We start from the raw sequence: 72,089 nt of genomic DNA on the forward strand, positions 1-72,089 counted from the left end.
GAGAGAGAGAGAGAGAGGCGCCGACCGGTGGAGGGCGTGATCGGGGGAGGGGCGCCGGCCGGTGGAGGGGAGAACTCGGGGGAGAGGGGCGGCACGGGGGGAGGGGTCGGGCCGGTGGGTGGACCTATGGGGACGGGGCGGCAAGGGGGGAGGGAGTGTCGGGGCGTCGCGCGTCAACGGCGGCGTGGGCGGGCGCGGTGTTCGAGTCTGGTGCGGTGTCGGTGGCGGGGGAGGGGCGGCATAGAGAAAGGGGATCGATCGGATCGAGCGAGAGTAAGACAGAGGAAAGAGATGGGTGAAGTGGCTCTGTATACGCAACTTAGCTATAGCGCTGCTCTACCAAAAACGCGCTACTGCTAACTTTTTCTTTTTATATTTTTATTTTTCTTTTTTTCTTTTTCTTTTTCATAGCCATAGCGCTGTCCTAGCAAAAACGCGCTACTGCTAACTTTTTCTTTTCATTTTTTTATTTTTCTTTTTCTTTTTCATATTCCACAAACTTCCTTCTTTTTTATTTTATTTTTATTTCTCTTTTTAGTTTTATTATTCTTTTCCTTTTTCCTTTTTATTTTTATTTTTCTTTTTATTTTTCTTATTCTTTTCCATATTCCACAAACTCAGGGGTTTAATTTGGTCTGCCATTTGAGCAATACCACTGTTACCCTCCGGATAATAATTAGTATAATATATATCTTACATCATTTGACCGCTATCGGCAGTATACAAAATAGCTAAACACACACAAACTTTGGGATTAGTTTGTCAGCTTGGGCGACAACGACGCTTCAGACTGATCTTCTTCCCTCTTTTGTTCGTTGTCGAATAATTGAGCCCATGGTCGTGACTTTTCCTTCTCCAGGGATTACGATCTTTCGTAGGTAATGTAGTCTTCATTCTTCTTTTGACATATGTTTCATCGTCATTAGCATCATCTTCCCTCATCGGATCACCGTACTGGTCATAGTCTTCCTCGTTGGCGACTCCATCCATTCCGGCGATGCTCCTTTTGCTTCTCCTCACGACAACACGGCTGGGATTGATCGGATCAGTTATGAAGAAACATTGTGTCACGTGTCTAGCGTGTACCCATGGCTCATTTTTGGCGATGGCGTTGACGGTACCACTATCATCGGAGTCAGGTATACACATGGTAGTGAAATGTCGGTTTTCTCTGTGTACATTTTTAGCCCATCTGACACGGAACATCGTCGCGTTATGCAATCCAGAGTAGTTATGCTCCCATATCTCTTCGACCCTTCCGGAATATCTTTCAATTGCATTCCCGGTCATGGCTTCCATTGTCACCCCTGAGTTTTGGTCATCACTGTTTTTATCTTTCTCCTCCGTGTAGAACGTGTATCCGTTGATATCGTATGCTTGATAAGTCACGAGGTTGGTCGAGGGGCCATGTGCTAAGGCGTATATGAGTGTTCCGTTTGGACAACCCTCGTCCGGGGGATTAGCCAGAACTCGCTCTTTGAACGAACGCAAGAAAGTGGAGTTGTGCTCTCTAATAACTTCAGCATCCGTCCTGTGCACCCCACGATCACGGTACTTCTTTGCGATGGTCTCTTTGTGCAGTGTCACGAAATGTTCTAGCACATCTAGGTGTTGTAGCACTACTAAGTTTGCCCTGTCAAGGTCGTTTTGTAAGCCCGAGCGTAACACATTAACAATCCTATGACCGTTGGTGTGACCTTCGCCTTCGAGCCTTCCATAGTGCTTGTTGACGGGCAAACCAACAACAGGGTCTTTGGTCAGATAACTCGCATAGAAAGAGATGCACTCTTTGGTCAGATATCATTGGGCTATGCTTCCATCTGGACGGGACATGTTACGAACGAATCCTTTGATTACCCCATTCATCCTCTCGAACGGCATCATGCTATGCAGGAATGTTGGCCCTAAGTCGATGATGTCATCCACGATGTGGACACATAGATGCACCATGACATCAAAGAACGCGGGTGGGAAGTACATCTATAGCTCATTCAGTATGACAACGATCTCTTCCTGTAGCCTATGGAGTTGCTTCACACTGATCGACTTTCGAGAGATAGCATCAAAAAAGTGGCATAGGCCAGTAAGCGTCTCACGCACATGTGTGTCCATAATCCCTCTAAGTGCAACCGGGAGTAACTGCGTCATCATCACATGACAGTCGTGAGACTTCATCCCACTGAACCTTTTTTTCTTAGTGTCCAGATATCTGCTTATCTTCCCACAGTATCCGGAACTAACTTTGATTCCGGCAAGGCACTTGAACAATTGATCGACCTCCTTCAGATCAAAGGTGAAGCAAGAGGGGGTGGGCAATATTGTTCTTACTTCTTGTTTACTTTTTTGCCCCTATCTTCCGTCTCCGTCTCCGTCTCGGTCTCCTCTGACGACCTTTTACCGGGCATTTGAAGATCTTTCCTGATTTTCAAAAATTCCAAGTCTTTTCTTGCCTTTGGCCCATCCTTGGTGCTTCCGGCATGTTCATCAATGTTCCAAGCAAACTCTCAAGGATATTTTTTGTGATATGCATTTGATCAAGGCTATGAGGCGTGTCGAGTATGGGCCAGTATTCCAAGTCCCAGAAAACAGATCTTGTCTTCCATATCTTCAGCAGGTCCTCCGGCGCCTTTTTCTTCGTCTTTCCCGGCGAGGGGCACTCTTCCCAGTTCTTCAATAACTCATATATTTCTGCACTGCTACGCTTACATGGAGGACCTCGATGCTCAGCCTTACCATTGAATAGATCTCCACGCTTTCCCCATGGGTCATCCTTCTTAAGCCATCTTCGATGCCCCATGTACATGATTTTCGAAGACCCGCCATCTTTCGATAGCTGCTGAGAAGTTGTATCATCCATGCACCTCGTGCATCCGCAATATCCGTGGCACACCTGGCCGGAGAGATAGCCGTAACCAAGATAGTCCTCAACCGTCGTGATCAGTGCGGATCTCATGCAGAAATACTCTCCTTTGCTTGCATCCCATGTCTTGGCCGGCGTTGTCCATAAGGTCTGTAACTCCTCTTTCAGTAACCCATGATACAGATTTATATCATTTCCCGGTTGTCTCGGGCCTTGAATAAGCATAGCCATGTGTATGTATTTTTCCTTCATGCACAACCAGGGGGAGGTTGTACATCCATACAAACACGGGCCATGTGCTATGATTGGTGTTCTGGTTACCAAATGGAGTCATGCCATCACTACTAGCGCCAAGTACGATGTTCCTTGGATCATTTGCGAAAAAATGAAATTTAGCATTTAATGCTCTCCACTGGCTAGCATCTGCGAGGTGTCTCAGCTTCGGTTCATCTCCGTCATCCCCCTCTCCGCGTGCCAGTGCATAAGCTTTGCTTCCTTAGGATCTACGAAATACTGTTGTAGACGCGGAGTGATCGGAAAGTACCATACAACTTTCTGTGGAGCTTTCTTTCCGGCCTTTTTATATCGTGAAGCATTGCACTTTGGACAGATGGTTTTTTCCGCGTGCTCGTTCCGATATATGATGCAATCATTGATGCATGCGTGATATCTAATATGTGGCAGATCAAGAGGGCACACAATTTTCTTTGCCTCCTCGACACTAGTAGGACAGAGGCTTCCCGTGGGAAGAACCATCTTTAGGTACTTCAGAAGCTCATCCAAGCTTGTACCTGTCCATTTGTTTTTTGCCTTCATCTTTAGAAGTTCTAGTGTGAAACTCAAGCGGGTCACCTCGGGATTATTGCAGCCATCATACAAAGGAGTCATCGAGGCTACCTCCAGTTGTGCCAGTTTGGCCTCCTATCTAGAAGCAACTCTGTCGCTAGTCGTCTTCTTACGAAGCAGGTCTCAAACATGTGGGTCCCGCATGGCTGAACTTAGTAGCGACGAATACGGTGGCGTGTCCGCGTCTTCTCCGCCTTGAACTGCCTCTTCGCCATCGACATTTCCAAGGCCGTCTTCCTCTTCGGGCACATAATCGGCCATCTCTTCGTCTGGTGGCCCCATGTCGTTATTTCCTGCCCCGTCAACGTCCTCCTCCTCCTCCTCCTCATCATCATCATCTTCTTCTTCACTTATCCACCAAGTATGGCCATGCATGAAACCATGCATGAGCAGGTGCGCCTTGAATTTACCACCCTCAAAGGGGTCGAGCCTAACTATTCCTTTGCATTTTCGACACGAACATAAAACATCCCCCAGTCTTTTTTCATACATGTCATCCACAGCGGATTGCCAGTATCTTTCCACCATCCTTCCATTGACCTTCATGATCACCTGCGGGCGGAGCAAATATTATAACCACGTATATATGCATGCGTGGATCAAATTCATACAAAAATTCGGCATGACCTTCCCTAAACATAGGACATATTGAGTTTGCATGCCCGAAATTCGCCAAAACAGAATTGAATCAACATTTTGGCAAAACAAAGGCAACTAATGTCACCCACATTATTTCATCAAATACACAATGTAGGCAACTAAAATTATGACACACACAATTTGGTATATATATTCTCATATCGCCCATATATATATAGTTTCGGTCCTATCCACACAAACACCCTTTTTTGCTCATCTATGTGTCGAGTGGGATATCGAGCACCTTTCTTCTTAATTACCTAGTAGCTCTAGATATATAGATCTAACTAGCTAGCTAGCTATCTAGGGAGAGAGAGAGAGAGCTAGATAGCTAGGGAGATAGTGGGAGAGGAGAGGGAGAGAAGAGGGAAGGCATTAATGGAAGTGGGAGGAAGGAAAAGAAGAGGGGGAGGGAGGGCATTAATGGAGGGGGTGGTGGTGGAGGGCACAAATAAAAGGGGGATGGTGGAGGGTAAAGAAGAGGGGGAGGGAGGGGGCTCTAATGGAGGGGTTGTGGAGGGGCAAAGAAGAGGGGGAGGGATGGGGGCTCTAATGGAGGGGTGGTGGAGGGGCAAAGAAGAGGGGGAGGGAGGGCTCTAATGGAGGGCTGGTGGAGGGGGAGCATTGAAAGGAACAAGCAAGGTGCAAGGAAAGGGGGAGAAAGGAAGGGGGAAGAAGAGAGGGGAGGAAGAAGGGGAAAGGTGGTAGGTGGCTGGCGGGCATAGCAGTAGCACGGGTCACCCATACATCCTACTGCTATGGCAGCTTGCAAAGTATCTACAGCTAGGGTTGCACTACTTATAGCGCTGGCCAGAAACACACACTACTGGTAAAATGTTATACATAGAAAAATTAGCAGTAGCGCGCTTAGTAAAACAGGCGCTATAGATACTATACTAGCAGTACCGCAGGTTGGAGGACAGGAGCTGCTGCTATTTTTTGGCCAGGGGGTGTGGTGTGCTACACTTAGTAGTAGCATGGGCCCAGGTAACAAGCACTGCTGCTAACTTATACCAATAGCGCTGTTTGTAGCCAGCGCTACTACTAACTACTAGTAGCGTTGGGTTGCAAACAAATGCTACTGGTAAACTTCTATCTATAGGCATTTTCCTAGTAGTTAGAGACTTGCTGGTTATTCAGGTCATGGCCGACATCCTCATCAGGCTTCCACTTGAAGGTTGCCGAGATACATGACGTGTACATGGCGGTAAGTGGCGAGAGCGTGTGTGAAGAAGTACGCCCCTGCAGGGTTAATATGATCTATTCGAATAGCCATGTCCACGGTAAAGGACTTCTGGGTTGCCTGTACAGTTCATAGACAGGTCAAAGTGGATACTCTAAAATACGCAGAGTGCTATGGATGGCTGAGGGAGTCCCGGATTAGGGGGTGTCCGGATAGCCGGACTACCATCATCGGCCGAACTATCATCGGCCGGACTATCATCATCGACCGGACTCCAAGACTATGAAGATACAAGATTGAAGACTTCGTCCCGTGTCCGGATGGGACTTTCCTTGGCGTGGAAGGCAAGCTTGGCGATACGGATACGTAGATCTCCTACCATTGTAACCGACTCTATGTAACCCTAGCCCTCTCCGGTGTCTATATAAACCGGATGGCTCTAGTCCGTAGGACAACGACAACAACAACCATTACAATCATACCATAGGCTAGCTTCTAGGGTTTAGCCTCCTAGATCTCGTGGTAGATCCACTCTTGTAAACATCCACAATATCAATATCAATCAAGCAGGACGTAGGGTTTTACCTCCATTAAGAGGGCCCGAACCTGGGTAAAACATCGTGTCCCTTGTCTCCTGTTACCATCCGCCTAGATGCACAGTTCGGGACCCCCTACCCGAGATCCGCCGGTTTTGACACCGACATTGGTGCTTTCATTGAGAGTTCCTCTGTGCCGTCACCGATAGGAAGGATGCCTCTTCCCGTCTTCAAGGACGGCATCTTCACCGATGGAGCCTTGGCCGCCGGCCAAACTATCCGGCTAGGAGGTTTTCTTACGACCGCCTATCCGGCCACTGCTTCAACGATGACCTCTTGTGTCATCGAGAGCAATCTTCACGTCAACTCGGAATTCGCCGAGCAGTTAGATCCAGCAGAGCTCTCGTCTGTAAACGAACTCTTGGATCGGATCGCCGCCCTGGGAGTCGCTACAGACTACAATCGGATCGGGCTTAAAACCGGTCTGAGAGAGATTAACTCTCCCCAGGTTACCCACCACGTCACGGTGGTAGAGGAACATCGCGACGATCCTTCTCCCATATTGAAAACTAGTCGTGTCCGGGCTACCAAACCCTCCATGCCGGATTCCCGCGGAGGAGCGGATTCCGATCAAGCACTGAACATAAAGTCAGGCATCGGACCGGACTCGTTGGACAACGTTCCACTTTCCAAGCTTCCGAATTCGGAAACTTCTCGGCCCTTGAGCCTTGAGATGGGCAGGGCCCCGGACTCAATTAGGCCCGCCCGTCCAGATATATGCGATCTATCTCTAATCCGGCAAGAGCCAGCCGAAACAGTACATCATTACTATGCCAGATTCCTCGTGGTCATGGACCGGATAAAGGACTACCGAGAGGAAAACGCAATCTCGATCTTTTGCAACAATTGCACGAACAGGGGAATCTTGAACGCCGTCAGCCATCGTGAAATCACACGTTTCGCCGACTTGGCATCCATAGTGCGAAAGTACTGTGCCATAGAAAGTTTCCGGAAAACCGAAGATAGGTTTTGGGATAATCCGGCCCCGAATATAGCCCCAGTCCGCAACAAAAGGGTGCATTACACTCAGGCACTAGGTACAAGAACCAAAAAATAGAAGCCCCTTAAAGGGACCGGAACCGTACTGGAGGGATGGCTCAGCAAACCCTGTACAATTCACAGTACCAAGGGCGCCACCCCAACACATAGCCTTCGTGCATGTTGGATATTATGGCAGGTGGCCAAAAGTGGCGAGGAGCTTCTAGCCCCGCGAAACCACACCAACAATACCGGTACGGTATCAACAGTCTTCGAGACTTTCGCATCAAACAATATGCAGAAACGAACAATCCACGGCCTTGCCGAAGTCTACCAAGTAGCAACAACAAATCCTTGGAGCAATGCGGCCATCACCTTCAATGCCAGCGATGAACCTAAATTCCGAACAGCCCGAGCACCAGCCGCATTGGTCCTCAGTCCGATAGTGGACGGCTTTCGACTTACCAACATACTCATGGATGGCGGCAGCGGATTGAACCTCATTTACGAGGAAACTCTTCAAAAAATGGAAATAGACTGGAGCCGCATTGAGCGAAGCAGCACAACCTTTAGAGGAATAATCCCTAGCTAGGAAGCACGCTGCACCGGAAAAATCGCACTCGATGTGGTGTTCGGCTCACCGGACAATTACAGGTCCGAAGAAATCACGTTCCAAGTGGCCCCGCTCAGCAGCGGATACCACGCTATATTAGGACGAGAGGCGTTCACAATTTTCCAAGCCGTACCCCATTACGGGTACATGAAGCTCAAAATGCCTGGGCCCGGCGGGATAATCACTCTCGTTAGTGATCCGGACATAGCACTCCACGCCGAAAACAAAACAGCCGCATTAACCCTGGAGGCACTATCCGAAGCCCTAGCGGCAGAGGAACTCACCGCGCGGCGCGCTACGGTGCACAGAGACGACGTGATACTCGATAAGAGATCCAAGTCCACCTCCTTTAAACCAGCGGACGAAATTATAAAATTCCAGGTCCACCCAATGGACCCGACAAAGACGGCCTCCATCGGGGCACATTTGAACCCTGATGTAGACGCCGCGCTGCGAGAATTCCTTCGGGAAAATTGGGACATTTTCGCCTGTCATCCTTCAGATATGCCAGGAATCCCTCGCAGGTTGGCAGAGCATAGCCTAAACATCCTAAAAGGGTTCAAGCCAGTCAAACAGGCTCTTCGACGATTTTCTGAACCCAAAAGATAGGCAATGGGAGAAGAACTAGCCAAACTATTGGAAGCCGGATTCATCAGAGACATCAAACATCCGGAATGGCTAGCAAACCTAGTAATGGTACCAAAGAAGGACAGATCCTGGCGCCTATGTGTCGATTTCAAAGACCTAAATAAAGCCTGCCCAAAGGATCCCTTCCCCCTCCCCCGCATCAACCAAATCATCGATGCCACTGCAGGGCACGATTCATTGTGCTTCCTGGACGCATACTCCGGCTATCATCAAATCAAGATGGCAGAAGCGGATCAAGCCGCAACGGTGTTCATTACTCCATATGGACCATTCTGCTTCAACACGATGCCCTTCGGACTTAAGAACGCTGGCGCAACATATCAACGCATGATTCAGACATGTCTGGCTACCCAGATCGGCAAAACAGTAGAGGCATACGTAGACAACGTAGTCGTCAAAACCAAACACGTCGAAACTCTAGTAGACGACTTGAGGGTCACATTCGACAACCTCCGAGCATATGACATCAAGCGAAATCCGGAAAAATGCGTTTTCGGCATACCAGCCGGAAAGCTCTTGGGCTTCATTGTATCCGGTAGAGGAATTGAAGCAAATCTTGCCAAAATCCGAGCCCTATCACAGCTGGATATTCCAAAAAACCTCAATTAGATCCAGAAATTGACTGGATGCATGGCGGCTCTCAGCCGCTTTATCTCCCGCCTAGGAGAAAAGGCATTGCCCCTCTATCGCCTCCTCAGGCACACCGAACACTTCGAGTGGACGGATGCTGCCACTGCCGGACTCGAAGAAATAAAGGCCATATTGGCAACGAATCCGGTCCTGGCTGCGCCCAACCTGGGCGAACCTATGTTGTTATACATCACGGTAACACATCAAGTAGTAAGTGCGGTGCTCGTCGTAGAACGAGAGACAGAAGGGCATAAATTCCCTCTTCAAAAACCAGTGTACTACGTATCCACTGTTTTAACCCCCTGCAAGTCCCGTTACCCGCACTATCAAAAGATAGCGTATGCGGTGTTCATGGCATCCCGGAAGCTCCGACACTACTTTCAAGAGTGTTTGATAACAGTGGCCTCCGAAGTACCCCTAAATGACATTATAAATAACCGCGACGCAATGGGCAGGATTGCAAAATGGGCCATTGAGCTCTTACCATTCGATATAACTTACAAACCCGGGCGAGCTATAAAGCCGCAAGTTTTGGCTGACTTTGTCGCTGAGTGGACTGAAGCCGAACTCCCTAAAGAGTACGGCGCATACTCCAATTGGATTATGCATTTCGACGGCTCCAAAATGTTGGCCGGATTGGGGGCTGGCATCGTACTAACGTCCCAAACCAGGGACAGAGTCCAATACGTACTTCAGATAATGTACACGGACTCCAACAACGCAGCCGAATACGAGGCCCTCTTACATGGCCTCCGGATGGCAATCTCCATGGGCATCCAACGCCTAGAGGTGCGCGGGGACTCAAGCCTCGCAATATCCCAAGTAAATGGAGACTTTGACGCCAAGGATCCAAAAATGGCAGCCTATTGCAACGCTGTCCTTAAATGTCAGCTTGGTTCGAAGGACTTGAATTCCACCACGTAGGCAGAGATAATAACCAAGCGGCTGATGTATTGGCACGCATCGGCGCAAAACGGGATGCTGTCCCTCCAAATATCTTCCTGGAACGGCTATTCAAGCCATCCGTACTATGGGAAGAGGAGTCCGGAAATAACAAACCGGAGGCAGCCGCAGAGCAATCTTACATAACCGGCGATCCAGCCGATGAAACAACACCCTCAGCTCACGACATAATGGCAGTAATCGCCCCATGGACAGAGCCGTTCCTAGCCTACTTGCTTAGGCAGGAACTCCCCGAAGACCATAATGAGGCCCGCTGCATAGTCCGGCGATCTAAAGCCTACAAGGTCCATGAGGGAGAACTCTATAAGAAAAGCACAACTGGAGTCCTTCAAAGGTGTATCTCCGAAGAGGAAGGGCGAGACCTTCTGGCTGAAATTCACGCCGGACTAGGCGGACACCACGCCGCAGCCCCGGCCCTTGTAGGAAAGGCATTCCGTACAGGATTTTATTGGCCGACGGCCCGGGCAGATGCTCAGGACTTAGTCCAAAGATGCGTCAGTTGTCAGCTCTTTGCTAATCAGAGCCACATGCCACCCACCACCCTCAAAACTATACCCATTACCTGGCCGTTCGCGGTCTGGGGGCTTGACATGGTTGGACCACTTAAAGGGGGAACCCACAAGCAAAGGTACCTATTGGTCATGGTGGATAAATTCACCAAATGGATAGAGGCCAAGCCAATTAAAACGGCAGAGTCCAGACCAGTGATAGACTTTATATCCGGGGTAGTACACCGTTATGGTGTCCCCCACAGCATCATCACCGATAATGGCACGAACTTCACGGCCGATGAGGTTAAATCATGGTGCAAAAATATGGGCATCAAGCTCGACTACGCTTCAGTCTATCATCCTCAAACCAACAGTCAAGTGGAACGAGCAAATGGTCTAATAATGAGCGGCATCAAACCCAGACTAGTGCGGTCCCTTACGAAATTTGACACGCACTGGGTAGAGGAGCTCGACTCCGTACTCTGGGGGCTGCGGACAACGCCTAATCGTACTACCGGATTCACACCATTTTTTATGGTATACGGCGCAGAAGCAGTTTTGCCCTGCGACATCATTCATGACTCACCTCGAGTGCGCATGTACGAAGAAAGAGAAGCCGAGTTGGATCGGCAGGACAGCTTGGACGCATTGGAGGAAGAACGCGACGTCGCCTAGGCTCGTTCCGCATTCTATCAGCAGCAGGCTCGAAGATACCAAAGCAGAGAAGTACGGGCCAAGACTTACAACGTTGGCGAACTGGTTCTACGCCTGCCGGACAAGAAAAAGGACAAGCTCAAGCCCAAATGGGAAGGCCCCTTCATCATCGATAAAGTCTTGACCGGCGGAGCGTACCGTCTACGAAATGCGTCGGATAACTGACTCGAGCCGAACCCATGGAACGCAGCCCGCCTCCAAAGATTCTATGCCTAGCGCCGGACTAAGAGTTCGTCCCTTTCCCCCCGTCCAAGTTTTTTTTTACTTCAGCTGCCTTTTGTCTATCTTTTTCTTCTCAACCCTATTCATCAAAGCCTTAAAAGGCCTACTTGCGCATCGTTCGCGCGCAATTGATGTGCTATCCGCACTCATTATACCTGGGGGCTTCTTTACCAGAAGCTTAATTATAAGGGCTTCATGCCCAGCACATGTGTCAAGCCTCCACATGTACCTTTTATTCACCATTATATGCATCTATATGACTTAAGTTTTGGCCAAGCTGGGTTGCCTGGCTCCTGTGCTTACCCCTACGTTCCCGATTGTTCGGCTAGGAGGTAAAGGGAGCACCTCTGCGATTGTTACTGCCGGGTCAGCCGGACGTGTACCTCAGACTGGGTGAAGCCGAAAGCTAGCGTTCTTAAGGGAATATTCGGTCGGTGACTTAAAAGATGATTTTTTATCTACTTATTTATCTGCCCCCAGATGTTTTTCTGCTTTTTTCGCAGTCCGGACATGCACTTTAGGGCATGCCACCCCCAGAGGAAAGGAACCCTTAACGGAACTATTCTCCCTGGAAGATGTTTCTTACTACCCATGTAATATAACATAACTAGTTGGGCACTTGTCTGATAAAGCACTAATGACCCCTACGCCTGGTCTCCATGCATACCCCGGTTGTTTCATAACCGAGAAGGTATTCGGACACACTCCGGACCCTAGGGTCCCAAGGTCAAAGCGAAAAGGTCGGCAAAGACAAACGATCTACAATCCGGCTAGAAAGCATTTTACATGTCATTTTATAATACATTGTCAAATCGACTGATTGTATTCTTCCTCAATCCCGTCTAACAGGTTGTCTAATTTACAGTCCTGTTGGGAAAATTTAGCGGCCAACTCTACTTGGCCGTATACTAAACTCACAGGGATCTCCTTCCCATCGGGCCTCATAGGTCCGACTTCAGCCATGTGGTTGGGATCCGCCTTCTTGTACCGCGTATTTACCATGACCCAGGCCTCCCTGGCACCTTGGCGGCAGGCCGAAATCTTCCATAAATGGAAGCGCTGCCACACTCCCTGAAGCTTCTCCGCAAGCTACCCAAGACCCTCGGGTAAGGAGAAGGCTGGCCATAAAGCCTGGGTGACGCCGCTCATTGCCTGCCGAACTCGTTCGATCAGTTGCAACAATTCAGGAAGTTGGTCACCCGTTGATACGGGCATCTCCTGTGCAGGGCGACCTATGAGCATATCTGCAGACATATTTTGTCAAATTGACTTCCTCGCCGAACTCTTCTTTTCAAAGGAGTTCGCTCAAGCACTTACTATAGATGCCGCGACGAAGCCACTGATTCTCCTTAACGGAGCCCGACAGCTCGGCCCGAACGCCTTTAAGCTCTTCTCCAAGTTGGGCATGGGCATCCTGGAGCTTGTTCCTTTCATGCTGCACCTTATGCAGCACCCTCTCGCCGGCCTTTAGTTGGCGCAGAAGTTCTTGCATGTCCGGATCTTGTCCGGAAGCACCTGCAACATCATTTTTTAGACTTGCGCAAAGGCCAAACGCTACTTATCTTTCTAAAATAATGCGTTACCAGGAGAGGTCCCTGTGTTTCCTCCTGCGCCAGAGAGTGCGGCCTCAAGTTGGGCCTTGCACTCTTGCAGCTCCTGAGACAGTTGGGTATTCTTCTCGGTAAGATCCTACATTTCATATGATCCTTAAATCAGTTAATATAACTACTTTAAGTCTCGGGGGCTACTGGCATATATAACTATTAAATTCTCTTACCCGTATGTCTTTTACATACTGCTCCGTGGCTCTGGTAAAACCATCTTGAGCAGCACGAAGGTGCACGTCCCCCGCGTTAAAGGCATTCAACGCCTCGGGGGAGAAGCACACGTCACGAAATACTGTCCGGCGGCGCCGGTGATTCATGGCACTGTCCACCTCAGACTTGGTGGCGGACAGTCTGTCGGCATCCTCCGTCAGAGGAACGTCCGGCTCGCACTTTGCACTCGCCTCCCCCTCCAGACTAGGTGCTGGAGCCTGGCTGGTAGAGGTTGGATTGGCAACCTCCACGCCCGCAGTCCGGCGGGTGCTTTTTTCCCTACAAAGGTCATGAGCACTCAAACGCTTGCTAGGAACGTTGCTCTAAATAATGAATTGTGAGCTACACCTTTGCGGCGACATTTTAGTCCGCGCCGCGCTCCTCTTCCGCCTACTGGTCCGGACTGGCCTTTGTTGGTCAGCCACCGCGGGCTCGGCTTCTCGCCCTAGGGGTGCCTCCTAAACAGCGCCATCATATACGGTGGTTAGAAATAAGCAAGGAAGGAATGACGGTGTCAGGACTTCGATCGCAATCACCTGGGAAGCCGGATATAGTCCGGGATAGTCGGCCATGATGGCGACTAAAGCATTGTCCATGCTGAGCTGGTGGAACACCCCGTCGATTAGCTCCACCTTTATGTCCGGATCCTCTTCGGAGGCCAGATCCCGGGATCTCTCTGGATCCTCGGGTTACGGAGCTGGACTTAGCATGTCCTCCATGATCTGGCGCAGCTCCTGAGTCGAAAGAAAAACACAATATAAGAAACTTAAGTTTCAAAAGCATGGGTCGGGCACGCAGAGTGTTCGCTTACCCAAGGTCGGGGATTATTCATGGAGAACCCATTTAACGGGTTCATCCGAAGGAAATCCTCCTTCTCCCCCTTATACAGGCCGGACAGGATCGTCACCAGGTCTTCGACCGAATCCGGCCCTTTGCGGCCATGACGGGTGGCATCGTCCTCCCCGTTGAAATCCCACATGGGGTGGCCCCTGTATTGTAGTGGCTGCACCCCCCGCATAATGCATGTTGCCATGACTCCAATCATGGTCAACCCGGAATGGGCCAGTAACCTTATTTGGCCCATCAAATAATGGACACTCTTGTTTTCCTCCAGTTGGGGGCTCCGCGGACGCCAACTAAGGCGTTTCTTCAGAGGAGCATTGCTGAACTCCGGGAGGCCGATCCGAACAGGGTCCGGCAGCGGAGCGTCTTCTATATAAAACCATTCCGAAGGCCAGTCTTCGGACGCCTTCTTAGGGGTTCCGGATGGATATCCGGTCCCGGCAATGCGCCATATTTCGGTGCCGCCCACTTGATATATGGACCCCTCGTGGGAGCGGGGTACAAGGCAGAACATCCTCTTCCACAGCGTGAAATGGGGCTCGACGCCCAGGAATAGCTCGCAAAGAGCTACGTAACCCATAATATGCAGGATTGAGGCGGGCGTGAGGTGATGAAGCTGGAGTCCGTAGAACTCCAGGAGCCCGCGGAGGAATGGAAATCCGAGCCCCCTTATCAGATAGGGGACAAAGCATACCTGCTCCCCTTTGTTGGGACTTGGGGTAACCTCCGCTTGCTTCCCACCTTTGTAGGTGGCCAGCCCGCCTCGAACCGGAACCGTGAAGGCCGGAGGGAGATACCCCCCCCCCCCGCTTGGAGCTTCACCAGCTCGTTGTGCGGAACAGAGCATCTCCTCCAATCTCCTGGCAAAGGGCTGGGAGCGCGAGAAGAGGAGCCGCGTTGACAGTCCACGATGGAATGGATTGCTGGTCGAAAGCGCTCCGATGAGTATTTGCGGGAGGAAGATGGTGATTTGGATCTGGATTCTTGCCTCCCTTATAGGCAGATTATTCGCACAACTAGGGGGTAAAACATAAAAGACACCCTGGCTTTTCACATTCGCGCGACGCGTGGAAGAAGGCCATTATTGGGTGTGGAAGCCAAGACGCGCAACATTGATGATGAAGCCGGACACTGTTCGGCAGGTACGTAGAACTTGAAGGAGAACCCGCCTTGCAACGCCGAAGACTACACACATGCTGGACTTATCGTCATTGAAGCCTGGTTCAGGGGCTACTGAGGGAGTCCCGGATTAGGGGGTGTCCGGATAGCCGGACTACCATCATCGGCCGAACTATCTTCGGCCGAACTATCATCATCGACCGGACTCCAAGACTATGAAGATACAAGATTGAAGACTTCGTCCTGTGTCCGGATGGGACTTTCCTTGGCGTGGAAGGCAAGCTTGGTGATACGGATACGTAGATCTCCTACCATTTTAACCGACTCTATGTAACCCTAGCCCTCTCCGGTGTCTATATAAACTGGATGGCTCTAGTCCGTAGGACAATGACAACAACAACCATTACAATCATACCATAGGCTAGCTTCTAGGGTTTAGCCTCCTAGATCTCGTGGTAGATCCACTCTTGTAAACATCCACAATATCAATATCAATAAAGCAGGACGTAGGGTTTTACCTCCATCAAGAGGGCCCGAACCTGGGTAAAACATCGTGTCCCTTGTCTCCTGTTACCATCTGCCTAGACGCACAGTTCGGGACCCCCTACCCGAGATCCGCCGGTTTTGACATCGACAATGGCGTTCTCGTAGGGAGACAGGAGCGGATCCATAGTGGTGTATTGATATGGTGAATATGTGGTCTCGTGTGCGCCACCTCAAAAGAGTTACTTGCAGTCGTAGTTCAGGATAGCCACCGAGTCAAAGCTGGCTTGCTACAGTTAAACCCCACCACCCCTTTGTTGATAATGGTGCATATGTAGTTAGCTCTAATGTAAGTCTTGTTGGGTACATTTGTACTCACGTTGCTTAATTTATGTTTTTGTAGAGAGATTTCAGTCTCACTAGTAGTTCCACGTGGGCTTCGACATTTAGCTTGTTACCTCAGCTACAATCTTGTGCCCTCGATAGGATCTGGTAGATAGTCAGGCTTCTCAGCCTTTTTCATTTGTAGATGTTTGTACTCAGACAGGTTAAGCTTCCGCATGTGCTTTGACTCGTATGCTCTGGATGTTGGGTCATGAGACCCATGTTTGCAATATCTCTCTCCTCGGAGCCTATTGAATAAATACTGAGTTGTAGAGTCATGTTGTGATGCCATGTTGTATTTGCACATATCGAGCATATTGAAATCCTTGATATGTGTGGGATCTGACTATCTAGTTGTTTATCCTTGGTAGCCTCTCTTACCGGGAAATGTCTCCTAGTGCTTCCACTGAGCCATGCTAGCTTGCTACTGCTCCGAAACACTTAGGCTGGCCTGCATGTGTCCTTCTTTGATCCTGTGTCTGTCCCTTTAGGGAAATGTCACGCGGTGTCTACCGGAGTCCTGTTAGCCTGCTACAACCTGGATTCTCCGGACTCCTTCAAGCCCAGCTGCTACAGCCCGAATTCACTCACTGATGACCGACACGTTCGTTACTTGGCCATGTCTGCCTGTCCCTGTAAGTTAGCGCCACTTTGGGTTCACGACCAGCCATGTCAGCCTGGGGTCCTTGTCATATGGATGCTAGCGACACTATCATATATGTGTGCCAAAAGGCGCAAACGGTCCCGGCCTGGTAAGGCGTCACCCGTGGGAATACCGTGCGTGAGGCCGCAAAGTGATATGAGGTGTTACATGCTAGATCGGTGTGGCATTGAGTCGGGGTCCTCACAGCTTTGGTATTAGAGCTTGACTGCCTGTAGGTTTACCAAGCCAAACTAGTCGAAGTTGAGTCTAGAAATTCTTTAGTTATATAAGGGAATTGATTGTTGGATGGAACGTAAGGCTCTTCTTACTCCTTATCCATTATGCCTTCTGATCCGAGTCATCTTATCTTTCCTATGGGGTTAAGGAACTAGGCTTTTGCTTCTTTCTATCAGGATCACGTGTTACTAATCCGTAGACTTATAAGATTGACGGTTCTAAGCTTCAATTCGGTTCCTACTACTTACGTGTATTCATAGCCGGCCTCAGAATCTTGATATTGAGGTGATCGAGTGGTTATATATGCCACCATTTTGTAGGATGTCTCAAATCATTTTGAGCATTTACAACCGTTATGCTGTCCGAGTCATCCTAGGTTTCTAAATAGTCTGATGCATTTGCAAATCCCTTCTTTCCGTTCCCGATGTCTCTTTAGGACAGTTCAACCACACTAATCAGTGAGTTGAAGTACTCTATTGCTTCGACGTATATGTTGGAGCTATTGTTATGACCCTAGGCATCCTAGAGAACCACCCAGTAATCTAGCAATGCTTTATATTCTCAGTGTGATGATTCTGGCCGTCATTCTTGAAATCATCCTGTGATGCCATTTAGTAGTAGGTATTCTGTTCCTGGGTTCTCGACCCAAGATTCGCTTTACTTACCTCACATTGATAGTGTTTGCTAGTTCCTTTAGGATATTAGTAACCTTTGTTATAGTCCACGAGGTCCGTGGCATATCCTTCTTCCAAATATCATGAACTGCTTATGGCAGAAGTCCTTGAACCAAAAGATCACAATAAGAGTGCTCTTGATGAGTCCTCCATTCTGCATTGTGAATCTGCCAGTCCTACCTTTCTGCATGGATTTTCTGGAAGAAATATGTTGAACTTGTTTGACATACTAAATCTATGCATCCGCAACTCAGAAAACAATATGTTCCTTTGAATTGTCTCTCTTTAGTTGTATTCTGACATCTGTCTATCAATTGATAGTCAAGACTATGCATGCATTCGTTCATTGATACCTATTACTCTTGTGGTCCGTCAAGTCATTCTATTCTGGAATGACTAGGAGAAAAAAACTCTAGTACTTAATCCATATCCAGGATTGGGACAAAGCAGTTGTATTCCGTAGATCAAAATGCAATCAAGCTTTTGATCCCTTCTACCCTGAAGTGTTGCCCTCTTTACGTCAGGATCGTCATGAGAATTGCACTACCTTTTATGAATTCTTGACGCAGTAATACTTCTTGCCATCATTGTTCATTCCTTGGTCTTCGTGTTATTGTAACCGGAATACTGACAGGTGAACTATGATGTATGAAATCTATACTCCTAGCAACTCTGTTGCTTGGTAGTTAAATGGTCAATAATCTCATTCCTAGCGTGTTGGTTATTGAATCATCACCCTAAGATTGATCGTGCTACCTTGTCCTTATTTCTGGTGCACTCTTCGATCTTTGAGTTAGGATTGAATCCCTTGCTCTTCTGATCATGTCGTCTTGCCTTGAAAGGCAAGATTGTTCTCGAGCTTATCAACATATCGGTGGTTCGTGATTTTCTGAATATCTTCTCAAAAGTATCACCAGGTTGTCACCTGACCGCTATGTTGAGTTCGTGATCAAGTTGGTTTATCCCTATTAACAACCCCTTCTCCAAGAATCTGTGTTGCATACCCCTGAGCTAGTTGGTTAAGCTGAACGACAACTTGGAGAGTTGGAAGGTAAAAGCTTTGTCCGACTTAGTTCATTTTAACAGATATCTTGTATGTGTGTTGAAGAAAGATGCTATTCATTGGTTGATCCTCGTGATCAGTTGTTGTGTCTATTGTCATGTCAAACTTTGATTTGAGAGTGGGATATCATCAAATCAAATCAGAACCAACGATGTTCTTAATGTTGTCTTATTCGTGGTTGATCCCTCGAGCATACACCATTATATCCTTTGGTCTGACCAATACTATCACTTGTTCTCATAATTATGGAATTCCATTTTTATGGAAACCTGGATGAATTGTTGCTGAACCCATCGACAACATCCTTGTCTTCTCCATAATTATGTTGAACATTAAGCTAGTGTTGGAAACTTATATAAGCATTATCTTCATGTTCCGTTCACGAAGCATATGTCTGGATGAAAGTTGTGACTTCCTCTAATTCATGTGCATCTGATGCAAGTTGCCGCCGTGGATTCAAGAAAGATTGTTTTGCTTCTTATGGAATTATCCCAAATCAATCATGCATACATGCAAAGTATTCTGTGGTTTGGAGACTTGCAACCTTCATTCCATATGTATCCCAAGCACACCAAGCCACTAATTGAGTTATTCAAAGATAAAGGAGTCTGTTCTAAGGTGAACTCTTTGGACTTCCACGGGTGGAGACTTTGCTATCATTAATGATGGTTCCCCACTGGAACTTGGTATTGTTTTATTATAAGACTGCCATGTGGTCATGCTTGTCTGGGACAGCATGTTCACATGTGTGTAGCAGATTTAGGTCATGTTTTGGAGCTTGCTATTATAGTTCATTCCCCGAGAATCTCGCAATGCCATCTCTTCGACTTATGTTGCAAACTTTCATTTTTCTTCCTAGACTTGATGAGTCTGGAATATTCTCACACCAACCAGATCTGAATCTCAGGCAGATATGATGGTTGGAACATCTCCCAAGAACTATAATATTGGTCTCTCGATAACCGATAAAGTGGATGTCATGGCCAACACACCCAGCCAGAAGACCTATTATTGTAGTATTTTGATTGAGGAAGTTGGCCACCTCCCCATAAGGATTTCATAGGATTTACTCCCTAGTTGTCCCTTATGGATTCTCGTATCCCCGAAGTCCGATCTTTTACTTGATGTTCTAGATACCAAACCATTTCAATGAATGGGTTACGCTAGCACATCGTGGAGAACATTAGAAGCGGGGTGCTAAATGTCTCTCGGTAGATCATCCAGATTTTGTGATCTTGGCCTCGCTAAGGTGAAATCTGAGAAAGTGTTATCTTCCTTTGCGTCTGCATCCTCCACCGGTATTCATCATGGTAGAATGTTGTATTGCCAGGATCCTTGACGCGGATATTGGTAAAACCTTGATGAATATGGAAATCCTCAAGTTCTTGAGAGCATGCTCAGTCACTGGGTTATATTGTCGGTATCAATTGGAATGTTCCTTCCATTTGCCGATTATTCTATAACCATAGTTCCATTTCCAAAACTGAGTATGCCATCTCTTTGAATTCCTTCAAATCATCGTTTGTGAATTGCCATTAGCCTGGTATGAAGAGCTTCATGATCCTTTCCGATAGAGTTTCTTCCTGTCGTCATCGTGTTGGATGAAGATCTCGAAAGCAAAGACGTCAAGATCAATATGAGGCAATGAATCAACATCTTCGAGAAGGGCAGTTGGATCATGAAGATTGTGATAGTTCGAGTCCCCTCTTTTTTTACCCACGCTTGAATCTTGGGACGAGATTCTTGTTTAGTGGGGGTGAGTTGTCACAGCCCTAGCATTGCTTGTAGCTAGTTGCATAATCATCCATGCTTCATGTCTAAATTTCTTTGAAAGTTGAATTAGGGGTGATCAAACCCTAGCACTTTGAAATCCAAATAGGTCCAACTTAAATAAATTGCATTCAAGAACCCAAAATGCTCTCTTTGATGTTTGATATTTTTGGCAATGGTTTTGATCCATACAAAAAATAATGAACATTTTTAAGGAACAACTTGGGCACTGAATTTAACTCATAAAATATTTGAATTGGGGCATTTAATTGCTATAAATATTATTAAATGCTCCAACAATTCTGAAAATAGCAAAGGGCTTCTGAGATAATTCAGTTAATGCCCATAATTAATTTCAGGATTTATAGAAATGATTTGGTGTTTTTACTAAATCAAAATCAAGTTGCAAAAGTACAAAACAGAAATAAAAAAAGGAAAGCACTTACCTGGAAACTTACCTGGCGGTCACCGAAGCCCACCTGGACAGCCCAGCACTATTGGCCAGCCCACAGGGGCATGCCCGTCTTCTTCCTTCAGCCAGTAGGCAGAGGAGAGGCATAGCGCACGCGCGTGCGGCTTCGGCCATCTCCTGCTTCCACCTAGGAGCCCCGATCCTTCCCTTGCTGCCACTCTAGACCCCTCTCTCCTCTCCCTCACTCGCTGCTCTCCCACCCCTCCTCTGTTTCTCTTGCGTGCAGCCACCGAGCGCAGCCGTCGCCGCCGATGAGCACCACCGCGGACACCGACCTCCCCATGCCCAGCTAGCTAGCGCACGACCTCCGCCTCGCTGCGGCGCACCTCTACACTGAGTCCCACGAGACTGGACGCCCTGCGGAGACACCTTCAAGCTCATCTCCTACCTCGGACCCGTCGGCCTCCGTTGCTCGATTCGCTGCACTCCGGCCGCCCTCGAGCCCACTAACCCTCCAAACGGACTCACGGTGAGCCCCCGAGTCATCTCCCCCTTCTCCCCTGGTCGCTTTCGACCTCTAGGCCATAGCCTCGTCTTGGCCGAGAACTCCACGCCGCTGGCGGTGTCACCGCCGTCACTGCAGCCACTAAGGTTCAAAACCGAGCACGGCACCGTGCTCGTAGCATCTTCAGGAGCTTGGTGAGCCCCTTAGCCAACCCTCCCGTCCTCTGTGGTCTTGCCCCACTCGAACCCGTAGCTCCGGCCACCGTCGCAAGCTTGCCTCCGGCGAGCTCGGGCCACCTCAGCCCCTGGCATTTGCATAGATGGATACGGACGAGTCCCAGCTCCGCGTAGATACCTTCGGCCGCCCTTTTGGTCACCGGAGATGCAAACCCGAGCGCCTTCGTCATCCCTGGCCTCGCCGGTGACGAGCCGCGGGTCAACTCCGGTGAGTTTGACCCGCGGTTGACCACAGATTGACCCCCTCTGGGTCATTGACGTGTGGGCCCCAGGCCACTAACTAAACTAGGTTAGTGTTAGTTTAACGCTAACCAAATTAGATTAGTTAGGTTAGTCACTCACAGATGGGACCCACAGGTCAGGGTTGACCTGGACCGTCCCCGTTGACTGCTAACGTCATAGTGACGCAATGCTGATGCAATAAAGTATTTTCTGGATTTAATCTTATTCAGGAAATTCCAGAAAATGTCCTAAACTTATAAAAATCATAGAAATTCAACCATAACTCCAAATGAAATTATTTATATATGAAAAATGATCAAAAAATCCATTCTATCCATATGCACCATTTTCATGCATGTTAGAACAACTTATGGCTGTTGTTTAGGACAAATCATATAAATGGCATTTGAATTTCACATATGGAGTTTGGATTTGAGCTTAGGGTTCAAACCAACTTCATTTAACTTTGTTACTAGTTGCATTAACTCAAAACACCAGCATATTGCCATGTCATGATCATGCATCATAATGTTGAATTGCATTGATTGTGTTTCCTCTCTGTTGTCGGTAATAGTTCCCTCTCAGTAAACCATTGTCCCGATGATGAGATCGATGACACCGATGAAGAGCTATAATATATTCAGAAGTGCCAGGCAAGCAAAACCCCATTGTTCATTCTGATACAATCCCACACTCTCGTTCCTGCTCTCTTTTACTGCATTAGGACAACAACGACATATCTGTTACTTGCTGCGGTAGTTGAACCCCTTTCCTCTGCATGACCTGTCATTGCCACAATAAATAGATGAAACCCACTAGCATGAGTAGGAGTTGTTTGAGCCCTGATGTGCCTACTCATTCATGCTTGTTTGTCATGCCTGCTACTGCTTAGAGTTGAGTCAGGTCTAATTCATCATGGATGAATTGGAATTTTGTGAACATGTCCTACTGTGTGTGCGCTAAGTGTGCGAACATGATTTGGTAAAGGTAGCGGTGAGAGGCCATGTAGGAGTACATGGTGGGTTTTCTCATTGAAGCCATCCTCAGGAATTGAGTTTTGTGTTTGTGATCCATGAACAGCTACTACCACACATTGGAATGCTTAAGTGCCCCTCTCGACTTACTAATCGCCTTGATCTCTGTCCAGGAGTTGCAACTAGTTTCTGGTGTTTGTAGGTAGTGTTAGTAGTCTACAAAGTGGCACCCGTACAGGTGGGCTTGGGTCAGACTAGGCACCGTGGCCGGGTATGCCAAGCGCCGCCCGTTTGGTGGGCTTGGAACCCTGTACACATCGTTTGGGGCCGTGAGCGACACCCCGGCCGGATCTCCTTGCGGATGGAACCTGAAAAGGTGATAAAGCTGGACTAGAGACTTGCGTGGTTGGTTAGGTCATGGCCGACACCCTCGCCAGGCTTCTGCTTGAAGGTTGCCGAGATACATGACGTGTACATGGCGGTAAGTGGTGAGAGCATGTGTGAAGAAGTACACCCCTGCAGGCTTAATATGATCTATTCGAATAGCCGTGTCCGCGATAAAGGACTTCTGGGTTGCCTGTACAGTTCATAGACAAGTGAAAGTGGATACCCTAAGGTACGTAAGATAAGCGTGAGTGCTATGGATGGCTGTCGGTGTCAAAACCGGCAGATCTCGGGTAGGGGGTCCCGAACTGTGCGTCTAGGCGGATGGTAACAGGAGACAAGGGACACGATGTTTTACCCAGGTTCGGGCCCTCTTGATGGAGGTAAAACCCTATGTCCTGCTCGATTGATATTGATATTGTGGATGTTTACAAGAGTGGATCTACCACGAGATCAAGGAGGCTAAACCCTAGAAGCTAGCCTATGGTATGATTGTAATGGTTGTTGTTGTCTCCTACGAACTAGAGCCATCCGGTTTATATAGACACCGGGGAGGGCTAGGGTTACATAGAGTCGGTTACAATGGTAGGAGATCTACATATCCGTATCGCCAAGCTTGCCTTCCACGCCAAGGAAAGTCCCATCCGGACACGGACAAAGTCTTCAATCTTGTATCTTCATAGTCTTGGAGTCCGGTCGATGATGATAGTTCGGCTGATGATGGTAGTCCGGCTATCCGGACACCCCCTAATCCAGGACTCCCTCAGTAGCCCCTGAACCAGGCTTTAGTGACGATAAGTCCGGCGCGTATATTGCTTGGCATTGCAAGGCGGGTTCCTCCTCCGAATGATAGAAGATGGTGAACACCAGGATAGTGTCCGGCTCTGTGAAATAAATTCCACATTCCACCGTAGAGAGAATAATATATACACAAGTTCAATCTGCTGACGTTTTTTGCGGCATGACGTCGCACCACTACCAAGCCATTACTTGAATCATTTTTTACTCTACCGCCTCAGCGCATTTAGCGAAGCGGTTTCCTTGGCATGTCTTGTCAAAGCAGAGATCGTGTTCCCCTTAATCCGGGATTCTCATCAATACGGACGTGGGTAACCCAACCGTGCCATTGATGGTGACGCTTGGGGGATAAGCGAGTTTTACTAGGCTGGTGGGGGACGCGTAGACTTCGCCCGCCCTTATAAGGAATTCACCTTTTCACCTACGCCTTCTTCCTCCTTTGCTTATCCATCTCCGCGCACTCGAGCTCCAGCGCCCAAGCCCGTACATCTCGTCTCAACCTTCCCCAGTCATGTCTGGAGCGGGAGGCAAGTGGATGACCTCCTCCATCACGGAGGAGCACATCGAAAGACTGCGCAGCGCCGGCTACCTGTCCGGCGACATCGCGCACCGGCTGCCCGACGAGGGGCAGCTCATCCCTACCCCAGGCCCCATGAGAGGGTCGTTTTTCTTCCCCACTTCCTCCGCGGACTGGGTTTTCCACTTCACCCCTTTGTCCGGGGGCTCATGTTCTACTATGGCCTGGATTTCAATGATCTGGTGCCGAACTTCATCCTCAACATCTCGGCGTTTATCGTCATGTGCGAGGCCTTCCTCTGCATCCAGCCCCACTTCGGCTTGTGGCTCAAGACCTTCAATGTCAAGCCGAAGGTAGTGAAGGGCACTCAAGCGGAGTGCGGAGGCGCCATGTTGGGCAAGATGCCCAACATCCTTTGGTTTGAAGGGGCCTTCGTGGAATCCGTCAAGGGGTGGCAATCAGGGTGGTTCTACATCACCGAGCCGCGCGACCCTAAGTGGGCGGCGGCCCCCGAGTTCAGATCTGGTATCCCCACGTAGCTCACCTCCTGGAAAGAGAAGGGCTTGCTGTGGGTTAGTTCGGAGGAGCTGACGGGACTCCAAGCCTGTATCCAGAAGCTGGTGAAGAAGCTCAGGCTGGTTAACGTGGTCCAAGTCATGCTCGTCCGTCGAATTCTCCCATGCCAAGAGCGGGCATTCAATCTGTGGGAGTTCAATCCGGAACAGCACCAGGCGCTGAGCGGGCTCTTCGACACGACGTACGAAGGCGCCTGGAGGGTGCTGTTTAAGGGCGCCGAAGCCCCCGCATCCGCGACTGAAGATCGCGGATTTCACTCGCAGCGCAAAGCCGACGAGGTAAGTGATTCTACCCCTTTACGGGACACTTGCTTTTCATAGTTTGACTCTATGTGGGTTTTAATTTCCCCTTTTCCTTTGACAGGACTAGATGAGGAAGGCGGAGCAGATTATCTGCCCGGCTCCCATGCCAGAAAACCCAGTAGACGCCCATCTAGCGAGGCTGCTGGTTTCGGCACCGCACATGGTGCCGGAGAAGAAGGCCAAGAAGGAGGCCACGGGTGCTCGAAAGAGTTTCCGTTTTCAGGTGTCCGATGACTCCGGGGCGGACTCCTCCCCCGAAAACGAGGAGGAGAAAGAGGACTCTCTCCCAAAGGAGGGAGAGAGGAAGAGGAAGGCTTCCCCAACAGGGAAGGCCGAAGGGTCCGAGAGGGGAAGAACTATTCCCCCGGACAGCTCCGCCAACATCAACGTTGGCGAGGAAGAATGGCCTTCAAGGGCCAGGCATCCGGCGACATCGTAAGTATCCGGATTCCTGAATGAGTTATAATTTCTATTTCTGTGTCACATAGTGTCATTCTGATGCCGCATGCTGCCTGTAGTCCGGCGAATGATGATCTCCCCGCTTCATCAAGCGGGTCGTTGGCTCCGTCAGATGTAGACTCCATCCCGACCGCCTCTACCCCTCGCGACCCCGAGGACGCCGAGGTGGGATCCCAAGAAAGGACCCATAGGGGGGAGGCTCCGGAGGCGCCACAAGGCGGCCTCCCGGACTCTGCGCCGGACTCCATATCAGAACCCGCAGTGGTTCCGGAGTCCGGCCGGCGGCCCCTTCGCAAGAAGGGCAAGACCGTGATGCCGGCGGCTTCCGTCCAACCGGAGGCGCCGGACAATTTGTTGGAGGTGCTCCAGAGCGCTTCCATCGAGGAAGAACACCGCACTATTATGAGTGCGGTGATTCAGAAGGTACAGCTCGCCAAGAACGGGCTGACCGAAGCCTGCAGTAGCCTTCTATCAGGCTTTGAGGTAAGAAGTTAAAAATATGTAATGTAATACTGCATAGACAGTAGCCCCTGATGCTCGGTTCGGTGTTCGGAAAGAAAAAGCCGGACTGAGGATCTGAAAAAAAAGAAGATATACGCAGGGTTGCTAAAAAATTATGTCAATATCGGTTGTAGGTTGTGCTGCTGACCTCTGCCGCACTGACTGCGGAGGTCGGTGCTTTGAAGCAGGAGCTCGAGCGGTCCGAGCAAGAGCTCGGCCGCGCCAAGAAGCAGCTGCAGGACAAAGAAGGTGAATAACACCACTTTGAACTTGTACCTTACAGAAAAGGATTTAGGTTGCAACAAAAAATAACAAGGATAACATGGGTACTGCAGGGGCCACGAACGAGGTGGCAAACCTGAAGGAAGCCGTGTCCGCGGCCGAACGCAATGCGGCTGCGGAACGGAAAGAGCGAGAAAAGCAGGAGGCGCAGTTGGCGGCAGTTCGGCAAGAGCTCCAGGCTCTCATGGAAAAGCATGAGAGTTTGGAGCGCGACTCAAAGACTCGAGAGTCCGAGCTTGCCTCGGCTCTCGAAAGTGCCAAAGCTGCCAAGGCCGAGGCCCATAAGGCCCTTCAGGAGGTGGAAGATGTGAAGAAAATAGCGGCGGGTAAGGCATTTTTCATGAAACGCAAGCATGTTAATGTAAACTACCTGACACTTACCCGGATTCGGAGCTCTCCAGGGGCGTTTGCAGATCTGCCTCACAGCGTGTCTGATGCCGCCGCATTCTATCGAGGCGAGGAGGGGAGCTCAACGGAGAAGGTCTTCTGGTCTCAATATGCTGAGGCCGGCCATCCGGTGCCCCCTAGCGACCAGCTGAAGCAGCTGGTCGAGCTCCACAAGGTGGCCGAGCAGGCCATGAAGGGCCTCATAGTCCGGCTGTGGCCTGGATAGGCCATGCCTGGGAGCTACTTCGGCCTCGTGCGACGGTTGGTGGATGCGTGCCCCTGGGTGGAGGTTATCAAGCGCTCCGCCTGTATTGAAGGTGCTCGTCGGGCCCTTGCCCGCGCAAAGGTGCATTGGGGCAAGCTGGATGTGGAGAAGCTAATCACTGACACGCCACCAACGGGCAAGGAATGTCGTACGCCCGAAATGTACTATAAGACTGTCCTGAAGGGTGCCCACAAGATTGCGGATGAGTGCCCCCGAGATGTAATTATTGAGTAAACTCGCTATGTAGTATCCTGTGCGCTGAAAACTTTGTTCATATGTGCTAGGCAACGCTTGTTGAATTTAAAATATTACCTTCTGTGCGGCCGTTTGTTAAATCTGAGAGATGGCAAGTCGTTGGCTTCAGCCCCCATGCCGCGAGTGCTGGGGTGTTCGGGATAAACTTGAGCACTCTTGTTCCCATTATTGGGTCCATCTAGGGAGGCGCTCAACACAATGAACAAGGCAACCGGACTTATAATGCTTGAACACTTTCACTTAGCCATAGAATTCTATAATTTTAAATTTCGGCGAAGCCCCTAGTATTCGGAAGACCGAATTTGGGGCGCTATCCACGCCTTGGTCGGACATTATCCGGAACTTCGCTCAAAGCGGCGTAGGTCTTTAAGGACCCGAAAGGACCTCTCGAACAGCGACCAATCTCTCGCCTTATCATGACAGTCAGTTTTAGCTTTCTCCACTGAGGCGTTAACCCGGCTCAACCGGGGCGCAATTGCAGTGGTTCTCCCAGTGCTACCTTAGCCGATAGAACGAACGTAAGGTGCCAAACATGGGAGCCGGGCAAACCCAACTATTGACCCAAGACATGATTCGGAGCCGATTCATATAATGCTATAGGTTTGGGGTGCCGCACTTGTGCAAGTGTTCGGACTTTATCACACCATAATGTAGGGAACATAAGCCCCTGGTGTATTCGGCCGTACCAAAATATACGGATGCAACATGTCGTAAATGAACATATATATATATAGAAAGTAATGCAATTATGGGCAAAAAATGCTGCATTTTATTCAAGAAGGTCTGCTATGAGTGCGAAATGATACAAATAGTGCGGAAAGCAAGGGATTGGACGAATTAAAGGCGTCTCTCTCCAGGGGTAGGCCGTGGAATGGTGTATTTAACAAATTTAATGCTCGTAATGGAGACCACTTGAGTGTTCGTCGCGGCGTTTGTCTCTCCCTGGATGTTGTATCATGAGTTCGGCAGGTTCACCGCCGAACGGAGTCCTGTAAAAAAAGGAGAAAAATAAAAGATAAAAAGAGCGACACACTTGGGAGCCCCTGTTGTGGTCGAACCGCACTCTGGGTTTATTGTGGTCGTGCCCCTTCCCCTAGACCCATGGTATCTCCAGGGCGTAATTATGTACGGGGAGAGTTTGTCTCGCAATTGTGCGAGGACTGGGGTTGGGGCCGCATTGCTACGTGTGCTCGGAACGTGCCAGGTGGTCTTGGTTGATGTTGCTCTGGGCGCGTTTGGTGGTGTCCAGCCGTTTAACGGCCGGACTCGAAAATTGCCTTAAAAGACTGCTCTGTACTTCTGCCGCGAGAGCCGCCATATGTTCCTCCGTTCGGAGGGAGCGTTCCGTGTTTCCATTGACCGTGATGACTCCGCGAGGGCCTGGCATCTTGAGCTTAAGGTATGCATAATGCGGCACCGCGTTGAATTTTGCGAATGCGGTTCGTCCGAGCAGAGCGTGATAGCCACTGCGGAACGGGACTATATCGAAGATTAACTCCTCGCTTCAGAAATTATCCAGGGATCCGAATACCACTTCCAGTGTAACTGAGCCTGTACAACTGGCCTCGACACCTGGTATGACGCCTTTGAAGGTTGTCTTTGTAGGTTTAATCCTTGAAGGGTCTATGCCCATCTTGCGCACTGTATCCTGATAAAGCAGGTTCAGGCTACTGCCGCCGTCCATCAGGACTTTCATGAGGTGAAATCCATCAATGATTGGGTCTAAAACCAATGCGGCGAATCCGCCATGGCGGATACTGGTCGGATGGTCTCTTCGATCGAAAGTGATCGGGCAAGAGGACCATGGGTTGAATTTTGGGGCGACCGGCTCCATCACGTATACGTCCCTTAGTGCACACTTCCGCTCCCTCTTGGGTATATGCGTTGCCTAGATCATGTTTACCGTCTGAACTTGAGGGGGGAATCCCTTTTGTCCTCTGTTGTTCGGCGGACGGGTCTCTTCCTCATCATCGCTGTGTAGCCCCTTGTCATTGTTTTCGGCGATTAATTTGCCTGCCTGCTTGAATACCCAACAATCTCTGTTGGTGTGGTTAGCTGGCTTTTCTGGGGTTCCATGTATTTGACAGGAGCCGTCGAGTATTCGGTCCAAATTGGACGGGCCCGGAGTGGTTCTTTTGAATGGCTTCTTCCGTTGACCGGGTTTGGAGCCTTGGAATCCGGCGTTGACTGTCGTATCCTCATTGCTGTCGCCGTTAATGCGGCGTTTGTTTTTGTTTTGACGCGGCCTGCCATTGCGGTCTTTGGTATCCGGACTGCCAGCGTTTTTACTGAGGTTGTTGCTGCGAGCTAGCCAGCTATCCTCTCCCGCACAGAAGCGGGTCATGAGTGATGTGAGGGCTGCCATGGATTTCGGCTTTTCCTGTCCTAGGTGCCGGGCCAGCCACTCGTCGCGGATGTTATGTTTGAAGGCAGCGAGGGCCTCTGCATCCGGACAGTCGACGATTTGATTTTTCTTTGTTAAGAACCGTGTCTAGAATTGCCTGGCCGATTCGTCTGGCTGCTGGATTATGTGGCTTAGGTCATCTGCGTCCGGTGGTCCACATACGTGCCTTGGAAGTTGTCGAGGAATGCGGCTTCCAGGTCTTCCTAGCATCCAATTGACTCTGCGGGCAGGCTGTTAAGCCAATGCCGAGCTGGTCCTTTAAGCTTGAGCGGGAGATATTTGATGGCGTGAAGATCGTCGCCACGGGCCATATGTATATGGAGGAGATAATCCTCAATCCAAACCGCGGGGTCTGTTGTGCCATCGTAGGATTCGATATTAACGGGTTTAAACCCTTCAGGGATTTGATGATCCATTACTTCGTCAGTGAAGCATAGTGGGTGTGCGGCGCCTCTGTATTGAGCAATATCGCGACGTAGCTCGAGAGAGTGTTGTCTGCTGTGTTCGGCCCGGCCGGAGTGGTTATATCCGGCGCGACGGTATTCGTCGTGGGTCTTGGGGTGCCCATGTGATCCATAGATAGATCTGGATTGTCTTGCCTTGTCCTCCAATATATCCCGCAAGTCCGGCGCGTTCCCTCGTGGCTTCGCGCTTTTTGAGCGGTGCCGGGGTACGGTTTTGGTGGAGGGCTTACATGCCTCTCTGTCCCGGCCACAAGGTGGTCGGTCTGCCGTATTGTGCGCTGGTGATGCCGGTTTGTATGCTTCCTCCTCTATTGGGGGAGCAACTTGCGTTTTGGGTAGCTTTTGGAGGGGCTTTCGAGTTAATACTCTTTGGCCGCGAGGACCTCGGTCCATCTGTCGGCCAACAGGTCTTGATCAGCTTGAAGCTGTTGCTGCTTTTTCTTTAGACTATTTGCTGTGGCCATTAGCCTGCGTCTGAAACGCTCTTGTTCGACGAGATCCTCAGGCACGACGAATTCGTCGTCGTCGAGGCTTGCCTCGTCTCCCGAGGGAGGTATGTAATTATCGTCCTCGACCTCTTCGTCTGCCGCCCTCTCGTGAGGGCTTGCTTCTGCCTCCTCCTGTGCTGAATCTTGCTGGAGGGGGTTATCTTCGGCACTTTCTGGGGTGTTATTATCTCTTGTGCCGGAATCTCCATTCTTGTTGTGGCGGGATTTAGAGCGGCGTCGCTGACGTCGGCGCTTGGGCTGTTTCTTTAAGGAATCTGCCTCCGCTGCTTCTTCGCCGTCCCCATCTTTTGGGGTGTCCATCATGTATATGTCGTATGACGAGGTGGTTTTCCAGTGTCCTGTAGGCGCTGGCTCTTGATAGTCTCCTGCATCATCGTCCATACCGTCGATTTCTTCGGAGTCGTAGTCGAGTACGTCGGTTAGATCGTCGACGGTGGCTACGTAGTGGGTGGTGGGTGGGGTCCGAATTTCTTCGTCGTCCACGTCCCAACCATCCTGGCCGTAGTCCGGCCAGGGCTCTCCGGATAGTGAGAGGTGCTTCAGCGAATTTAAGATGTCGCCGAGGGGTGAGTGCTGAAAGATGTCCGCAGTGGTGAACCCCATGATCGGCGCCCAATCGGATTCGACTAGCAGGGGCGCAGGAGGTTCGGAGTCCGGCAGGGAGTCTGGCACCTCGGAGTCATGAGCTTTATGCGGGACAAGATAAGTGTTCGGCTCCATCATCGTAGAAGATGCAGCTCCCGAGGCGGTGTGCAGCCATCCGTCCTCGATCTGTGCGATCGGCTCCGGACTATGGGCCGGAGCGGATTCGTGTGCGGCCTCCAAGGTGCTGTCCGGCGGCAGAGTTAGGTCGTGCCCATTGTGACAGCGCGGCATGCTCGGCTGTGGCTCAAATCCATCGAAGATCAAGTCCCCGCGAATATCGGCCGTGAAGTTTAGGCTTCCAAACCTGACCTGACGGCCAGGGGCGTAGCTTTCGATCTGCTCCAGATGGCCAAGTTAGTTGGCCTGCAGTGCGAAGCCGCCGAATATGAAGATCTGTCCGGGGAGAAAAGTCTCACCCAGGACTGCGTCGTTGTCGATTGAAGAGGCCATCAAGCCTATTGGTGACGACACAGAGGAACTCTCAATGAAAGCACCAATGTCGGTGTCAAAACCGGCGAATCTCAGGTAGGGGGTCCCGAACTGTGCGTCTAGGCGGATGGTAACAGGAGACAAGGGACACGATGTTTTACCCAAGTTCGGGCCCTCTTGATGGAGGTAAAACCCTATGTCCTGCTCGATTGATATTGATATTGTGGATGTTTACAAGAGTGGATCTACCACGAGATCAAGGAGGCTAAACCCTAGAAGCCAGCCTATGGTATGATTGTAATGGTTGTTGTTGTCTCCTACGGACTAGAGCCATCCGGTTTATATAGAGACCGGAGAGGGCTAGGGTTACATAGAGTCGGTTACAATGGTAGGAGATCTGCATATCCGTATCGCCAAGCTTGCCTTCCACGCCAAGGAAAGTCCCATCCGGACACGGGACGAAGTCTTCAATCTTGTATCTTCATAGTCTTGGAGTCCGGTCGATGATGATAGTCCGGCCGATGATAGTTCGGCTGATGATGGTAGTCCGGCTATCCGGACACCCCCTAATCCAGGACTCACTCAATGGCCTTCTCGCAGGGAGATGGGAGCGGATCCATAGTGGTGTATTGATATGGTGAATATGTGGTCTCGTGCGCGCCACCTCAAAAGAGTTACTTGTAGTCGTAGTTCATGATAGCCACCGAGTCAAAGCTGGCGTGCTGCAGTTAAAACCCCACCACCCCTTTGTTGATAATGGTGCATATGTAGTTAGCTCTGATGTAAGTCTTGCTGGGTACATTTATACTCACGTTGCTTAATTTATGTTCTTGCAGAGAGACTTCAGTCTCGCTAGTAGTTTCGCGTGGGCTTTGACATTTAGCTTGTTACCTCAGCTACGATCTTGTGCCCTTGGCAGGATCTGGTAGATAGCCAGGCTTCTCAGCCTTTTTCATCTTGTAGATATCTGTACTCAGACATGTGAAGTTTCCGCATGTGCTTTGACTTGTATGCTCTGAATGTTGGGTCATGAGACCCATGTTTGTAATATCTCGCTCCTTGGAGCTTATTGAATAAATACTTGAGTTGTAGAGTCATGTTGTGATGCCATTTCGTATTTGCACATATTGAGCATATTGTGTGTATGCTATTGAAATGCTTGGTATGTGTGGGATCTGACTATCTAGTTGTTTATCCTTGGTAGCCTCTCCTACCGGGAAATGTCTCCTAGTGCTTCCACTGAGCCATGGTAGCTTGCTACTGCTCCGGAACACTTAGGCTGGTCGGCATGTGTCCTTCTTCGATCCTGTGTCTGTCCCTTCGGGGAAATGTCATGCGGTGTCTATCGGAGTCCTGTTAGCCTGCTACAGCCCAGATTCTCCGGAGTCCTGCTAGCCCAGCTGCTACAGCCCGGATTCACTCGCTGATGACCGACACGTTCGTTGTTGGGTCATGTATGCCTGTCCCTATAAGTTAGCGCCACTTTGGGTTCATGACTAGCCATGTCAGCCCGGGCTCCTTGTCATATGGATGCTAGCGACACTATCATATACGTGTGCCAAAAGGCGCAAACGGTCCCGGCCTGGTAAGGCGTCACCCATGGAAATACCATGTGTGAGGCCGCAAAGTGATATGAGGTGTTACATGCTAGATCGGTGTGGCATTGGGTCGGGGTCCTGACAATACATTGTCAAGAATATGTGCATCATAAGAACGAGTGGCTCAAGTGTAGTAAGGTCGAAGATATGCGATATTCCATGGCCGATGGGTCTCCTCCGACTGACGTGGGTCCTTGTGGTCTCAAACATCAATGAGGTAGTATGACCCATTGTTCAAATTCTTGCTGACCACAATGGGTCCTTCCCAAGGTGGGGATAGCTTGTACATATTAGTCTGATCCTGGATAAGCCGGAGCACCAAGTCACCTTCTTGAAAGGTTCTGGTGTTAACCCGGCGGCTGTGAAAACAGCGTAGATCTTGTTGGTAAATTGCTGAGCGAGCCGCCGCAAGGTCACGCTCCTCATCTAACAGGTCAAGTGCATCTTTACGTGCTTTTTCGTTAACAGCTTCAACATAAGCCGCCACGTGGGGCGAGTTGTGACGTATGTCACTAGGGAGAATCGCCTCTGCTCTGTAAACCATAAAGAAAGGTGTGCAACCCATAGATCTATTGGGGGTAGTATTGATACTCCATAGCGCTGAAGGTAACTCATCCACCCAACAACCCGGCGTCCTTTGCAAAGGAACCATAAGCCGGGGCTTGATGCCTCTCAAAATTTCTTGATTGGCTCTTTCAGCTTGACCATTGGATTGGGGTTGAGCTACTAACAACACATCAAGTCGAATGTGCTCACGTTAACAAAACTCTTTCATAGCACCCTTGGACAAATTAGTTCCATTATTAGTTATAATGTTGTGGGGAAAACCAAAGCGAAAAATCATCGTTTTGATGAATTGAATCGCCGTTGCCGCGTGACTCTTAGTAACCGGCTCCGCTTCTACCCACTTTGTGAATTTGTCAACCGCCACCAAAAGGTGGGTCTTTTTATCCTTGGACCTTTTAAAAGGCCCAACCATATCAAGCGCCCAAACTGGAAATGGCCAAGTAATTGGAATCATCCACAATTCTTGAGCCGGCACGTGAGCTCACCGTGAAAGTTTATGACAACCGTCACATTTACTGACCAAATCCTCTGCATCAGCATGAGCCCCAGCCAATAAAATCCATGACGAAAAGCTTTAGCCACCAGAGACTTTGAACCGATATGATGACCACAATCTCCTTCATGAATCTCGTGAAGAATATCACTGCCATCTTCAGGAGAGACGCAATGTTGAAACGCCCCATTAACACTGCAATGGTGTAGCTCTCCATTAACAATTGTCATTGACTTAGACCACTGGGTTATCTGTCTGGCCAAAGTTTCATCCTCAGGTAACTCGCCCCTGGTCATATAAGCCAAATATGGAACTGTCCAATCAGGAATACCATGAAGAGCCGCCACCAATTGGGTTTCCGGGTCAGGAATAGCAAGATCTTCCTCAGTAGGCAATTTGACAGAAGTGTTGTGCAGAATATCCAAGAAAGTGTTAGGTGGCACTGACTTACGTCGGGACCCTAACCGGCTTAAGGCATTAGCTGCCTCATTTTTCCTACGATCAATGTGTTCCACTTGATAACCATTGAAGCGCCCAGCAATAGCATCAACCTCGCGACGATAAGCCGCCATGAGTGGATCCTTAGAATCCCATTTGCCTGAAACTTGCTGAGCCACCAAGTCTGAGTCGCCGAAGCTACATACCCGGCTTAAACTCATCTCCTTAGACATCCGAAGACCATGGAGCAGGGCTTCATACTCAGCTGCGTTGTTAGTACATGGAAACATTAACCTTAAAACATAACAAAACTTGTCACCTTGAGGAGAAGCTAAGACCACTCCAACCCCCGAGCCCTCCAATTGCCTGGACCCGTCAAAGTGAATAGTCCAATATGTGTTATCTGGCTTTTCTTCAAGCATCTGCAGCTCTGTCCTGTCATTGATGAAATCCACAAGTGCTTGAGACTTGATGGCCGTGCGAGGCATATACTTCAAACCATGAGGTCCAAGATCAATGGCCCACTTGGCTACCCGACCTGTGGCTTCTCTGTTTTGAATAATATCCCCTAAGGGAGCAGAACTAACCATAGTGATGGGATGACCTAGAAAATATTGCTTAACACTATTGGAATCAGGATCTTTGCCGTCAGCCATCTCTTTGCCGTCTGCTAGCTGACGGCAAAGAAGGTCTTTGTCATCAGCTTACAGAAAGCTGACGGCAAAAAAAAGTGGACGACAAAGGGAGTGTTTCCCATCAGCCAGCTCTATGCCGCCAGCTAGCTGACGGCATAGAATCTTTGCCGTCTGCTAGCGGACGGCAAAGAGGATAGGTGGCCCACTAACAAGAATGGTCTAACGGGTATTATTTTTGCCGTTTGCTAGCAGACGGCAAAGTGTCCAAAAGCGGACGGCAAAGAAAATAATCTAACGTGTCTAACGGCCGCCCCCGCCCCCAGCAGACGGCAAAGAATAAACGCAGCCATGGACACGGATTGATGACTTGGCACACACCCACCCACAACCCACACAGCCCCGGGCCCCACCCACGATGCACACACACCCACGCCCAACCCACGCACACACACCCACGTTGGATCCCATCTCTCTTGTCTTCCTCGATCCCCTTTCTCCACCCCACGCCGCCGCCAGATTCCGGCAATCCCCGTGGTTCCCCACCACCTAGCTCTCCTCCTCGAGGTCACCTCTCCCCGCTCACCATCTCCACTGACCGGTTTCTCTCCTCGCCCAGGAGAGCCATGCCCAGGCACTGGTGGTGGTGCGCTGCGAGGAGGTCCCAGCGGCGTCGAGCTGCTATTGCTGCAGGCACAGCGACGTCGGCGTGGTCAGGATGGTTGCAGCCCTTCAAGATTCTCAATGGCGGCGTCTCAGCGCTGATGGCGGAGTCGACGGTGAGCATCGGCGGGTACATGGCGTCGGGGTACCGGAGGGTGGCTGGCGTGCAGCTCTACATCAACCACCTCAAGCCCGCCCGCCTCGGTGACCGCATCGAGGCCAAGGTGAACCCCATCCGGTACCTCGACCCTGACACGTACTTGGACAAGGTATGTGTGCCGCAACCGCTGCCGCCGGCGGCGGCGTGTCCCTGAGTGACTCCGTGAGGTTCTGATTGGTTCGGTGTCTGGGTTTTGGTGTGCAGGACCAGCTGCTGGACGCGGTGCATTGGATCCGACAGGCGGTGGGGCTCGCCTGTGGCCTGCTCTAGGGCGCCGTCCCCCTCGTCGGTGCCTTCTAGATCCTCCCGTCAGTCCCTCCCTCCCTTCATCCTCAAAGCCCCAACCTTCTTCTTTCCCTTCAGACATAGGCATAGATTCAGGTTCATTGTTAACTGAATTCGTAAGCTCATCTCACACTGAATTTGGGACCTCTTTCCCATCGTGTAGTATAGTACTAGCAAGTCGGTCACACATGAATTAGTAGATGAGTCTAGCGATTCTGTTAACTGAATTATTTTAGAAACCCGCTTTGTTTTGCCTTTCATTGATCACCGCGACAGGTCAGAGGAGGTGAAGTGAGTGTTAGATTCGCTGCGAATTGGAGGTTCGTTAGCCTCGTCTCTGAGCACTCGTCACCAGCTCAGCAACAAGCATCGCAGTGGTTATGCGCTTTCTCTGGTATTAGATGTGATATGAGCTGTTCAATCAGCTCTTTGTTTGGCGTGGCCGTCAGCAAACCAGCAAACCAACGCAATTGCCGCATATATGTAGTGGGATATGAACTGCTCTTAGTTTCTCTGTGCTCACTATTAGTTCAATAAATTGACAAATGGCTGCTGATGTATGATTGACTGGCTTTGTTCATCTTGCTAGAGTTACTTGGAAATATTGACATTCTCAAACCAAATATGAGGTGCCCTTTATTCACTCCATGGGAGTATATGTAAGTTGACTGCTTCAAACCCAATCCTTGCTTGCTGTTTAGTGAATAAATATGCTCGTAGAAAATTGCAAACTTCGTAATATGAATAAATATTTGATGGTAAGTAGCGATGAAGATTAAAATTGTATTCGCCCACAAAAAAGAAGATTAACATTTTATTACATACACTAATCTATCTAGCACCAATGTCACGCAGTCAATTTCCTTTATCCTTAGCATTTTTATGACATACCTTCTTCTATTTAGAATCTTTGGTTGCAATCAGTTCTTTTTTCCGCAAAAAATGAAATTAGTTTCTTTTACTTTTAGCATATGTACTTAACAACTGAGGTGCCAGTGAAAAAGTAAATTTATTTTTATTTAGTATTTGGTGGATCCACTGTTTTTATAGGTTTCGACATTGCTGCCTCCATATAGCCTTTTGCTGATATGTGTTGATGGTTTGATGTGTCGCTCCTAGTCCAAATGTTATTTTTTTATTGGACCTTCCTTTTTGACCGGATATTTTTTATATACGTGACTGATCCGTAATCCAGCTGAACTTTCTTTTCATGTACATGACGGAGTTTGCATCCATATATTATTGTACGTGTCGGATGATAGACTTGTACATTTAATTATGGTGCATGTCTTCGAATATACTCCCGTTATGCATGTTTTTAGACTTATTTTAATATTATTGCTGTTATTACGTGCGTAGTGTCGTGGAGATGAAATAGCATGCTTGTGTACTAATTGACTATATGCTAGCCTGGCTTGCCATTGGAAGGTGGCGTATGGACTAAGACTCCTTTTTCTTAAGCTGGCCATGTGATTCCTTTTGCCTATAAGCTGGCCATGCCTTTGGCCGTGTGGACTCTGTATGCCTTTACGCCGCCATCAAGTAGAGGTCAATGAATCACTGCCGTTCATTTATCATAACTTTGTAATTTTGAATCTCGTCCTTTCGTTTTCTGTCGTTTTAGTAATATTGAATCTCCTCCGTTCGTTTTCTATCATTTTAATAATATAATATATTTGATTTTGGTAGTACCGTTGAATTTGGTAGCTGCTATTCATTTATGTATGTGAAGGAATTGGATAATGTGCTCTTTTTTGTTTGCAAAATGAAGGATGCTGCATCCAGGTAGTGGGAATAGTTAGTCCTTGCTATCAATAGTAGTAGCATTATTCACTGTGGAGTGTGATGGAATTTGATGATCATCTACTTTTGCCTATCATCTACTTCTGATGTTTCCCTGAAAGTGACACGTGATCTTCCTTTGTTTTTCTTTAGCTGATAGTATGATAACTACTTGCTTGCAGAAGTTATGGTTGTGATGTTTCATAGATAAATAAAGAAACTGAGATTTAGTTCGATTTGGAGCGCCTCTTGTTGTACCACAGTTCCTTCTCTTAGAGTTGTATTTGTACTGCAGATTTTGGATTGGGAGGGGAAATGCTCTTCTTTCAGTCTCTGTTGAAGTCAAACCCATCCATGCAAAATCTGTACTTAGTAGAATTAATCTAGATGAATATATATGCCTTGCAGTTTTATCGTGCATGCCATTCAACTAACTTGCTCTTGTCCATGCAGATGGAGTAGGAGGACGAGCAGCGACAGCAAATCAGTCTGATGATGACAGGGTGCGGGAGGCAATGGTGATCATGCTGATGGCATGAAGAAGGCTGATGACCACAACCTGGACCTGTTGGCATTTCGAGATGGCAAACATAGGCGGCGTGGAGACAACAACCTGGACCACCCACCTCCCTTGCCTTCTTAATTTTGGTTGTGGTGGTTGCATCACCGGCGCGGTCGCAAATCAGTATGTAGTGTGCTTGTGGTGTTGGGTCTGGACTGCAGTGTCCATCCAGTAGGTTAGGTGCTGTTGCTGCTAGATCCCATGATGCTCACCTAAGTTTTGTGTTATGTGGAGGCCAACCTTTGTGATCTTATTCGTCGACACTTGTGTGATCTCATCTTACTTTGTGATACAAGTCGTATGATATATATGTTTTTATGGATGATCTTGTCTTATTTTCCTGTGGTCTGTGTTGATATTTGTGATATATGCATGCGCTATACATATGAATATGAATTGCTGAACATACTGTAAATCAATGATAGAGATGGCAAAGAAGGAGATTTGTCGTCTGTGCATCTGGACACTTTGTACACTTTGCCATCTGCCGGCAGACGACAAAGAAGCAAAAACTTTGCCATCTGCTGGCAGACGGCAAAGACCTTTGCTTCTTTGCCGTCAGCCACGGACGGCAAAGACTGCCGTTAGCCACCTAACGGACTAACAACGAATTTATTGTCGTCTGTGTTCTTTGCCGTCCGCTGCTGATGGCAAAGGCCCCTTTGCCGTCCGCTTCAAAAAGCAGACGGCAAAGTAGCTCTTTACCAGACCTTTCTTTGCCGTCCACTTTTGCCGTCCATGGCGGATGGCAAAGACCTTTGCCGTCCGCCATTCATGCCTTTGCCGTCCGCCGTGGCGGACAGCAAAGTAGCTGATTCATGTAGTGTAAGCTTCCGACTGGCAATGAACACCTCATAAACGAGCTTCTGCCGGTGTGGATACCTCTTCTTGGACTCAATGAGTACTTCACTGATATTAGTAAACTGGACGTTGAACCGGATATTCCTTGTCTGCTTCCTTCCTTTCCACCAAAACAGCTACATTGACAGCCCGGGCGTTAGCAGCCACGTATAATAACAATGGCTCCTTATCAATAGGAGCAACAAGGATTGGCGTCTCAGTTAGCTGTTTCTTCAAAGCTTCAAACATGTCATTAGCAGCATCACTCTAGACAAAGTGATCTGTTTTCTTCATCATCTGGTACAGTGGTATAGCCTTCTCACCCAATCGTCTTATGAACAAGCTTAAGGCAGCAATACGACCCGCCAGACGTTGAACATCATTGATACACATTGGCTTTGCCAAGGAGGTAATGGCCTTGATCTTCTCCGGGTTAGCTTCAATGCCTCTGTTACAAACCAGAAAACCCAAAAGCTTGCCTGCTGGCACACCAAAAAAGCACTTAGTCGGGTTAAGCATCATCTTGTAGACCTAGAGATTATTGAAGGTCTCCTTCAAATCTGTCGTCGTTCTGGGAACGGGGGTCCCCAGATATTCCTGCCTGCGGCCTGCGGCGTGGCTCAAGTGGTGGCCCAGTATGGCCCATCTTCATCAACGCAAACTCAAGACCCTCATGAGGGGCCAAGCCTCGCGGGGTGGACGACGCAAGGCTTCCTCAAGAGTGGCCTGATATGTCTCCGTCGTATCTATAATTTTTGATTATTCCATGCCAATATTATTCAACTTTCATATACTTTTGGCAACTTTTTATACTATTTTTGGGACTAACATATTGATCCAGTGCCCAGTGCCAGATCCTGTTTGTTGCATGTTTTATGTTTCGCAGAAACCCAATATCAAACGGAGTCCAAACGGGATAAAAACGGACGGAGAATTATTTTAGAATATTTGTGATTTTTGGGAAGTAAAATCAACGCGAGACGGTGCCCGAGGGGTTCAGGAGACAGGGGTCGCCCTGGACTCTCCTGGCCCCCCGTAAGGCGGTTGACGCTCTTCTTTTGCCGCAGGAAAGCTAATTTTATGAGAAGGAACTGGGCGAAAGATTCACCCCAATCGGAGTTATGAATCTCCGGATATAAAAGAAACGGTGAAGGGGCAGAACCTGAGAACGCAGAAACAGAGAGATAGATCCAATCTCGGAGGGGCTCTCGCCCCTCCGACGCCATGGGAGCCACGAACCAGAGGGGAAACCCTTCTCCCATCTAGGGAGAAGGTCAAGGAAGAAGAAGAATAAGGGGGGCCCTCTCCCCCTTGCTTCCGGTGGCGCTGGAACGCCGCCGGGGGCCATCATCATCATCGCGATCTTCACCAACACCGCCGTCATCTTCCCCAACATCTCCATCACCTTCCCCCATCTATATCCAGCGGTCCACTCTCCCGCAACCCACTGTACCCTCTACTTGAACATGGTGCTTTATGCTTCATATTATTATCCAATGATGTGTTGCCATTCTATGATGTCTGGGTAGATTTCTATTGTCCTATCGGTGATTGATGAATTGCTATAATTGGTTTGAGTTGCATGTTTTATTATTGGTGTTGTCCTATGGTGCCCTCCATGTCGCGCAAGTGTGAGGGATTCCCGCTACAGGGTGTTGCAATGCATTCATGATTCGCTTATAGTCGGTTGCGTGAGTGACTGAAACACAAACCCGAGTAAGGGGATTGTTGCGTATGGGATAAAGGGGACTTGATACTTTAATGCTATGGTTGGGTTTTACCTTAATGAATCTTTATTAGTTGCGGATGCTTGCTAGCGTTCCAATCATAAGTGCATATGATCCAAGTAGAGAAAGTATGTTAGCTTATGCCTCTCCCTCAAATAGAATTGCAATAGTGATTACTGGTCTAGTAACGTAGTCAATTGCTTAGGGACAATTTCACAACTCCTACCACCACTTTTCCACACTCGCTATATTTAATTTATTGCATCTTTATCTAAACAGCCCCTAGTTTATATTTACATGTTCTTTATTATCTTGCAAACCTATCCTATCACACCTACAAAGTACTTCTATTTTCATACTTGTTCTAGGTAAAGAGAACGTCAAGCGTGCGTAGATTCGTATCAGTGGCCGATAGGACTTGATAGAGTATTTGTTCTACCTTTAGCTCCTTGTTGGGTTTGACACTCTTACTTATCTAAAGAGGCTACAACTATCCCGTATACTTGCGGGTCATCAAGACCTTTTTCTGGCGCCGTTGCCGGGGAGTCATAGCGTGGGGTGAATATTCTCGTGTGTGCTTGTTTGCTTTATCACTAACTAATTTTTATTTGCTGTTCTTAGTTGCTTTCTATCTTTAGTTATGGGCAGGAAACGCCAAATACCAAAAAAATTAGTTGTACCTACGGATCCAGTGGTTGAAGAACCACTCAAAATCTATCACACTCCTGAAGCTTTTTACTTGGATCATCTTCGATCCCTTTGCGCTTGTGCTGAAACCCCCACTAGTTTAGTTGAGGGCAAATCTTTAGATGAGCATGCTTGTTTTTTGCAACACCGTATATCTGAAAAAGGGAAACTATTATGGGATCAAATTCAACATTTGCAATGCTATGCTTGGAATTTATGTGAAATATATGAGTTTACTTGTTGTTCTGAAGACCCTAAGAAACACCTACCCTGTCAATCCTTGTTTAGTGGTAATGTAATCGTATCTTCGTATGCTAAGGGTGTTTATAATTACTATGATGTTCAACAAATTGAAGAATTTGTTTCTTTTAAGGGTGCTTATGAAATTGCTTCTTTGATTGAAAATTATGATGCTACTCTCTACAAATCTGAAAATTTTGCCATACTTGAATATTATTATGATAATTATGCTTCTAATGCCTATGTTAAACTATATTTTGAGGAATTCTCCGCTATCCAATAAGAGAATAATATTTTGCAGGAAGCTATGGAAGAAGAATTTGATGAAACAGTGAGCTCATTGGATGAAAAAGATGATGAGGAGAGCGAAGAACAGAAGGAGGAAGAGCGGATTAGCTACCCGTGCCCACCTTCTAATGAGAGTAACCCTCCAACTCATACATTATTTAATTCCCCTTCGTGCTTACCGAAGGATGATTGCTATGATGATTGCTATGATCCCTTGAATTTGTTTGAAATATCCCTTTTTGATGATGCTTGCTATGCTTGTGTCCAAGATGCCAATATGAATTATGCTTATGGAGATGAACTTGCTATAGTTCCTTATGTCAAACATGAAATTGTTGCTATTGCACCCACGCATGATAGTCCTATTATCTTTTTGAATTCTCCAAACTACACTATATCGGAGAAGTTTGTGCTTATTAAGGATTATATTGATGGGTTGCCTTTTACCATTGCACATGATGATTTTGATGAATGTAATATGCATGTGCTTGCTGCTCCTACTAGCCATTATTATGAGAGAGAAACTATTTCTCCACCTCTCTATGTTTCCCATACTATGAAATTGCAAGAAACTGCTTATACTATGCATTGGCCTTTACTATGTGTGCATGAATGGTTCTCTTATGACATGCCGATGCATAGGAAGAGAGTTAGACTTCGCTGTTGCATGATATATGTTACTTTGTGCTCACTACTAAATTAAAAATCATTGTTAATTAAAATTGGCTTTGATATACCTTGGGATCCGGGTGGATTCATTACTTGAGCACTAAATGCCTAGCTTAATGGCTTTAAAGAAAGCATTGCCAGGGAGACAACTCGGAAGTTTTAGAGAGTCATTTATTTGTGTTGTGTGCTTTCATATATTTAAAAACAAAAAAAATAAAGACGGGAACCTAAAAACTTTTCAAAAAGGAAAGTGAAAGTGAGAAAGACAAGCATTGTTGAAGTGGGAGAGCTCCTTGAACTTTGTTCATGCTCACAGAAACTTTGTGAATCTTGATTACAGAAACTTCTCATCAAAAATAATTATCCCCTTGTACAATTCCATTGTATTATAAATATAATGTGCCAAGGTTTGCCTTTAGGATGTTTACAATGCTTGTTGGTTTGTATGGTGCAGGACAGAAACTTTGGCTGTAGTGTGTGATTTTACATTTTTAACTCGAACGTCTTTATATACAACTTGTTTATGTTTCCTAATTTTGGTAGAATTTTTGGGGTACCAGAACTATGGTGTATGTTCAAATTGCTACAGACTGTTCTATTTTTGACAGATTCTGTTTTTGATGCATAGTTTGCTTGTTTTGATGAATCTATCAATTTATATCAGTGTATTAAGCCATGAAAAAGTTATATTACAGTAGACACAATGCAAAAACAAAATATGAATTGGTTTGCAACAGTACTTAGAGTGGTGGTTTGCTTTATTATACTAACGGATCTTACCGAGTTTTCTGTTGAAGTTTTGTGTGGATGAAGTGTCTAAACGAGGAGGTCTCGGTATGAGGAAAAGGAAGAGAGGAAAGAGCTCAAGCTTGGGGATGCCCGAGGCACCCCAAGTAAATATTCAACGAGACTCAAGCGACTAAGCTTGGGGATGCCCCGGAAGGCATCCCCTCTTTCTTCAACAAGTATCGGTATGTTTTCGTATTCGTTTCGTTCGTGCGATATGTGCAAGTCTTGGAGCGTCTTTTGCATTTAGTTTTCATTTTTCTTTTATGCACCATGCTGGTATGAGATAGTCCTTGGTTGATTTATAGAATGCTCATTGCACTTCACTTAAATCTCTTGAGTATGGCTTTATAGAATGCTTCATGTGCTTCACTTATATCATTTGAAGTTTGGATTGCCTGTTTTTCTTCACATAGAAAACCGCCATTTGTAGAATGCACTTTTTATTCACTTATATTTGTTAGATAATGGGCATATCTTTTGTAGAAAGAATTAAACTCTCTTTCTTCACTTATATCTATTTAGAGAGATGACAGGAATTGGTAATTCACATGGTTAGTCATAAAATCCTACATAAACTTATAGATCGCTGAATATGATATGATTGATTCCTTGCAATAGTTTTGCGATATAAAGATGGTGATATTAGAGTCATGCTAGTGGGTGGTTGTGGATTGTAGAGACACTTGTGTTGAGGTTTGCAAGTTCCGTAGCATGCACGTATGGTAACCGTTCTGTGACAAATTTGAAGCATGGGGTGTTTCTTTGATTGTCTTCCTTATGAGTGGCGGTCGGGGACGAGCGATGTTCTTTTCCTACCAATATGCCCCCCTAGGGGAATGCGTAGTAGTACTTTGCTTATAGGTCTAATAAACTTTTGCAATAAGTATATGAGTTCTTTATGACTAATGTGAGTCCATGGATTATACGCACTTTTACCTTCCCATCGTTGCTAGCCTCTTTGGTACCGTGCATTGCCCTTTCTCACCTCGAGAGTTGGTGCAAACTTCGCTGGTGCATCCAAACCCCGTGACACGATACGCTCTATCACGCATAAGCCTCATTATATCTTCCTCAAAATAGCCACCATACCTACCTATCATGGCATTTCCATAGCCATTCCGAGATATGTTGCCATGCAACTTCCATCATCATCATATACATGACTTGAGCATTCATTGTCATATTGCTTTGCATGATCGTAAGATAGCTAGCATGATGTTTTCATGGCTTGTCCGGTTTTTTGATGTCATTGCTACGCTAGATCATTGCGCATCCCGATACACCGCCGGAAGCATTCATATAGAGTCATATCTTTGTTCTAGTATCGAGTTGTAATATTGAGTTGTAAGTAAATAAAAGTGTGATGATCATCATTATAGAGCATTGCCCCATGAAAAAAAAGAAAAAAAAGAGAAAAAAAGGAAAGGCCAAAGAATCCTAAATAAAAAAGGGGGCCAAAGAAGCCCACCCAAAAAGAAAAAAAAGAAAAAAAAGAAAAAGAAAAAGAAATGGGGCAATGCTACTATCCTTTTACCACACTTGTGCTTCAGAGTAGCACCATGTTGTTCATATACGGAGTCTCCTATGTTGTCACTTTCATATACTAGTGGCAATTTTCATTATAGAACTTGGCTTGTATATTCCAACGATGGGCTTCCTCAAATGCCCTAGGTCTTCATGAGCAAGCAAGTTTGATGCACACCCACTTAGTTTCTTTTGTTGAGCTTTCATACACTTATAGCTCTTAGTGCATCCATTGCATGGCAATCCCTACTCCTCGCATTGACATCAATTGATGGGCATCTCCATAGCCTGTTGATTAGCCGCGTCGATGTGAGACTTTCTCGTTTTTTGTCTTCTCCACATAACTTCCATCATTATATTCTATTCCACCTACAGTGCTATATACATGGCTTGCGCTCATGTATTGCGTGAGGGTTGAAAAAGCTAAAGCGCGTTAAAAAGTATGAACCAATTGCTCGGCTTGTCATTGGTGTTGTGCATGATGGGGGCATTTTGTGTGACGAAAATGAAGCATGGCCAAACTATATGATTTTGTAGGGATAAGCTTGCTTTTGCCTTGTTGTTTTGAAAAGACATGATTGCTTTATTGGTACACTCGAAGTATTATTGTTTTTATGTCAAATGATAGACTATTGCTTTGAATCACTCGTGTCTTAATATTCATGCCATGATTAGACATATGATCAAGATTATGCTAGGTAGCATTCCACATAAAAATTATCTTTTTTTATCATTTACCTACTCGAGGACGAGCAGGAATTAAGCTTGGGGATGCTGATACGTCTCCGTCATATCTATAATTTTTTATTGTTCCATCCCAACATTATTCAACTTTCATATACTTTTGGCAACTTTTTATACTATTTTTGGGACTAACATATTAATCCAGTGCCCAGTGCCAGTTCCTATTTGTTGCATGTTTTTTGTTTCGCGGAAACCCAGTATCAAACGGAGTCCAAACGGGATAAAAATGATGGAGAATTATTTTGGAATATTTGTGATTTTTGGGAAGTAAAATCAACGCGAGACGGTGCCCGAGGGGGCCAGGAGACAGGGGGCGCGCCCCAGGGAGGCAGGCGCACCCTAGACTCTCCAGGGCCCCCCGTAAGGCGGTTGACGCTCTTCTTTTGCCACAAGAAAGCTAATTTTATGAGAAAAATCTGGGCGAAAGATTCACTCCAATCAGAGTTACGGATCTCCGGATATAAAAGAAACGGTGAAGGTGCAAAATCTGAGAACGCAGAAATAGAGAGATAGATCCAAACTCGGAGGGGCTCTCGCCCCTCCCACGCCATGGGAGCCAAGGTCCAGAGGGAAACCCTTCTCCTATCTAGGGATAAGGTCAAGGAAGAATAAGAAGAAGGGGGCCCCTCTCCCCCTTGCTTCCGGTGGCGCCGGAACGCCGCCGGGGGCCATCATGATCACCACGATCTTCACCATCACCGCCGTCATCTTCACCAACATGTCCATCACCTTCCCACATCTATATCAAGTGGTCCATTCTCCCGCAACCCACTGTACCCTCTACTTGAACATGGTGCTTTATGCTTCATATTATTATCCAATGATGTGTTGCCATCCTATGATGTCTAAGTAGATTTCTATTGTCCTCTCGGTGATTGATGAATCGCTACAATTGGTTTGAGTTGCATGTTTTATTATTGGTGCTGTCCTATGGTGCCCTCCGTGTCGTGAAAGCGTGAGGGATTCCCGCTGTAGAGTGTTGCAATGCGTTCATGATTCACTTATAGTGGGTTGCGTGAGTGACTGAAACACAAACCCGAGTAAGGGGATTGTTGCGTATGGGATAAAGGGGACTTGATACATTAATGCTATGGTTGGGTTTTACCTTAATGAATCTTTAGTATTTGGGGATGCTTGCTAGAGTTCCAATCATAAGTGCATATGATCCAAGTAGAGAAAGTATGTTAGCTTATGCCTCTCCCTCAAATAGAATTGCAATAGTGATTACCGGTCTAGTAACGTAGTCAATTGCTTAGGGACAATTTCACAACTCCTACCACCAATTTTCCACACTCCCTATATTTACTTTATTGCATCTTTATCTAAATAGCCCCTAGTTTATATTTACATGTTCTTTATTATCTTGCAAACCTATCCTATCACACCTATAAAGTACTTCTAGTTTCATACTTGTTCTAGGTAAAGAGAACGTCAAGCGTGCGTAGAGTCGTATCAGTGGCCGATAGGACTTGAGAGAGTATTTGTTCTCCCTTTAGCTCCTTGTTGGGTTCGACACTCTTACTTATCAAAGAGGCTACAACTATCTCGTATACTTGCGGGTCGTCACGGCCTCGCCAGGTAGGCTCGCGAGGAGGCGGAGAGATCAAGGCAAGGGTATGTCGGATTTCGGGTTCCGGCAGACCCTTGAGGTTCGAACACTGGGGTGCGCGCGGAGATTCAACCCTCTACCAGCTCACCCCTCGCCGAATTGATAGGACCTAAACTACCAAACTGAGCACAAGGGACACAAGATTTATACTGGTTCAGGCCACCATTGTGGTGTAATACCCTACTCCAGTGTGTGGTGTGGTGGATTGCCTCTTGGGCTTCATGATGAGCAATACAAGGGGAGAACAGCCTCGCGAGGGTCTGTTCTTGGCTGGCGCGATGAACTGCTAGGGGGAGTTCAGTCACCTCTCTCTCTCTCTCTCTGTGTGTCTTCCTATCCTTGTTCTTTCGATCCCCCTTCCTTGCGGGTGGCTAGTCCTATTTATAGGCAAAGGCCCTGGGCCTCTTCCCAAATATTGAGCGGGAAGGGCGCCAACAATTGGCCATTTTGAAGGGGAACAATGGGTACACTTATCCTGACTAAAGTTGGTCCTCGCCTGTCAAAGGCTCTGGCGATGACGCCAGCTTGGGCTCCACAATGACTTCCTTCTGGCCGTTGGGCTGGTCTTGGTCTTGTTGCACCGAAATGGATGCCTTTGCTTGATGCTCTTGCCTGCGCTTGCTCCCTTTGCACCAAAGAGGACAGGAGGACACTGCGCGGCTGGCGCCCGACTGGCGCCCCTGGTCGTCATGGCTTGCGTCATGGGCACCTCGCGAGGTACCCTGCCTTGAACTCTCTGCCTCCTCATGAGCCAGCCTGAGGAGGCCGTGCCTGAGGAAGCTTCTTGTCGTCTGCCCCGTGAGGCTTGGCCCCTGGCGAGGGTCTTGAGCCTGTGTTGATGAAGATGGGCTGTGTTGGGCCTCCTTTGAGCCATGCCGCAGGCCGCAGGTAGGCAAGTCTGGGGACCCCCGTTCCCAGAACGCCGATAGTAGCCCCCGGGCCCACGGCGCGCCCGAACTTGGCCGGGCGGAGAGGCGAAAGGGCAAGTACGAAGCATCGTGGGCCCTAAGAGCCTGCGTCCTTGGGCACCGCGTGGCGGTCGATTGGTTGGGGGCGACTCCGCTTCACCATGACGCCTTGGTAACCGCCCGGATTCGACAAGTCCTTGCATGCCAAGCGGGTCATGATTACCTGTGATCGTGGAGGTCGACGGTTGGCCTTCGCCGGCTATAAGTATGGAACGGCATGCGCCCTTCCAGCCTATCCCCTCTTGCTTCTCCTTCTTCTCCATGGCTCCACCAAGGAAGTTTTCGGCCGCAGAGAAAGTGAAGGCCCGCCAGGCCGAGTCTTCCTCTCCCCCGCCCAAGCGCGGTCGGGGTCGCTGAGGGAGTCCTGGATTAGGGGGTGTCCGGATAGCGGGACTACCATCATCAGCCGAACTATCATCGGCCGGACTATCATCATCGACCGGACTCCAAGACAATGAAGATACAAGATTGAAGACTTCGTCCCGTGTCCGGATGGGACTTTCCTTGTCGTGGAAGGAAAGCTTGGCGATACGGATATATAGATCTCCTACCATTGTAACCGACTCTATGTAACCCTAGCCCTCTCCGGTCTCTATATAAACCGGATGGCTCTAGTCCGTAGGACACAACAACAACCATTACAATCATACCATAGGCTAGCTTCTAGGGTTTAGCCTCCTTGACCTCGTGGTAGATCCACTCTTGTAAACATCCACAATATCAATATCAATCAAGCAGGACGTAGGGTTTTACCTCCATCAAGAGGGCCCGAACCTGGGTAAAACATCGTGTCCCTCGTCTCCTGTTACCATCCGCCTAGACGCACAGTTCGGGACCCCCTACCCAAGATCCGCCGGTTTTGACACCGACATTGGTGCTTTCATTGAGAGTTCCTATGTGTCGTCACCGATAGGCTTGATGGCCTCTTCAATCGACAACGACGCAGTCCTGGGTGAGACTTTTCTCCCCAGACAGATCTTCGTATTCGGTGGCTTCGCACTGTGGGCCAACCCACTTGGCCATCTGGAGCAGATCGAAAGCTACGCCCCTGGCCGTCAGGTCAGGTTTGGAAGCCTAAACTTCAAGTCTGATATCCGCGGGGACTTGATCTTCGATGGATTTGAGCCACAGTCGAGCATGCCGCGCTGTCACGATGGGCACGACCTAACTCTGCCGCCGGACAGCACCTTGGAGGCTGCACACGAATCCGCTCCGGCCCATAGTCCAGAGCCGATCGCACAGATCGAGGACGGATGGCTGGACATCGCCTCGGGAGCTGCAACCTCTACAGCGATGGAGCCGAACACTTATCTTGTCCCGCATAAAGCTCATGACTCCGAGGTGCCGGACTCCCTGCCGGACTCCGAACCTCCTGCGCCCCTGCCAGTCGAATCCGATTGGGCGCCGATCATGGAGTTCACCGCTGCGGACATCTTTCAGCACTCACCCTTCGGCGACATCTTAAATTCGCCGAAGCACCTCTCACTATCCGGAGAGCCCTGGCCGAACTACGGCCAGGATGGTTGGGACGCGGACGACGAAGAAATTCGGACCCCACCCACCACCTACTACGTAGCCACCATCGACGATCTAACCGACGTACTCTACTACGACTCCGAAGACATCGACGGTATGGACGACGATGCAGGAGACTATCAAGAGCCAGCGCCTAGAGGACACTGGAAAACCACCTCGTCATACGACATATACATGGTGGACACCCCAAAAGATGGGGACGGCGAAGAAGCAGCGCAGGCAGATTCCTTAAAGAAATAGCCCAAGCACCGACGTCAGCGGCGCCGCTCTAAATCCCACCACAGCAAGAATGGAGATTCCGGCACAGGAGATAACAAACACCCCAGAAAGTGCCGAAGATAACCCCCTCCAGCAAGATTCAGCGCAGGAGGAGGCAGAAGCAAGCCCTCACGACAGGGCGGCAGATGAAGAGGTCGAGGATGATAATTACATACCTCCCTCCGGAGACGAGGCAAGCCTCGACGATGACGAATTCGTCGTGCCTGAGGATCCCGTCGAACAAGAGCATTTCAGACGCAGGCTAATGGCCACAGCAAATAGTCTAAAGAAAAAGCAGCAACAGCTTCAAGCTGATCAAGACCTGCTGGCCGACAGATGGACCTAGGTCCTCGCGGCCGAAGAGTATGAACTCGAACGCCCCTCCAAAAGCTACCCAAAACGCAAGTTGCTCCCCCGACTAGAGGAGGAAGCATACAAACCGGCATCACCAGCGCACAATACGGCAGACCGACCACCTCGTGGCCGGGACAGAGAGGCATGTAAGCCCTCCACCAAAACCGTACCCCAGCACCGCTCAAAAAGCATGAAGCCACGAGGGAATGCGCCGGACTTGCGGGATATATTGGAGGACAAGGCAAGACAATCCAGATCTATCTATGGATCACGTGGGCGCCCCAAGACCCACGACGAATACCGTCGCGCCGGATATAACCACTCCGGCCGGGCCGAACACAGCAGACAACGCTCTCTCGAGCTACGTCGCGATATTGCTCAATACAGAGGCGCCGCACACCCACTATGCTTCACTGACGAAGTAATGGATCATCAAATCCCTGAAGGGTTTAAACCCGTTAATATCGAATCCTATGATGGCACAACAGACCCCGCGGTTTGGATTGAGGATTATCTCCTCCATATACATATGGCCCGCCGCGACGATCTTCACGCCATCAAATATCTCCCGCTCAAGCTTAAAGGACCAACTCGGCATTGGCTTAACAGCCTGCCCATAGAGTCAATTGGATGCTAGGAAGACCTGGAAGCCGCATTCCTCGACAACTTCCAGGGCACGTATGTGCGACCACCGGACGCAGATGACCTAAGCCACATAATCCAGCAGCCAGACAAATCGGCCAGGCAATTCTGGACACGGTTCTTAACAAAGAAAAATCAAATCGTCGACTGTCCGGATGCAGAGGCCCTCGCTGCCTTCAAACATAACATCCGCAACGAGTGGCTGGCCTGGCACCTAGGACAGGAAAAGCCGAAATCCATGGCAGCCCTCACATCACTCATGACCCGCTTTTGTGCGGGAGAGGATAGCTGGCTAGCTCGCAGCAACAACCTCAGCAAAAACGCTAGTAGTCCGGATACTAAGGACCGCAATGGCAGGTCGCGTCAAAACAAAAACAAACGCCACATTAACGGCGACAACAATGAGGATACGGCAGTCAACGCCGGATTCCGAGGCTCCAAACCCGGTCAATGGAAGAAGCCATTCAAAAGAACCACTCCAGGCCTGTCCAATTTGGACCGAATACTCGACCGCTCCTGTCAAATACATGGAACCCCCGAAAAGCTAGCTAACCACACCAACAGAGATTGTTGGGTATTCAAGCAGGCAGGCAAATTAATCGCCAAAAACAATGACAAGGGGCTACACAGCGATGACGAGGAAGAGACCCGGCCGCCGAACAACAGAGGACAAAAGGGATTCCCCCTTCAAGTTCGGACGGTAAACATGATCTACTCAACGGATATACCCAAGAGGGAGCGGAAGCGTGCACTAAGGGACATATACGCGATGGAGCCGGTCGCCCCAAAATCCAACCCATGGTCCTCTTGCCCGATCACTTTCGATCGAAGAGACCATCAAACCAGTATCCGCCATGGCGGATTCGCCGCATTGGTTTTAGACCCAATCGTTGATGGATTTCACCTCACGAGAGTCCTGATGGACAGCGGCGGTAGCCTGAACCTGCTTTATCAGGATACAGTGCGCAAGATGGGCATAGACCCTTCAAGGATTAAACCTACAAAGACAACCTTCAAAGGCGTCATACCAGGTGTCGAGGCCAGTTGTACAGGCTCAGTTACGCTAGAAGTGGTCTTCGGATCCCCGGATAATTTCCGAAGCGAGGAGTTAATCTTCGATATAGTCCCGTTCTGCAGTGGCTATCACGCTCTGCTCGGACGAACCGCGTTCGCAAAATTCAACGCGGTGCCGCATTATGCTTACCTTAAGCTCAAGATGCCAGGCCCTCGCGGAGTCATCACGGTCAATGGAAACACGGAACGCTTCCTCCGAACGGAGGAACATACAGCGGCTCTCGCGGCAGAAGTACAGAGCAGTCTTTTAAGGCAATTTTCGAGTCCGGACGTTAAACGGCCGGACACGGCCAAACGCGCCTGGAGCAACATCAACCAAGACCACCTGGCACATTCCGAGCACGCGTAGCAATGCGGCCCCAACCCCAGCCCTCGCACAATTGCAAGACAAACTCTTCGCATACATAATTACGCCCTGGAGATACCATGGGTCTAGGGGAAGGGGCACGACCACAACAAACCCAGAGTGCGGTTCGACCACACCAGGGGCTCCCAAGTGTGTCGCTCTTTTTATCTTTTATTTTTCTCCTTTTTTTACAGGACTCCGTCCGGCAGTGAACCTACCAAACTCATGATACAACATACAGGGAGAGACAAAGGCCGCGACGAACACTCAGGTGGTCTCCATTACGAGCATTAAATTTGTTAAATACACCATTCCGCGGCCTACCCCTAGAGGGAGACGCCTTTAATTCGTCCAATCCCTTGCTTTCCGCACTATTTGTATCATTTCGCACTCATAGCAGACCTTCTTGAATAAAATGCAGCATTTTTTGCACATAATTACATTACTTTCTATATATATATGTTCATTTACGACATGTTGCATCCGTATATTTTGGTACGGCCGAATACACCAGGGGCTTATGTTCCCCACATTATGGTGTGATAAAGTCCGAACACTTTCACAAGTGCGGCACCCCGAACTTATATCATTATATGAATCGGCTCCGAATCATGTCTTGGGTCAATAGTTGGGTTTGCCCGGCTCCCATGCTTGGCACCTTACGTTTCCATTCTATCGGCTAAGGTAGCACTGGGAGAACCACTACGATTGCGCCCCGGTTGAGCCGGGTTAACGCCTCAGTGGAGAAAGCTAAAACTGACCGTCAGGATAAGGCGAGAGACTGGTCACTATTCGAGAGGTTTTTTTGGGTCCTTAAAGACCTACGCCGCTTCGAGCGAAGTTCCGGATAATGTCTGACGAAAGGCGTGGATAGCGCCCCGAATTCGATCTTCCGAATACTAGGGGCTTCGCCGAAATTTAAAATTATAGAATTCTATGGCTAAGTGAGAGTGTCAAGCATTATAAGTACGGTTGCCTTGTTCATTGTGTTGAGCGCCTCCCTAGATGGACCCAACAATGGGAACAAGAGTGCTCAAGTTTATCCCGAACACCCCAGCACTCGCGGCATGGGGGCTGAAGCCGACGACTTGCCATCTCTCAGATTTAACAAATGGCCGCACAGAAGGTAATATTTTAAATTCAACAAGCGTTGCTTAGCGCATATGAACAAAGTTTTCAGCGCACAGGATACTACATAGCGAGTTTACTCAATAATGACATCTCGGGGCACTCATCCGCAATCTTGCAGGCACCCTTCAGGACAGTCTTATAGTACATTTCGGGCGTACGATATTCCTTGACCGTTGGTGGCGCGTCAGTGATTAGCTTCTCCGCATCCAACTTGCCCCAATGCACCTTTGCGCGGGCAAGGGCCCGACGAGCACCTTCAATACAGGAGGAGCGCTTGATGACCTCCACCCAAGGGCACGCGTCCACCAGCCACCGCACGAGGCCGAAGTAGCTTCCAGGCATGGCCTCTCCAGGCCACAGCCGGACTATGAGACCCTTCATGGCCTCCTCGGCTACCTTGTGGAGTTCGACCAGTTGCTTCAGGTGGTCGCTAGGGGGCACCGGATGGCCGGCCTCAGCATACTGAGACCAGAAGACCTTCTCCGTTGAGCTTCCCTCCTCACCACGATAGAATGCCGCGGCGTCGGATGCACTGCGAGGCAAATCTGCAAACGCCCCTGGAGAGCTCCGAATCCGGGTAAGTGTCAGGTAGTTTACATTAACATGCTTGCTTTGCATGAAAAATGCCTTACCCGCCGCTATTTTCTTCACATCTTCCACCTCCTGAAGGGCCTTATGGGCCTCGGCCTTGGCAGCTTTGGCACTTTCGAGAGCCGAGGCAAGCTCGGACTCTCGAGTCTTTGAGTCGCGCTCCAAACTCTCATGCTTTTCCATGAGAGCTTGGAGCTCTTGCCGAACCGCCGCCACCTGCGTCTCCTGCTTTTCTCGCTCTGTCCGTTCCGCGGCCGCATTGCGTTCGGCCACGGACACAGCTTCCTTCAGGGTTGCCACCTTGTTCGTGGCCCCTGCAGTACCCATGTTATCCTTGTTATTTTTTGTTGCAACCTAAATCCTTTTCTGTAAGGTACAAGTTCAAAGTGGTGTTACTCACCTTCTTTGTCCTGGAGCTGCTTGTTGGCGCGGTCGAGCTCTTGCTCGGACCGCTCGAGCTCCTGCTTCATAGCACCGACCTCCGCAGTCAGTGCGGCAGAGGTCAGCAGCACAGCCTGCAACCCATATTGACATAATTTTTTAGCAACCCTGCGTATATCTTTTTAGATCCTCAGTCCGGCTTTTCTTTCCGAACACCGAACCGAGCATCAGGGGCTACTGTCTATGCGGTATTACATTACATAATTTTAACTTCTTACCTCAAAGCCTGATAGAAGGCTACTGCAGGCTTCGGTCAGCCCGCTCTTGGCGAGCTGTACCTTCTGAATCACCGCACTCATAATAGTGCGGTGTTCTTCCTCAATGGAAGCGCTCTGGAGCGCCTCCAACAAATTGTCCGGCGCCTCCGGTTGGACGGAAGCCGCCGGCGTCACAGTCTTGCCCTTCTTGCGAAGGGGCCGCCGGCCGGACTCCGGAACCACTGCGGGTTCTGATATGGAGTCCGGCGCAGAGTCCGGGAGGCTGCCTTGTGGCGCCTCCGGAGCCTCCCCCTGATGGGTCCCTTCTTGGGATCCCACCTCGGCGTCCTCGGGGTCGCGAGGGGTGGAGGCGGTCGGGATGGAGTCTACATCCGACGGAGCCAACGACCCGCTCGATGAAGCATGCGGCATCATGCGACATCAGGCACCCGTGGCCTCCTTCTTGGCCTTCTTCTCCGGCACCACGTGCGGTGCCGGAACCAGCAGCCTCGCTAGATGGGCGTCTACTGGGTTTTCTGGCATAGGAGCCGGGCAGATAATCTGCTCCGCCTTCCTCATCCAGTCCTGTCAAAGGAAAAGGGGAAATTATAACCCGCATAGAGTCAAACTATGAAAAGCAAGTGTCCCGTAAAGGGGTAGAATCACTTACCTCGACGGCTTGGCGCTGCGAGCGAAATCCGCGATCTTCAGTCGCGGATGCGGGGGCTTCGGCGCCCTTAAACGGCACCCTCCAGGCGCCTTCGTACGTCGTGTTGAAGAGCTCGCTCAGCGCCTGGTGCTGTTCCGGATTGAACTCCCACAGATTGAATGCCCGCTCTTGGCATGGCAGAATCCGGCGGACGAGCATGACTTGGACCACGTTAACCAGCCTGAGCTTCTTCACCAGCTTCTGGATACAGGCTTGGAGTCCCATCAGCTCCTCCGAACTACCCCATAGCAAGCCCTTCTCTTTCCAGGAGGTGAGCTGCGTGGGGATACCAGATCTGAACTCGAGGGCCACCGCCCACTTAGGGTCGCGCGGCTCGGTGATGTAGAACCACCCCGATTGCCACCCCTTGACAGATTCCACGAAGGCCCCTTCGAACCAAAGGACGTTGGGCATCTTGCCCAACATGGCACCTCCGCACTCCGCTTGAGTGCCCTTCACTACCTTCGGCTTGACATTGAAGGTCTTGAGCCACAAGCCGAAGTGGGGCTGGATGCAGAGGAAGGCCTTGCACACGACGATAAACACCGAGATGTTGAGGATGAAGTTCGGCGCCAGATCATGGAAATCCAGGCCGTAGTAGAACATGAGCCCCCGGACAAAGGGGTGAAGTGGAGAACCCAGTCCGTGGAGGAAGTGGGGAAGAAAAAGGACCCTCTCATGGGGCCTGGGGTGGGGATGAGCTGCCCCTCGTCGGGCAACCGGTCCGCGATGTCGCCGGACAGGTAGCCGGCGCTGCGCAGTCTTTCAATGTGCTCCTCCGTAACGGAGGAGTTCATCCACTTGCCTCCCACTCCAGACATGACTGGGGAAGGTTGAGACGAGATGTGCGGGCTTGGGCGCTGGAGCTCGAGTGCGCGAAGATGGATAAGCAAAGGAGGAAGAAGGCGTGGGTGAAAAGGTGAATCCTTATCACTTATATGGGCGGGCGAAGTCTACGCGTCCCCCACCAGCCTGGTAAAACTTGCTTATCCCCCAAGTGTCACCATCAATGGCGCGGTTGGGTTACCCATGTCCGTATTGATGAGAATCCCGGATTAAGGGGGAACACGATCTCTGCTTCGACAAGACTTGCCAAGGAAACCGCTTCGCTAAATGCATTGAGGCGGTAGAGTAAAAACCGATTCAAGTAATGGCTTGGTAGTGGTGTGACGTCATGCCGCAAAAAACGTCAGCAGATTGAACTTGTGTATATATTATTCTCTCTACGGTGGAATGTGGAATTTATTTTGCAGAGCCGGACACTATCCTGGTGTTCACAATCTTCTATCATTCGGAGGAGGAACCCGCCTTGCAATGCCAAGCAATATACGCGCCGGACTTATCGTCATTGAAGCCTGGTTCAGGGGCTACTAAGGGAGTCCTGGATTAGGGGTTGTCTGGATAGCCGGACTACCATCATCAGCCGAACTATCATCGGCCGGACTATCATCATCGATCGGACTCCAAGACTATGAAGATACAAGATTGAAGACTTCGTCCCGTGTCCGGATGGGACTTTCCTTGGTGTGGAAGGCAAGCTTGGCGATACGGATATGTAGATCTCCTACCATTGTAACCGACTCTATGTAACCCTAGCCCTCTCCGGTGTCTATATAAACCGGATGGCTCTAGTCCGTAGGACACAACAACAACCATTACAATCATACCATAGGCTAGCTTCTAGGGTTTAGCCTCCTTGATCTCGTGGTAGATCCACTCTTGTAAACATCCACAATATCAACATCAATCAAGCAGGACGTAGGGTTTTACCTCCATCAAGAGGGCCTGAACCTGGGTAAAACATCGTGTCCCTCGTCTCCTGTTACCATCCGCCTAGACACACAGTTCGGGACCCCCTACCCGAGATCCGCCGGTTTTGGCACCGACAGTCGCCCTCGCAAGCATCCTGTGGCCTCCACGGCGGTCCCCCGTGGTCGCGGAGGTGGCTCTCAGCGCGGCGACGAGCGGCTGGCCATGGTCGGCGGCCGTGCCCCGGCCGTGCGACCTCTGAGGCCGCGCCTCCACGCTGCGGAGGCGCTGCCGGAGTTCATGGTGTGGGCGGAAGAGCCGTCCGGCGCCCGGTTCCAGCTCCCTCGCTTCTTCCTGGGCGAGCTCCCAGCTGGCGCCCTGGGTGGCCTCTGGCTCCAGGCGGATCGCTGCTGCAGCCGGGCTTCGTGGGATTCTCCGGAGGTCTCTGCTACAGGGAACCTGTTCCTGACCCGCGGCTGGCAGACGTTTGCTCACGCGCGTGGTCTCCGCAGCCGGTGCTCCCTGCACTTCAAGTACGACAGCGACGCCACCCTGTACGTGAGGGTGTTTGGGAAGATGGTCGCCGCATGGGGTGCTACCCTGAAGACGACGACCGTGGCCGAGGACTCAGCCCCGGCGTGGACGGAGAGGGCAGCGCGCGGGCGGCTGGCGACGCCCGTGACTCCTCCAGCTTCACCAGCTCTTCTTCGGGTGGTGACTCTTCCAGCAGCGGCCGCGGCCAGCCCCCACACCGCCGCGCCTGCTTGGAGGGTGGCAGCTGGTCTGCTCGCCGCCGCGCCCCGTGAAGCGCGAGAGGGAGTCTTCCTGAGCTCTGGAGGCGGCTCGACTCTTCCAAGAGGGCCGGCATGGGATGTGCTTCGCCTGCTTTTGTTCCTTTCCTTTCTTTTCTCCTGCGCAAAAAAGACAACAATGTGTGGCCCCGTGGGGGCGCGTTTGGGTTAACGCTGTTAATCATTGTACTGCTTTTGTTACCCTGATACTGTTCTTTTCTGTTGTACACCCATTCGCAAGTAATCCCTGGCCTTGGCTGTGGGGGCAACCGACCCAGGCCCCATGTCCGCGTTGTGGTGCCCATGAGGCATGGTCCGGAGGGGTGCTCCAGCTGTGGACCCGGGATCGTAAAAACCTGAGCGATAGGGGTAGGAACGCTCGCGAGGGCTTCCGGGGCTTCTACCTCTCGAGCCCCCGTGCAAGAGAAATCGAGGCAAGAGAGCGAAAAAGGTCGAAGAACCACGGACCAAAAGATGGCGATAGTTTCGATAAAAACTCCAAATGGGAATAACTAGTCAACTACAGAAAGCAAATGAAAAAGCCACGTCCGGCACCTAGTCTAGTCTTTGACGTCTTCTCACTAGCGCAGAGCTAAGTGCTGCCACTGGGCGTGGGAGGGAGCCCGAGGGCCTGAGGCCGGCACCCCTGATACTCCGGGGTGTGTACAACCCCAACTCATTATTACGTGAGAGTGTCACGGCGGCGAGCTTCACAGGCGTTGGCCTTCTTCACAGGCTACGGGCCTTTTCCAAAACGCGACAGCTTCACAGGCATTCACCTTCTTCACAGGCGCTGGGCCTTTCTCAAAAGATAAGCTTCACAGGCATTCGCCTTCTTCACAGGCTCTGGGCCTTTTCCGAAAAGATAAGCTTCACAGGCATTCGCCTTCTTCACAGGCTGTGGGACTTTTCCGAAAAGATAAGCTTCACAGGCATTCACCTTCTTCACAGGCTCTGGGCCTTTTCCGAAAAGATAAGCTTCACAGGCATTCGCCTTCTTCACAGGCTCTGGGCCTTTTCCGAAAAGATAAGCTTCACAGGCATTCACCTTCTTCACAAGCTCTGGGCCTTTTCCAAAAAGATAAGCTTCACAGGCATTCGCCTTCTTCACAGGCTCTAGGCCTTTTCCCAAAAGATAAGCTTCACAGGCATTCGCCTTCTTCACAGGCTCTGGGCCTTTTCAGGGGTAAAACCTCCGGAGGTGCTGGATGTTCCACGCGTTCTGTATAGGTACTCCCTCCTGAGTCTCCAAGTGCACGGAGCCGGGCCTGGAAACATGAACAACCTTGAACGGGCCCTCCCACACGGGAGAGAGCTTATGCAGTCCCTCCCTGGAGAGGACCCGCCGGAGCACGAGGTCCCCTACCTCGAGAGTTCTGGGGCGGATGTTGCGGCAGTGGTATCGCCGGAGTGCCTGCTGGTACCTTGCCGCTCGTAGTGCAGCTTCTCGACGATGCTCCTCCCCCAGCACGAGGTTCGTCCCCCGCATGGCATCCTGCAGCGTCTCATCGAATGCTAGGACCCGCGTGGATCGACGCTTGACATCGTGAGGGAGGACCACTTTGGCTCCGTAGACCAGGAAGAAGGGGGTCTCTCCGGTCGGCTTGGTCGCGGTTGTGCGGATGGATCACAGCACGGACTGAAGCTCGTCATACCAGCCTCTGCCGCAGGCCTCCAGTTTCTTCTTGAATGTCCTGGTCTTGAGGCCCCTCAAGACCTCTGCGTTGGCCCGCTCGGCCTGGCTATTGCTTCGGGGGTGCGCCACCGAAGCGTAGCATATCTGCGTCCCAAGGTTAGCACAATATGTTTTGAAGAGGTTACTGTTGAACTGCAAACCGTTGTCAGTGATGATGCAGTTCGGCACTCTGAACTGGCTCACGATGCCCTTGATGAACTTGACCGCAGAACCCGCTGGGTTAGTGCGGACGGCCTCGACTTCGGCCCATTTGGTGAACTTGTCTACGACAATGTAGAGGTAGCGATAGCCCCCTGGCGCCCGAGGAAAAGGGCCCAGGATATCCAGCCCCCAGACCACGAATGGCCACATGAGGGGTATGGTTTGCAGACCTCCTGCCGGCTGATGGATCTGCTTGGCATGGAATTGGCAGGCCTCGCAAGTCTTCACAATCTCAACAGCGTCATTGAGCGCAGTGGGCCAATAGAAACCGCTGCGGAACGCCTTGCCGACGAGGGTCCGTGACGACGAATGATGCCCACAGTCTCCATCGTGTATGTCTGCCAGCAGTTCCTTCCCTTGTTCCCTGGTGATGCAGCATAGGGACACATCATTCGGTCGTTTCCGGCAGAGCTCTCCATCCATGATGTAGTACGCTGTGGCTTGCCGCGCCACACGCTCTGCTCCTCCTACTTCTTCGGCAAGGTCCCTTGATGACTCTGGTCGTGCTGAATTTGAGCTGGAATGCTTGCAGTTCAATGTTCCACTCGGCGACCCTTCCGGCTGAGTTAGGGCTCCTGAGCACCCTTTCCAAGGGGTATGCCGAGACAACCTTGATTGGATGACCCTGGAAGTAGTGCCACAACTTGCATGAAGCCACCAGCAGTGCAAGGAGGAGCTTCTGCGGCATGGGGTACCGTGCCCTTGCATCCCGTAACACCGTGCTGACGAAGTACACCGGGTGCTCGACGAGGCCTGGGGCGTTGGTGCTGGTGGCGTCCTCCGGAAGCCAAGGTGCCTCCTGAGCTGGTGGAGCCCCCAGAAGCTGGTTACCTGGAGAGAGGGCCTCCCCCGCTCCTGGTGTGTTCCGCTGCGGCGGCTGATCTTCCTCCGTCATGGTGGTGACTTCCGCGAGTCCCCTTTGATCCAGCTTTGCCTTGGCTCTGGTGGCTGCCGCGGTCTTGGCCTGACGCTCCTCTCTAACTGCCACCAGGGCTGCGCTAGCGGAGTAGGGAGTGGCGGCGAGGTAGAGTACCAAGGGCTCTTGAGGGCGCGGGGCCACCATCACTGGAGGGCTGGTTAGGTATCTCTTGAGATCATGGAACGCCTTGTCGGCCTCCTCAGTCCATTCAAAGGGCCCCTTTTTCTTCATCAGCTAGAAGAAAGGCAGCGCCCGCTCCCCCAATCGGGAGATGAAGCACCCCAGTGCCGTTACACGCCCCGTGAACTTCTGCATTTCCCTGAGGGTCTTTGGTGGGCTCATGTCCTCAACTGCCTTGACCTTTTCTGGGTTGGCCTCGATACCTCGGTGGGATACAAGGAAACCCAAGAGCTTGCCCGAGGGGACCCCAAACACGCACTTCTCTGGGTTGAGTCGCAGGCTTACTGCGTTGAGGCTCGCGAAGGTTTCCTCCAGGTCTTGTATCAGGGTCTTCGCCTCGCGAGACTTCACTACAATGTCGTCGACGTAAGCTTCCACATTCTTCCCGAGCTGCGGGCCCAAGGTGATGTGCATGAGCCGCTAAAAGGTTGCCCCTGTGTTGCGCAGTCCGAATGGCATGCATGTGTAGCAGTACACCCCACATGGGGTTAGGAAGGCCGTCTTCTCCACATCTTCCACCGCCATCTTGATCTGGTGATACCCGGAGAAGGCATCCAAGAAGCATAACAGGTCACACTCAGCGGTGGAATCGACGATCTGGTCGATGCGAGGTAGCGGGAATGGATCTTGCGGGCATGCTTTGTTGAGGTTGGTGAAGTCGACACACATGCGTTCCTTTCCTCCCTTCTTTGGCACAACCATGGGGTTGGCCAACCAATCCGGGTATATGACCTCGCGAATAACCCCCGCAGCCTCTAACTTGCGGGTCTCTTGGACGATCAAGGCCTACTTTTCAGTGGACTGCCTCCTCGCCTTCTGCTTCACGGGACGCACGTTGGGGCACATGTTGAGGTGGTTCTCGATTACGCCCCGTGGGATCCCTGCCAGCTGATCGGGCTCCCAGGCGAACACCTTCTTGTTTGCACGTAGGAACTTGACCAGGGCTTCCTCCTGCTCTAGCTCGAGGTTGGCGCCTATGGTGAAAGTGGCATCGGTGGACCCGTCCTCGTCGATAGGTATCTGCTTGGTTTCCTCCTTGTCTTGGGTGAACAACTGCTTCTTCTTGGTCGGCGCAGCCCCCTTGGGCTTGGAGGTTTCCGCATTGACGGGCCGTGCCACCGCCGCCTTCTTGAGGGCGATCTTGAGTACTCGCAGTGCACTTTTGGTGTCCCCGGGCACGGTGAGGACACCGTTGCTCCCGGGCATCTTCATGAGGTTGTACCCCGGGTGAGTCACGGCCATGAATTTGGCCAATGCTGGATAGCCGAGAATGGAATTGTAGGGGAGGCCGATGGAGGCGATGTCGAAATCAACCAGCTCTGTGCGGAAATTGTCATAGGTGCCGAAGGTTACCAGAAGTCGGATCTGCCCCAAGGAGCTGGCCGACCCGCCTCCGACGCCTGAGAAAGGCCGGTTGGGTTGCAGCCGCTCCCGGGGTATGCGGAGGAGGTTGAAGGCCTCAACCGAGAGCACGTTTAGGCCCGCGCCACCGTCGATGAGGGTCCTGGTGATGGCCACCTGGCAGATGGTAGGTGTGCAGAGCATGGGGAGCGCACCGAGCAGGCCGAGTTGGTGGGGTGGTCCTCAGAGTCGAAGGTCAGCCCGGCCGATGGCTGCGCCCGGCCCGAGGGAGCCCCCTGCCGCATGGAGGCGGCACCGACCTGGCGGACGAATGTCCTGACGTGGCGGCTGGAGGGTGGCTCCCGCGAACCACCCACGAGGGCCGCGACGACCGAAGGAGCCGGCGCGACGGGGCGGGTGGGGAAGAAGCTGCGCGGCTCGTCCCTAGAGGTCACTGGGGAATGCAGGGACGATGATTGCTGCTCGTTCCCCGTCGGGCCGGTGGCGGCGTTGACGGCAGGTGATGGGGAACGACGAGGGCGCCTGCTGACGGGAGCCGTTTGGGCGACATGGGAGGCGAGGCCGGCTCGGTGCTTGGTGCGAGCCCGACGAGCGTCAGACATGGTTGCGGTGGTTGGGGAAGAACAAGACGGCGGAAGGCAAATTCCGACGCACCCCCAGCTGGCGCGCCAAATGTCGGATTTCGGGTTCTAGCAGACTCTTGAGGTTCGAACACTGGGGTGCGCGCGGAGATTCAACCCTCTACCAAACTGAACAGCACAAGGGACACAAGATTTATACTGGTTCAGGCCACCATTGTGGTGTAATACCCTACTCCAGTGTGTGGTGTGGTGGATTGCCTCTTGGGCTTGATGATGAGCAATACAAGAGGAGAACAGCCTCACGAGGGTCTGTTCTTGGCTGGCGCGATGAACTACTAGGGGGAGTTCAGGCGCCTCTCTCTCTCTCTCTGTGTGTCTTCCTATCCTTGTTCTTTCGATCCCCCTTCCTTGCGGGTGGCTAGTCCTATTTATAGGCAAAGGCCCTGGGCCTCTTCCCAAATATTGAGCGGGAAGGGCGCCAACAATTGGCCATTTTGAAGGGGAACAACAGGTACACTTATCCTGACTAAAGTTGGTCCTCGCCTGTCAGAGGCTCTGGCGATGACGCCGGCTTGGGCTCCACAATGACTTCCTTCTGGCCGTTGGGCTGGCTTGGTCTTGTTGCACCGAAATGGACGCCTTTGCTTGATGCTCTCGCCTGCGCTTGCTCCCTTTGCACCGAAGAGGAAAGGAGGACAGTGCGTGGCTGGCCCCCGACTGGCGCCCCTGGTCGTCATGGCTTGCGTCATGGGCACCTCGCGAGGTACCCTGCCTTGAACTCTCCGCCTCCTCATGAGCCAGCCTGAGGAGGTCGTGCCTGAGGAAGCTTCTTGTCGTCCGCCCCACGAGGCTTGGCCCCTCGCGAGGGTCTTGAGCCTGTGTTGATGAAGATGGGTTGTGCTGGGCCTCCTTTGAGCCACGCCGCAGGCCGCAGGCAGGCAAGTCTGGGGACCCCCATTCTGAGAACGCCGACAGGGTACCTCGCGAGGTGCTCATGACACAAGCCATGACGATCGAGACCATGCGGGCGCCAGGCAGGCGCCGGCCTGCGCTATCCTTGGTGCAAAGGGGGCAAGCATAGGCACGGAGTACCGAGGCATCAGGCAAAGGTTTCCATTTTGGTGCAACGGGACCAAGACTAGCAGAGCAGCAGGATGGAGGTCAGCATGGAGCCCAAGACGGCGTCATCGCAAGTGCCTTTGGTAGTCGAAGACCAACTTTAGTCAGGATAGCTTATACTAGATGTTCCCCTTCAAAATGGGCGTTGTTGGCGCCCTTCCTGCTCAATATTTGGGAAGAGGGCCAGGGACTCTAAATAGAGATAACCACCACAGTAGGAAGGCATCGAGTTCTCACCAAGCCAACGGGGATCGAATCCTTTCCTACGAGAACACCACACTAGCTCAAGAACACCTCTTGTGAGGCTGTTCTTCCCCTTGTACTGTTCATCATCAGCCCCTGAGGCAATCCACCACACCACACACTGGAGTAGGGTATTACACCACGATGGTCGCCCGAACCAGTATAAATCTTGTGTCCCTCGTGTTGTTCATCGTTTAGCTTAGATTCTCACGAGGCGGTTGGACGTGGATTGGTAGGGGGAACATCTTCGTGCGCACCCCAGAGTTCGAACCTTAAGGTCTGCCGGAACCCAACATCCGACATTTGGCATGCCAGGTAGTGGTGCGCCGGAATCTTTCTTCCACTGTTCCGCGTTCGATCGTCCGTCGCGTCCATGGCTGACGCTGGTCGGGCTCACGCCGAGCGTCGGGCCGCTCTCGCTGCCCGCATCGCCCAGACGGCTCCCATCGGTGGGTGCCCCCGCCGTTCCCCGTCGCCTGCCGCCAACGCCGCCATCGGCCTGGCGGGAATGAGCAGCAGGCCTCGTTGCTGCATCCCTCGGTGCGGCGGGAAGGCTGCACCGCCACCCCATCATTGACCCCAGCTGGTTCGTCGTCGCACGCCCGTCGCTCTCCCACGAACGCGCACGCCGCGTTGCTCCTGGCATGTGAGCTCCTGTACTACCGTCTCGTCGATGATCTCTACGAGGAGTGGCTCGCTCGCATCACCGAGCTTGTTAGTGCCGCAGGGGGCTCCCCCACGCCGTCCCTCTCGGTGCCTCACCCTCCGTCCTACGCGGGTGATGCAGCTCAAGAGGTGCCTCCGCCACCTCCTCCCCAAGAAGGTGCCCTGGCTCCAAGGCGCGCGGCCCCTAGACGAGATCCACCGCGTCCAGCGCCCGCACGACAAGAAAGGAGCTGCCAAGAAATCCCTCGTCCCCAAGAAGTTGCTCGCGTGCTTCCTATACCGGCACGCCATGACCGCATCCCTGCGCCAGCACGTCAAGACCCCGCCCTGCTCCTTGCAGCGGTGCGCGGGAATCCCCAGGAGCAAGCCCCACGTCAGTAGAGAGCCCTGGTGGCCACCGCAGGCTGCCGTGCCTTCACCACCGAGCTACGCAGTGTCGCCTGGTCGGGCAAGTTCAAGCCAGACTTGCCTCTTCGCTACGACAGTGCTGCCGACCCCGCGGAGTTCCTGCAACTCTACGAGCTGGGCATCGAAGCGGCCAACGGGGACGAAAAGGTCATGGCGAACTGGTTTCCCATGGCGCGCAAGGATGATGCCCGCACCTGGCTCCTGAACCTGCCTCCTGGCATGATCTCCTCCTGGGATGAGATGTGCACCCGCTTCATCGCCAACTTTCTAGGCACTCGCGACCGTCCACCGGCGATGGGTGACCTTGCAGAAGTACATCCAATGCTTCAACAGCGCTCGCCTCAAGATTCCCAAAGTGACCGAGGAGGCCATCATCTCAGCGTTCTCCGACGGCGTCCGCGACGTCAAGATGAAGGAGGAGCTGGCGATCCACGAAGATATGTGCATGTCTCTGGAGCTGTTCAACCTGGTGACCAAGTGTGCAAGGGCTGAGGAGGGATGCCTCTCCGTTCTCGAGCTCCCTGCTACAAATCCAGAAGAGAAGAAAGCCAAGGCCAAGGATGTGAAGCGCAATGGAGCAACTGTGCTCGCAGCAGAGCCAGATACGAAGCGCGGCAGGGACCAGCCGGAGTCGTCCAAGGGCAGCCGGTACTGCGTGTACCATGATCTCCATACCCACAACACCAACGAATGCCAAGAGCTCAGAGCCATGAGAGAAGGCCGGGTCGGTCGACGCCCTAAGCGCAAGAATCGGGGCTACGACCGAGGCGGAGGAAGAGGTGGAGGATGATGGGACGACCATGGCCCTCGCTAAGGGTGGCGTGACCGGCCTCGCGAGGACCGCTGGCGGGACCAGACTCGCGAGGGGGCTTGGAGGGATCAGCCTCGTGAGGATCGCCCACAAGGCAACGCATGCCTTCCCCCTCTGCCACCACCGCCAAGAAGGAATGATGACCACCACCAGGATGAGGGGGCTCGGGGCTTCCAGGAGCCGCGTGCTATCACTTGCATCTTGGGCGGTGCCCAGGCCCCAGCCTCTTAGTGCATCTTCAAGCAGTTCGCTCGTGAGGTGAATGTAGTCCCCCCCAAGCTCGAGGCCACGCGCCTTCTCAGGTGGTCCATGTCGGAGTAATGGGCCACGGATAGCCTCACCCGAGTCCCTGAACGTTTCAAAACTTTGGGCCGGCTTCTCCCCGTGGTGTCCCAAGCTGAAGCTCCGCCCTCCGGGGGCCGGCTGGCTCAACGGCCGGCCACCGGAGGACGGCCAACCACCAGCAGACGGCACCAAGAGCGGCCGGCTCCAGTCAGCCAGCCTCTAGAGAGGACGGCGTCGTGCCGGCAGCTACCTGGTGCCCTCAGAGTCTGTGCCCCCATTAAGAGGACGAGATAGGGCGTGGCTACAGTGAAGCTCCTCGCCCCCGAATCTTGGGCTTGGCATGGCCACAGTGCCCTGTACAGGCAGAGATCTCCGCATGACGTTAGAGATCCCCCTCTAACGTCACTCCGGATAGGCAGAACCCTATTCCCAATGATGACCTATCAGTACGGCCCGCAGGCTGCGGGCCCTATTGGGCAGTGACACCTCGGAAGACGGCGGATGCCGAACCAGCCGGACCTGGGGAAGGCCGGCCTCCAGCAGGCGGCTGACCCTTCCCTTGAAGCAGGTGCGCCATTACCCTGATGAGACCAGGTATGGCTACAGTGATCTCCCGCCAGGCGGCGGGACTGTAGCCACGCTGAGCTGACCAACCCGTGTCATTAGCAGCACGGCTACAGTAAGCAGCTACCAACCAGACACGCCAGCGGCAGAAGCGGCCTATCGGCTCCATACCAAATCAGTCGCTTGGGCCCGCCAGGCGGCGGGCCCCAGTAGTCGGCGGAGAAGCCGGAGGCCGGAGACACTGACAGCCGGGCCCAGCACCCGGCCAGATTACCATTGTACCTCCTGGGGGTAGGCCTATATAAACCCCCCAGGGCACCCATGCAAAGGGTTCCCACTCCATTAGTACTAGCCACTCCGCCAGAGCAGGAGAGAGCTAGCCTTGCCTTCTCCTACCTCTAGCATACAACTCAAGGAGCACCTTTGTATCACTTGTGCCTTAGTGATCATGCGGAGACCCCGCTGAGCAGGACTAGGGGTGTTATATCCTAAGAGAGCCCCGAACCTGGGTAAAGTACGCCGGTGTTTGTGTTTACGCCTCATCCCGCTTCCAGGCACCGGCGACGTTTTACTCGCTCCCACCATGATAAGCCATCCATTAGCATATGTCGCACCCAACCCCAGACATTTGGCGCCAACCATGGCGGGAGGTGCACCGTCTCCCGGAGATCTGCTCTGGACAGAAACCTTGTTCCTTCCTGGCAAGCAAAGCTAGCCAAGCATGCCCGATGGCGTCCGCCTCGACGCGCTGGACGGCGCGGAGATCGCCTGTGCGGCAAGCTGCCTCGCCGAAATTGTTGGCGAGGTTCACCTCTCCGATGAGCCGGCCTCCGACGCGGGCACCGACTGCCCCGAGAGCTGCCTCATCAGCCTCCTCGAGCAGCTTCACGTCACCAGCGAGCCTGCTGTGGACCTGGAGTCTGTTGGCTCCACCGACCCGATGATAGTCGACTCCAACACGGCGTCACTTGATGCGTTCCCCACCAAGGTGGTGATCTACGATGAGCCGCCTCCTCGCGAGCACAGCGGCGTGAGCACCGTCACGGAGGTGCTCGTCATCAACAGTGGCGAGCGCTCAGCCGGAGACGCTCGAGACCCACTCGATGCGGCGCTGCGAGACCTGACGGTGCCCTTCCCAGAAGATGCAGATGCTGAGACGCTGGAAGCACGACGCGTCCAGCTCCTCGAGAGCACTGGCCGACTGGCCAGCGTGCGACGCCTCTCAAACGCCTACCGGCGCGAGATGGACCGGGCCATTGGTGGCATGCCGGCTCCAGAGGGGCCTAGCCGCATCGGCTCGATCTAGCAGCGTGGTGCGACCATCGCCAGCATGTTCGAGGCAGAGTGCCCCGTCTATGCCACGCCTGTAGAGAACATCCGCGCCGCCTAGGCGGTAACGGATGAGCTGGACAAGTACGATGGCGACGAGCGTCGTCACATGACGGAGCGAGTCCTGTAGCTCCTAGACACGGTCGCCGCGCAGCGCGAAGCCAGCTGCCGTGCTGAAGTGCCCGCTCCGCGGAACGATGAGCCGCCCCCTCGCCAAGACCATGGCGCGACATCCCGGATGCCGACTGGCGGTGCCCACGGAAGACGAGGCAACCAGCCAGCTGCCAACCGCAGCCGGACTTGCCTTTCCATCAAGCGTGACAAAGACGGCCGCCCTCGAGCGGTAGAGCAGCGAGGCGACCCGCCTCCCCCTCCGCCTTGCGGAGCACGGCATCCCACTCCGCCGCCTGTCACGCACCCGACACTCGGCGACTGCCTTGGCCGCCGAGAGGGAGTCGGAGAGAACGACACCCGCCATCGGATCGATCGCCTCGACCGATCCCTGTCACTAGAAGAAGAAGATGCCTTGTGCCCTCCTTGCTTCGGCCCATGAATCCGAGATGAGCCCTTCCCCAAAGGGTTCACGCTCTCGAGAGATACGCCCAAGTACACCGGCTCCATAAAGCCGGAGGAATGGCTGGTCGACTACTCCACAGCCGTCAACATAGCGAAGGGCAATCAGCGCGTTGCCGTGAAGTACGTCCCACTCATTCTTCAAGGCACAGCCCGGACGTGGCTCAACAGCCTGAAGCCCCGCAACATCAACAGCTGGGTTGATTTCACTGAAGCCTTCATCTGCAACTTCACCAGCACATCCAAGCGGCCTCCCAAGCCCCGACAGCTCTCCTTGTGCGTCCAAGGGCCCAGCGAATCGACTCGCGACTATCTCACGCGCTGGGCCGAGCCGCGTAACTCCAGCGAGGGCGTGCACGAGGTGTAGGCAATCGAGTACTTCACCACCAGGTGCCAAGAGGGCACTCTCCTCAAGCACCGACTCCTCAGCGACGAGCCTGCGACACTCGATGAGCTGCTGATCATCGCCGACAAGCACGCCATGGTCGACTCCTCCATGAGGGCGGTAATCCTAGTTGATGCATCTGGCAAGGTGGCACCTCAGGCCCCTCGGACTCTGGCTGGTGAGACCAGTCAGTGACAGCATCCAAGCGACAACAAGCGGAAGGCCACTCAGCCAGCTTCCACCAGCCGGCAGGTGGCGACAGTCGAGGACCAGCAGCCGGAGGGGCAGCCGGCACCCAAGCGTCAGAAGGGCGGCAAGCCTAATTGGTTGCCCGCCTTCTCTTATGAGCAGACCCTAGATGCACCTTGCAAATTCCATAGCAGCGTAAAGCCGTCCAACCACACCACTCGAAAGTGGCATTGGCTCGCCAGAATCGCCAAAGGAGATGGGCTCCTTCCTCCTCTGCCTGCCGGACCGCCGCCTCCTTTGCCCCAGCAGTCGGAGGGCTGGCCAGTCGGCGCCATACAAGACGAGTATCAAGAGGAACACGTAGCATCTGTTGTGTTCACCAGCGTGGCCAATGATAGACGCAGCAGACCACTGCAACAACAAGAAGTGCAAGTAGTGGCCTCCAATACTGCAGAATTCATGCATTGGTCTGAGAAGCCCATCAGTTGGAGCAGGGCCGATCACCCGGAAGTGATGCCTTCCCCTGGTTCATATGCCTTGTTCCTAGATGCTACCTTTGCAACGGAGAGGCGGGCAGCTCGCTTTTCCAGAGTCTTGATAGATGGCGACGGCAGCATCAATATCCTATACCATGACACAATGGAGAAGTTGGGAATCAAGCAGAAGCAGCTCCTTCCTAGTCGGACTGTATTCCATGGCATAGTCCCTAGCCTTTCCTGCTCACAAATCGGCAAGACCCAAATTGATGTTCTCTTCAGAGACAAGAATCATTTCCGCCGTGAGCCAGTTTGGTTTGAAGTGGTGGACCTTGAAAGCCCCTACCATGCACTTCTTGGCCGACTCGCTCTGGCCAAGTTCATGGCAGTCCCCCACTATGCTTAGCTCAAGATGAAGATGCCGATTACCAAGGGGATCCTGACTGTAGTCGAAGACTACAAGAAGTCGACCACCTAGGCTGCGGATAGCAGCCGGCTGGCCGAGTCCCTCGTGATTGCAGCTGAGAAGCGGCTCCTTGACCGGGTGGTGGCGATGGCAGGCAAGAAGCCGGAAATGTCACCCATCCCCAAGGAGTCGGAGGTTGAGGGCTCGTTCAAGCCGGCAAAGGAAACAAAGAAGATACCCTTGGACCCGGAGCACCTTGACAGCAAATAGGAAAGCGAGCTCGTCGATTTCCTCCGTGAGAATCGGGACATCTTCGCATGGTCTCCCAAAGACATGCCGGGTGTTCCGACGGATTTCACCGAGCACAAGTTACATGTCCGACCTGACGCCAAGCCGGTCAGGCAGCCCTTGCGCCGCCTGTCGGAAGAGAAGAGAAGAGTTGTCGGAGAAGAGATAGCCCGGCTTCTAGCAGCCGAATTCATCATGGAAGTGTTCTTTCCAGAGTGGCTGGCCAACCCAGTCCTGGTGTTGAAGAAGAATAAGCAGTGGCGCATGTGTATTGACTATACCAGCCTCAACAAAGCTTGCCCCAAGGATCCCTTTCCCCTAGCAAGAATTGATCAAGTGATAGACTCCACAGCCGGATGTGAGCTGTTGAGTTTCTTGGATG

The 72,089-nt window shown here is 51.0% G+C and overlaps 1 protein-coding gene across 5 annotated transcripts; it reads left to right on the forward strand.

The window, feature by feature from the left end:
- The first annotated feature begins 35,995 nt into the window (after positions 1-35,995).
- LOC123158988 (uncharacterized) lies at positions 35,996-39,450 on the forward strand. 5 transcript variants are annotated; one of them, XR_006479423.1, is made up of 4 exons: positions 35,996-36,602; positions 36,698-36,801; positions 37,368-37,437; positions 38,188-39,450. XR_006479423.1 is itself a non-coding variant. In XM_044576795.1 (3 exons), exons 1-2 carry the CDS (start codon positions 36,297-36,299, stop codon positions 36,761-36,763), a joined length of 372 nt encoding a protein of 123 aa, XP_044432730.1. In that variant the 5' UTR covers positions 36,042-36,296; the 3' UTR covers positions 36,764-36,801; positions 39,014-39,450. The 5 variants fall into 5 exon arrangements, 1 of the variants encoding a protein (XP_044432730.1); XR_006479422.1 differs by having other exon boundaries at positions 36,037-36,602; positions 39,014-39,450; XR_006479420.1 differs by having other exon boundaries at positions 36,040-36,602; positions 36,698-38,326; positions 39,014-39,450.
- Positions 39,451-72,089: the final 32,639 nt, after the last annotated feature.

Source organism: Triticum aestivum, chromosome 7B (assembly GCF_018294505.1).
Source record: "Triticum aestivum cultivar Chinese Spring chromosome 7B, IWGSC CS RefSeq v2.1, whole genome shotgun sequence".
NCBI classification, from domain to species: Eukaryota; Viridiplantae; Streptophyta; class Magnoliopsida; order Poales; family Poaceae; genus Triticum; species Triticum aestivum.

Excerpts from the sequence above, each read along its gene's own strand:
- LOC123158988 (XM_044576795.1), top strand. The coding sequence starts at position 36,297 with ATGCCCAGGCACTGGTGGTGGTGCGCTGCGAGGAGGTCCCAGCGGCGT. Across the intron at positions 36,603-36,697 it reads CTGACACGTACTTGGACAAG|GACCAGCTGCTGGACGCGGT; the intron begins GTATGTGTGCCG and ends TTTGGTGTGCAG.